Source organism: Carettochelys insculpta, chromosome 6 (assembly GCF_033958435.1).
Source record: "Carettochelys insculpta isolate YL-2023 chromosome 6, ASM3395843v1, whole genome shotgun sequence".
NCBI classification, from domain to species: Eukaryota; Metazoa; Chordata; order Testudines; family Carettochelyidae; genus Carettochelys; species Carettochelys insculpta.
The window spans coordinates 47,840,815-47,912,903 of NC_134142.1; the positions used below are offsets into that span (position 1 = coordinate 47,840,815).

A 72,089-nucleotide genomic window follows, 5' to 3' on the forward strand; every position below is an offset into this window, starting at 1 on the left:
GATGTGGGCATACTGTGGATGCAGTAAGATATCCTTTGTCATATTCTCTATCCCTTTTAAACTTATTCCTAACATTCTGTTTGCTTTTTTGACTGCTGCTGCATGTTGAATGGATGTTTTCTGAGAACTATCCGCAAGGACTCCAAGTTCTCTCTCTGGAGTGCTTATAGCTAAATTAGTCCTCATCATGTTGTATGTGTAGTTGGGATCATTTTTTCCAATGTGCATTACTTCACATTTATCAACATTAAATTTCATTTGCCATTTTGTTGTCCAATCATCTAGTTTGTGAGCCTTTTGAAGCCTTTTCTAATTGGCTTTGTTTTTAACTATCCTGAGCAGCAAATTTGCCATCTCACTGTTTACCTCTTTCTCCAAATTGTTTATAAATATGTTGAATAGGATTGGTCCCCATACAGACCCTTGGGGACACCCCTAGTTACCCGTCTCTATTCTGAAAACTGGCCATTTATTTCTACCTTTTGTTTCCTATCTTTTAACTAGTTACCAGTCCATGAGAGAACCCACCCTCTTACTCCATTACACGTTCAAAAAAGTGTTTTTTGTGGGGTAGGAAGGAGAGTCAGTGAGGTAAATCTTTGAAGTCATCCTGAGTGACTGGGTTCCCTTTTCTGATGTCCACTGAACTGGATTTTACCAGCTGTGTTGAGAATTGAGGAGTTTCCTCTGGGTGAGTTGCTTTTCAATGGGTATCAGTTCACAACTCTCTTCCCTAAGGGGTATAACTGTTGCTATGGGTGAAACTCAGCAATGATTAATGGCTCCTGTGAGCACGTATTCTGTTCTAGCCGTGTGAGAGTTCTGTAATACATGTACAGGTGTTACTCTTAACAAGTAAACTACAGAGATTAGCATATGAGTATTATAGTCATCTGTCACCAAAATTTAGGAACGTCCAAACACTACATATTTTTCTGCAGTTTTAACAAATTAATTTCAATAACATTCCGCTGACACTAATCCTGACAGATTCTGTTGATACCTAGGCTGAAAGTTGGCCTAAGCCTCCATCATTACAGCATTATTTTCAAATTCATGCATAGTCCGTACCATAACTAGCTAATTTTCTACCTGTGGCAAAAATATAAAATTAGGCCCCCTCGTGTACATATATTCATACTAATTAATAGAAAAAAGGAAAATATGTAATAATAATAATAACACAACATTTATTTATTATAGTTATGACATTTGCATAAACAATCAATTTGTGTGTGCGTGTGCGCGCGCGCTCGCTCATGCTGTATACAGTAGACCACCAGCTCTGGTCAGTTTCCTGGCTCCAGCAAGTGGAGGGGAACTGGGGACCAGGCTGCAGCCTGGCTCCTGGCTCCCCTCCACTGGCAGGAGCTGGGAAACTGACCAGCTGGGGGAACCTGGGGAGAAATCACAGTGGTGCGGATGCCTGTGCGCCCAGCTTCTACCAGCTGGGAGAAGCTGTGCCAGGCAGACAGCTGCAGCAGTGTGGCTTCTGCCAACTGGGGGAAGCCAGTGGACAGAGAGCTGCAGAGTGGCTTCCATTTGTGCTTAACTCATGTTAATATAAGTTAAGCGCAACTCGAAGTCACGCATTTTGGGGATTTACTGTATGTGTATGCGCCCCCTCAACTATGTGCCCGAGGCAAGTGCCTCACTCACCGTGCCCTTGTTATTGCCCAGTGCATAACTATTATGTATGTGAAGTACATGCCTCCCAATTGTTTCGGGGTGGCATTTGGGGAATCCTGAATTTGGACAAGATTAATTTTGAGATAAGTTTGGTTAATAGATTTTCCTAAAACACAAAAATCATCTTATGATAGCTGAGCCTGTAGCTCAGCATGAGGAAAAGCAGTAATTCCTAGCAGACTAATAGAATAAGCTAGAAATCAGCAGTGCGTAGAAAGGCATAGTGACGGCTTTGGAGGAGCTCAGTGTTTTTCCACTACCACCTTCCCAGGGACTCCTGCAAGAAGACAGTATTTGTAATTTGCAGCTAGGGCTTCATAGGAACATTAAAAATGGATGGTGCCTGAGTCAATGCTGAATTATCATCTCTGTCAAGGTTTTTGACCAGGCCCCCTCCCTGGTCATGGCTGATCACGATATGGGCTATCCTAGCCAGCTCCAAGCCATAATGCAAAATGTAAGTTATGAACTCCTTTCAAACCCACACCCTTCCATTTAGCCAGTGGAGGCTCACTCCTTGGGATAAAACAGTTGGTGCTAATCTCTTTCACAGGTGAATGTAGCTCCCTATCTTCATCTGTATAGTTGGACATCTGAGAAATCAACAACTCTCCTTTACCCTTTGTGTTTAACCTGTTTATCCAGGTTAATTCTAAGCATGTTAGAACACAAGAAATACAGCATTCTGTCATGGACTGTAGCAAGCCAGCGAAAAGAGAGGTAGCCTGCTAAAAATATAAATAATGTAAAACAGAATTAATACTACTTAGCAGACACCAGGCTGGTATGGTTGAGTTCGTTTGAAGTTGTTTTCCTTTATGTTGAATAGGAGGTGATACTGGCTACATTTTATTTGGTACTTACTATATTGTAAAAACCTAAGCAATGTGGAATTTTACGTGACCAGAGACGGAAGTAATGGATGCATTTTTAATAAATATGGTTTGTAGAAGATCTGTAAGGAATATGATGCCCACATATTGAAAGTCAGTTCTATGTGATGTAAAGCTGGTAAAGCAAGAGGAAAGACTGAATACATCCAAGAGAATAATTTTAGCCTAATTATCCAGCGAACTGTGAAAATGACTGGATTAAAGCAAAAATGTTTTTAACAGGAGAGGTTTGGTTAAGTACTGAGGTAATTCATTTGCATAGAATACAAGGGTATAGTGAAGTTAGCTGTATGGAAACTTGTGTTCCCTGACCGACTGGATAGCTTTGGCTAAAGGTCCAATAACTAGCATGTATATCTGGGAAGAAAAGGGCAAATCTAGTATGTATCTCAGAAAATAAAAAAAGGAATTTAAAATACCATTTCTAAGTATTTTGACAGAGGAGTGTTTGTAAAGAAGGGGAAACCAGCTTGATAAAATGAGAAATGAAACTGCATCATCCAAGCGTATAAAATTGATATTGCCTTTCAATATGGTTAAAGGCTTTTTCTGCATCTGTAGGAAAATGCAGATTTGAGAGTGTCACACTTTTGATCTGTGAACTCAATAATGTCTCCTTCTAAAGTTCTAATATTTAAAGGAGACAAACTGCTTTCCAGCCTATATTTTGTTTAATTGAATCTTAGGCTAAAATTGTATCTAAGATCCTCAATCCATTTTAACAGTAGTCTTTCAAAGTGTTGCACGTATTTAATATAATTCTTAGCTGTCATCTTTGGAAAATCATGGGAGACAGGAGAGATTCCAGAAGACTGGAAAAGGGCAAATATAGTGCCCATCTATAAAAAGGGAAATAAGAATAACCCAGGAAACTACAGGCCAGTCAGCTTAACTTCAGTGCCAGGAAAGATAATGGAGCAGGTAATTAAAGAAATCTTCTGCAAGCACTTGGAAGGTGATAAGGTAATAGGAAACAGCCAGCATGGGTTTGTAAAGAATAAATCTTGTCAAACTAATCTGATAGCTTTCTTTGATAGGATAATGAGCCTTGTGGATAGGGGAGAAGTGGTAGATGTGGTCTACCTAGACTTTAGTAAAGCATTTGATATGGTTTCTCATGATATTCTTACCAAAAAACTAGGCAAATACAATTTAGATGAGGCTACTATAAGGTGGTTGCATAACTGGCTGGATAACCGTACCCAGAGAGTAGTTCTTAATGGTTCTCAATCCTGCTGGAAAAGTATAAAAAGTGGGGTTCCGCAGGGGTCTGTGTTAGTACTGGTTCTGTTCAACGTCTTCATCAATGATTTAGACTTTGACATAGAAAGTACGCTTATTAAGTTTGCAGATGATACCAAGTTGGGAGGGGTTGTGACTACTTTGGAGGATAGGGTCATAATTCAAAATGATCTGGATAAATTGGAGAAATGGTCTGAGGTAAACAGGATGAAGTTTAATAAGGACAAATGCAAAGTGCTCCACTTAGGAAGGAACAATCAGTTTCACACATACAGAATGGGGAGAGACTGTCTAAGAACGACTACAGCAGAAAGGGATCTAGGGATTATAGTGGACCACAAGCTAAATATGAGTCAACAGTGTGATGCTGTTGCAAAAAAAGCAAACATGATTCTGGGATGCATTAACAGGTGTGTTGTGAACAAGACACAAGAAGTCATTCTTCTGCTCTACTCTGCGCTGGTTAGGCTTTAGCTGGAGTATTGTGTCCAGTTCTGGGCACCGCAGTTCAAAAAAGATGTGGAGAAACTAGAGAGGGTCCAGAGAAGAGCAACAAGAATGATTAAAGGTCTAGAGAATGTGAGCTATGAAAAAAGGTTGAAAGAATTGGGCTTGTTTAGTTTGGAAAAGAGAAGATTGAGGGGAGACATGATAGCGGTTTTCAGGTATCTAAAAGGGAGTCATAAGGAGGAAGGAGAAAACTTGTTCTTGGCCTCTGAGGACGGAACAAGAGGCAACGGACTTAAACTGCAGCAATGGGGGTTTAGGTTGGACATTAGGAAAAAGTTCCTAACAGTCAGAGTGGTCAAACAGTGGAATAAATTGCCAAGGGAGGTTGTGGAATCTCCATCACTGGAGATATTTAAGAACAGGTTAGATAGATGTCTATCAGGGATGGTTTAGACAGTACTTGGTCCTGCCATTGGGGCAGAGGGCTGGACTTGATGGCCTCTCGAGGTCCCTTCCAGTCCTAGTGATCTATGATTCTATGATTCACATTGACTTTAGCCAACCTCATAACACTCCTAAAAATATCTCCTTTTTATTAAGGATTTTCTTTGGAATGAATGTTGATAGAGCTTATGATTCTAAGGAAAGAATTTTCAGTCAAGTCATTTTTATTAAGGACTTGGATGATGGAGTGGAGACAGTGCTTATGAAATCCTCAGCAGGAGAGATTTAGGTTAGCTCTTAGAAAGCTTTTCCTGATTATAAAGAGAGGCTCTGGAACAGGCTTTTGCGAGAAGTGTTGGAATCCCTGTCATGGGAGGCTTTTAAGAAAGGTTAGACAAACTCTTGTCTGGGATGATCTAGACCTGTCAGACTCAGCCTCAGTACAGGGGGATGCCTTAGGTTATCTCTCTAGATCTCTTCCAGTCTTATATTTCTGTGGTTCTGTCTCACTCTGCTTCAAGAAACCCTTTTGTTATCCCTCCCATTCTTTTTGACACTTACTAATTATAGCTGGTCTTAAAAATATTGTGAGCTTTTTGTTGTAGTGGCCATCTAGATGATCTCCCAGCACTAAGCATAAAGGACTCCAGATCGTGGCTTGGGCTTTCGTGTGGTACCACAATGCAAATAATAGAATAGATCCTCTGCTGGTGTAAATTTGGTATATATTTTTTTAAAGTCAATGGCATTACATTGATTTGCATCAACTGAAAATCTGGTCCTCTGAACAGTCGTCATAATTTGTGAAGTGAGGGTCATGGAAACTCGGTTCAATCAACTTTCAATAACAGTATATATAGAACATGCACTCTGCTGGGGAATTTATTTTATGTTTCACTTTTGAATCAGTCACTGTTTCTGCAGCTTGTAAATACCATTACATATGCAGACATAATATGAAACACTTGTTCTATATGTGCTGAGCATATGATGTTACTTCACAAGTTGTGCGATAATTCAACAAGTTTTACAGTTAAGAACATGGTTCAATTTAGATTTTCTTTTAATCAAAACAGTTTTTTCACTTTAAACTCTATTAAAATAACTTATGAAAATTTCATAGTTATCAGAATGCACAGTTGGATTCTTAAATTTTCCTGGTTACTTTTAATTAGTGGTTAAAATAGGAACAACTTACAATAGGCTTTGTTTGTAGTCCATTCTCTCTAACAAAGGACTTGGGAAGTGTTTGACTTTATTATTGGAGATGAAGTTTTTAGTTTGCCATGAAACTAAGAAGACTAGGAGCAGGATGCTGCTACTTTTTTAAAAAAGTTTGTCAGAACGTGAAGAAAGGGGTAACAAACGCCAGAGAAAATATGAATTATAGAAGAGACTAGGACCACATAGCAATAAGGAGCCAAAAGTTGTAGTAAAATAAACTGGATGAATGGAAATGACTCCAAATGAAAAGTTAGGGTGCTAGCCTAAGAATACAATGAAATCAAAAGGCTTCACTGATGACTTCTTAATTCCAGGTTCTGTTTTAATTTGCTTTTCCAGAAACCAGAAGTATCAGGAAACAAAGCTCCCTTTGCTGAAAGGATTGCATCATGCTTGGCTTAAGAGCTGGCAAGGAAGAGGACAGTATTGACACAATCTGAGCAAACAGAGTCTAGTCCCCGTTTGACTCAAAGACAAGCACGTATGAAAAGGACTGGTAAGTGGGGTGTGCGGGAAATGGGACTCTTCCATCACCCACCATTCCATAGCTGAGTCCTAGAGGTAGAAGAAAATTGGTGACTAAAACCTATAGCCCTTGTTCAAACAAAGTTCCTTTTGATCTCCACTGAAGTTGTGCATGAGTAAGGACTGCATGATGTGACCTCCTGATGCCAATTTTGGTGATGAATTTAACACTGGTTTCTAAGTAATTATCACAATATATTTCCCCTTTATTTCCCATTGCCTGCTGTCATCTTAGTCTGTCTGTTTAGTATTTTGGTAGCAGAATCTGTCTTAATTTTTGCGTTTTGCATAGTGCAGAGGATGATGTTGGTGACTCTTACATAATAATGAGAGTTCTATGCTTGGCACGTAATTGTCTTTCTCTTGATTAGTGGCCAGTGTTACCTAGAAGGAGGTGTAGGAAGACTGACTTTTCTGACAAGTAAAGGGATTCAGTAGCCCCTGTGTGGCTGCAGTGATAAAAACTTGCTAAAAAATCTGTTTTCCTTGCTGTCATCTTTTTGGTAGGACAGGGGTCTTGTGTTTGTATGAGAACAGATGATGTTGCTTATGCACAGGGTAGCTTTAAGTATAGGGTGACCACACTGCCTTATGGCAAAAATGAGACACCAACCTCCGGGGATAGGTGATCTGCTGTCCCATGTCAGGGCTCCTCAGCCGTGAGGGCTGCTGCACTATGGTGTGGCACTGTGGATAGGAGCTGTGCAGCCTTCCAGCAAGGGGGAAAACAGGGAATGCAGCAGCCACCCAGTGGAAGGGATCCCTGCCAGCAGGGGCTGCAGCCTCAAGGCACAGGGCACTGGGGACTGTGCAGCTGCCCTGCATCAGAGCTCCCCAGCAGCAGAGACTGTTGCCCCAAGACATGTAGTGGCACGGAGGAGGAGCTCCACAAAATATGGGACAATGTGCTCATTTTCTTAAAGTTGGTACACCTGTGAGACTGTTCAAATAAGGGACTGTCCAAGTAAAAATAGGATGCGTGGTCACCCTATTTAAACATGCCCTTAATCTGCAGATTAAACATGAAGGTTCGTGGAGCTGGTGGGCTACTATACTTGCAATGCTGCTTATTAGCATGTACCAGCTCTTTCAATGAGATCTGCACTTTTATCCATTTACCTTGCCAACAAATGGATAGAACACGGTCATTACACCACCTCAGCTTTCTAGGAAACCCAGTGACTTCAATGAAGCTAATGCTGGTTTCAACCACACATTATATTCCACTTTTTGTTTGCATTGTTCTCCTGCAGTTCAAATAATTACATTGCACAATAAAACCAGAGAGAGAAAGTGATTATCAGAAGCAACAATTGGAACTAGCCAGAGGGTAACTGCTTTTATTATGAACAATGAGAGCATGAAACCCACTTGCACTGATGAAAAGATGGGCTCACAGTAGTTTGTCATAATAGTACAGGATTGAGATAACAGACCTGACTGCTTTGCTTAGTAGCCAGCACACTGGATTTTGTCTGTAAGTGTAAATACCAGGTCTTTAATCATGCACAATAGAGAACATTTTGGTAAGAGAGGCTGTGCCTTTATCAATCTCTTCTGGTAGGAAGCAAGTTACTACTAGATGTAATCCTAGTTAAGCTCCCTTAAATTCTTAAAGCCAAATTTTTGCACCCTGCATAAAACCGAAATAAATGGGCTTTGTGCAAGAAAGTCTGGATTTGAAATAAATGGAAACCTCTTCTCTCAAGCACAGATTACCTGTGCAGCATGTCTGGACCAGTGGTTATAGCATATGGGTGGTTCTCTACAGCCCCTATTCTACCTAATGTTGTATACCAACCCATCTGTTTTGTTCCCATACTTCCCCTGAGGTAGTGGTTTGATTGAACACTGGAGCATTTTTTGCACAAGATACTTGCCTTCTAACCTCAAGGACGAACTTAACCTGTGAGGTAGCCTCATGTTCTCCTAGCAAATTTAAATGGAGGATAGTATGAAATGAGTATTTGAGAGATACAGGCATTGAAAGAGGAAGAGGAAATACATGGTAGCCATTGTCAGCCTCCCAGTAATAAGAGATCCATCCCTAAAGAGTATACATTCAAGGATAATGACAGATGTGACAAGTGGGTGGAACTAGCAACATGGGGTTTGGGAGCGGGTGGGAGCCTGTTTAGTGACCTTGAGCCTGTCTTCATATGGATTAGCTGTAAAAGCAATTTAGCTTTCTTGCATCCATCAACTGGTGTATGACCCAGGCACAGTGGTAGGAGGGATGAGAAGGGAGCTGAAGGAGGATAAGATGGTGTCTTAATAGGCTTTTGAGAGAGTTTTTTGCCTCCCCCCCAAAAAATTGAAGCATGGGACTAATAGGTAGTGAAGGCTGGAAGTGCTGATGGAGAAAAGACAGTGCTCAGTGATGCAATAAATTGATTTAATATGTATGATAAGGGTGAATCATTAAGTGCTGCAAAGTTGAGAACTAGAAGCTTACAGTTAATGGTGGAAAAGGTAGAATTAAAGGAGGGACTAAAAAGGGCAGGACAGTGACATTCTGATTGCATTAGTGACAGATGGTGCAATGAGGAGCAATGGTCTCAAGATGCAGTGTGGAAGGTCTAGGTTGGATATTGGGGTGTGTGGGGGGGGAATTATTTCACTAGGAGGGTGGTGAAGCTCTTGAATGGGTTACCTAGAGAGGTAGTACCATCTCCATACGCCTAAAAGTTTTTAAGTCCTGGCTTGAAAAAGTCCTGGATGGAATGATTTAGGTAGGGTTGGTCCTGCTTTGGGTAGGAGGTTGGGTGCAATAACCTCCTGAGGTCTCTTTCAGCCCTATGATTCTATGATAACTTAAGAATGATCTAGGAAGATGACTTTGGCAGCAAGTATTCTGAATAGTTGAAAGGGTGGGGCCAGTTCGTAGTAGTCCAGGCCATAGAGGAGGAGATCACACTAGTCAAAATACAACATATAGGCCTAGATGACAACTATAAGATTCTAGACAAAAAAAGAAAATATTTAATGTACTTCAGACCATAAAAAACCAAAAACAAACCAAAAATAAAAACAAAAAACCCCAAACCAGGATTTGGATACAGCCTGTATGTAAGGATCCATTTACTTTCAGTTGCCCCTGCACATCCATGATGAGAGATCAGTGAGTCAGGCTAAGGAGCACAGAGAGTTTGAAGGTGAGGAAGGACAGGGAGCAAAGGTACTGCTGTGAGTCACGTCATATGAGACAGTCTGGATATGGAGAATGTAAAACACGAAATGAGTCAAGAGCAGGGAAAAATAGAGCTTGAAACATTTTAGTGTTAGTTTATTTCTTAACATACCCAAATATCTCTGACTTCATATAAACAGGCGCTACTGAACTCATGGTTGAATTTCATAGTCACATGCTTTTAAAATAATAAATTTGATTATTTTAACCACTTAAATTGGAAATTTCATGGTGTAACTGTATTTGTCCTGACCCCCCAGAAAAAATTGTAAGGGCAGTCACAAGGTTATTGTATTGGAGTCAAAGTACTACTATCCTTGCTGCTTTGGCAGCTGCTGGCATTGCCTTTAGAGTTGGGCAGTTGGTGAGTGTCAGCTGCTGGGTGGCAGCCCAGCTCTGAAGGTACAGCCACCACCAGCAGTAATACATAAATGGGGATGCCATGGTATGGAATTGTCCCCTTACTTTTGCTCTGCTGCCTGCAGGGCTGGGTTATGAGTCAGCAGCTACCACTCTCCAACCACCCAACTCTCAAGGCAGCAGCACAGAAGTAAGGGTTGGATGGTATGGGATGGTATTGTCACCCTTTCTTTTACGCTGATGCTGGTGTCAACTCACAGCGCCAAGGACAGACAGGATGATGGGATTCACTTCAACACAAAGCCAGTTAGGGATAATGTATGTTATTAAGCTTACTACTCTGCTGCCCTGTGACTGCATTTTACAGGGTACACATTAGCAAGCAAAAAGCACAACAGGGTACTACTTAATGAAGCAAGAAGCTCTTTGGAATGCTTACACCACTTCTGCCATGGGGAGTCCCATCCCTGTTGCCTTACCCCAGGGCCATTGAAGACATGGCTCCAGCTGGGGGAATCCAGGGCACCCCCAAGGCTGAGGTCCCTGGTGAGACTCAGCTAAGGGCAGGGATCCCTGAGTTCTTTTGCCTTAGGTGTTTACCACCATGTGCATATGCACTGGCTCAATGTCACTTTTACATTCCCACGGAGTTGAAACGGGGGTAAGGCTGTTTGCTTCAGTACTTGGCTTTCGGTTACAGCAATGTGCAGTAGTTGATACAACCTGACAGTCCATCTGCTGCTTTATGTCTGCAGCATTCAAAACTATGCCAGGTGGGGTATAGCAAGAATGGACATTTCCATGCTTGCTCTCTGAGACCCGTAGGCTCCGCTTTAAGGCTTGCAGACAGGTCTGCTGCAGTGTTACATGAGAGCTGGGTGCTTGACCAACAGCTGCTACTCTTCAGCCACCCAGCTCTGATGGCAACGCAGAAGTAAGGATGGCAGTACTGATTCCCTCCAAAATGCCCATCCCCCTTCCCTTTTGGGTCAGGACCCCCAGTTTGAGAAACACTGGTTTCCCCATCCCCCTCTATATGAAATCACTATTGTATAGGGTAAGAGCACATAGAAAAACAGATTTAGTGCTACGTGATCCATTTTTCATGCTGTGAATTTCATAAGGCTCTACATATAAAGTCTCCCTGCATGGGGTTCAGATGTAGAAAATCCAATCAACTGATAGAGTACTCCTTTAAGCAGAGCCGAAAGTCTACAAGACAGATGTTATAGGTGTCAGGTCTGCCAGAGCACTCACAGGTAACAGAGAGAATAAAGTGCTTGTATCATCTAATCTGTTCTAATTCATTTTGCAGCTGTGCTAACTGCTTCAGCTCCCATCTTATCCAGCCAGTTCTAGACATCTGCAGGGATTGCACCTCAATCACATCCCTTCACATCCCAGTAATGAATGAGATTTCAAATGGGAAATTTTAGATGCTTATACCAGAGATTTACCTGGGCAAAATGATTCAGAACATAATCTTCTCCCTGTCTTTGATTGCTTTCAGTCTCAAGTGTATGGTCTCCAAAGCAATCAGTGCCCTGGGCAGAGGAGAAGAGGTATGGCCATCACAAAGCAGCCAGCTGGTGAGATCATCAGTGTCTGAAGACCCATCCTCACAAGTGATAGAATGAGGCAACCATGGGCAGCAAAGTGTGTTGGCCTGTAAGGGACCTTGCTTTTCTCATCTGTGCCTTTCTCTCCATTTGTCAAACCTCTTCTCAGCAATTATCCCATCCATCCCCTCTACTGCATTCTCTAGATCCTGCCTATGTTGAACTGGCCAACACACACCCTCTTTTAAACTCTAATTGCATCCCATCCCAAACGCAAACCTCCCTCCAGCTGCAAAATTCTCCCACTAATCTTTCCCCTGACAACCCATCCTGGAGATAGGTCATGTATCCAAAATGTTATTTTTTCAGAGCCTTGGGGGCCAATTTTGAAAGCGGTACAATTAAAGGGTCTATGGAAAAGTTCTGCTTTCCATGTGGCTAGGAAGGAAGTGGCTAGGAAGCCCATTAAGACCTTCCTACATCTAATGAATTAGTGATGGAATGTTATGGAGGTTGCTATATTCCCAATAAAATGGTGCTCTCTAGTTCCAGTGCTTAATGGTAAGCATTTTTTGCCATTCGCATGCTGTGTCACCAGGTAGTTAGTAATAGGGAAATTTAGTGCAATAAATAGAGACTCTGAACTTGTCTTTACTCAGCTGTCCTCTGAGCCTGCCTTATTCACACTTCAGCAGGAGCACTGATTGCCGAACTTGCTTTTAAAATCACCAGTACATTGTAAACAGGTTGACATTTTCTCCTGTAACAAAACATAAGATTTTTCTACTTGTTAGACTGACCACATTCAATAGCCCATGTATATTACCGTACAGTGTTAGTATAGGCTTGGGTCTTGGGGTAGTTAGCAATAAGTATTAGCCTGGAATTCATGTTGTGGCAAGAACAGTTTTCTCTAAAGGACACAAACTGACAGAGCACCATGTGGTGAGTACCAGGGAGGAAGGCCATGGGGAGGTGATCCCCTGAGGCTGCCACTACCCACCACTGCCTGGTGCAGGTAATCCCCAGCCAGGCTGGTTGGGGAGAGGGTCAGGGTGGGGCAGAGCAGGGAAGGGATGAGACAGCCCATTCGGGGTGTGCGTCTATGTGTGCGTGTGAACATACCCATCAAACACACCCCTGCATGCAGCTTGATAGGAACCTCACCATTGGGGGTTCATCATTCATTGCATCTGTAGGGTGCCCTGACCTCAATTTTCTCTGCTAGACAGTTTTTTTCCCTTAGCCAAGTAGGCGTGGTGGGTGCTTTGCACTGTTGCCACTGCCTTTCAGTTCTACCTTCACAAGATGCCACCCTACTTCTTCTAAATCAAAATTGTAACCATATTCACATCTAAAGCTGCTTGGCCAGTAAACACAGCACAGCAGTTCTCAAACTTCATTGCATCGTGACCCCTTTCTGACGACAAAAATTATTGCACAGCCCCAGTAGGTGTACCAAAGCCTCCACTAGCTACAACCCTACTGTTCTGGAGGGTGGGAGGGCACAGTCCGAGGCTTTCAGTGCCAGGTGAGGGGCCTGTAACCTGAGCACCATTGTCCAGAGTTGAAGCACTCGGGCCTGAGATTTGGTCATAGCTGGGGCTTCAGCTCTGGCCTCTAGTTAGTCTTACACAGCCCTGGCAACCCCATTAGAACAGGATGCGACTTACTTTGGGGTCCTGACCCACAGTTTGAGGATTGAGAACATCATTATATTTCCCCAAGTTGAGCATTTTACAGTGCTTGGATCCTGAGAAGATGAAGGCATGGATAATTGTAGCTAAATATGTATCTGGCCCATGTACAGGTAGAAGAAACTTTCTGTTTTCTGCCTCTACCTGTGCTTCCAGGACAAATCCAGGATCTCATAACTACAAAGATCATGGATGGCATTGCAATCAAATCATCTAATACTCTGAGGGGAAAAAAGCTGGTGGTGTTAGCAATCAAGAAATATTATTTCAGTATTTCTTGTGTAGATAGGGATAGAGCCAAGCAGCCCCTGGCTCATTCCCAAATCTCTGCACACCATTAGATAGAGCCCATCCAATGGACATTTAGTGCTAGTTGCATATTAAAGACAACACAACAAATGCCTCCTTCCAAATCCACTCAGCAGCCTCATAACCGTAGCACAGGAGACTCCTTGGTGTATCCAACAAGAGAAATCCTTTGCAGAAGAACAGTTATCCAATATTACCCTCTGATATCTTACCTGAATTCAGAAAAAGAGCTTCTCAAGCAACTTCTTCATCTCCTGCAAAAGGCTGCAAATGTGGCAACACTACCTCATGGTCAATGGGCTCGATAGTTTTGAACAGATCCGAAAGAATCTATCTTTATGGATAGTCTACCTTTAGTTAACAATAGGCAGAGAGTGTATATTAATTCAAGCAGTGCACTTTCAGTCAAATGGTGAAATCTGTACATGTCCAAGGACCTTGTCCAGGAATGGGAGATTAGAAACAGGTTGATAAGATTGTCTTGTCCAGAGTGAACTTTTGAAGTACAGGCCTCAAAATTGCATTAAGGGTTGCGGGTGTCCTCTCCCCTTCCCTGCATGAAAACTCTGATGCCTTCATACAAACTTTGGATTGAATTTCTTCCGTGTTAGCCTCGTTATCCAGGAAGGCTATAACTCCAACTCACAGGCTGTCGGGGGAGGCTTCCTTGCGCCTTAGAATGCTGACATTTAAAGGGAGAGAAGACTGGATAGTAATCCCATTAATGTGTAGCTCTGTCTCCTTCACAGCAGAAAGCTTGATAATATCTTTTGTCAACCACATATTATGAAAATTCTTCATGCATAGGTAAAAGAAAATCTTCTGTTACTGAGTGAAAACAACATTGCTTAATAATGCAGTCCGCCGCCCTGGTAAAGACCAATTGAACGAGACTTGGATGTGTTAGGAGAGTCAAAGAACACCAAGAAATGTTAAGAAAACCTTTTATACAGCATAACAAAAAAAGCAGTCAAGTAGCACTTTAAAGACTAACAAAATAATTTATTAGGTGCGCTTTCGTGGGACAGACCCACTTCTTCAGACCATAGCCAGACCAGAACAGACTCTGTTCTGGTCTGGCTATGGTCTGAAGAAGTGGGTCTGTCCCACGAAAGCTCACCTAATAAATTATTTTGTTAGTCTTTAAAGTGCTACTTGACTGCTTTTTTGTTTTGATAGTATATAGACTAGCACGGCTTTCTCTCTGTTACTTTTATACAGCATGATATTTTAAAAGTGCTTTACGTTTGATAGGCCAGATTCAGCCCAATACTTCTGCCACTGGTGCGCTAGCCATCTTTTCACTTATTTGATTTGCTGCAGCTGATCAGTGGCTTGGTGATTTGTAAAGACTAAACTAGTAGAGATGGCATTTAGGGGGCATATTATCTATATTTGAGGATGAGACCCATCTAAAGAGCTACCAAAACACAAAGTCACATAGATGGCTATGACTAAGGCTGCATCTACACTATGAGATAAAATCGATTTTAAGTCAGTTAGCCTGATTTTTCCAAGTGCCTGTCCTCACTTATATTCCATTAGCTCGATTTATGGACAACTAAAATTGACATGATGTCAAAATCCTAAATGGGTATAGTGTTCAGTTCAAATTTAAAATTCTCAAGAAAGGATACTGAGGATGCAGGATATCTTTAAATCAAATTCATTGGCCTCCACAAATGTCCCATATGTGCCCCACAATGCACCACAGTTCTCTGCTCTGGCCTCTTACATCTTCACTGCTCTCAAGTGTGGAGGAATTAGGCAACAGGAAGACTGTTGCAATTCAGCACCTGCAAACCCGTGGCTGTTGGGTCAAGAGAGGCAGAAAAATCTTTTTTTCTTTCATAGTAGCACAGCTGTGGGGTCTGTGGTTTTGTGTATACCTCTACTAGTTGCCTTTTTTTTTTTTTTTTTACACTGCCTGGTGCCAGTATTATATGTCAGCTAGGCTATAGATAGAGGTCATGCTTTTCTGGTAGTATGAGAAACTTCTTTTCAGCTGTTTACATGTTATTCTGACCCCCACATCACCTCCCTTCCCTCCCACCTGGAGGCGCCACACAATCTGGAACATTCCTGCACCCAGCCCCATCATGTGGCTTGAACCCGAACCAATAAAAGGACGTGATGCACAAGGTGCCAGGCAGCTTGTGCATGGTGAGGGTTACAATTTTCAGGGGCTGGCTGTAGCCAGGGGTCTTTTAGCCACCTGGGGGATGTCTCCCTCAGCAGTCATGATTTTTGGGGCTGGCTGTAGCTGCAGGTCTTTTAGCCACCCCAAGCCATACATGTTTCAATGAAGGCAATGCATTAGCTATACAATTACCACAGGTGTCCAAGTAAGGCTTGCACCGGGGAATATTCTTCTCCTTAGGGTCGTCTTTTCCAGGTCCAAACCTGGCTGTAGTCTGGGGTCTTGTAGCCTGATGAATCATTTGAGTTTGTGTAGCAACTGTGTCTACTGGTAGGAGGCCTAAATCCAGATACAAGTTCCTAAAAGGGTCTCCGGGGTGGTCACGATTTTTGTGGCGGTCAAAAGTGTACTGTCTTTTATCCGCCCTGGGCCATTACTGATGATTCATTCGAGTTTCAGTGTAGCACCCATGTCTACTTAGAGTCCTTTTTCCCAGGAGGTGTAAATCAATATCAAAGCCCAAAGTAAACCCTAGGCACGCTGTTTCAGTGTAGCACCCATGTCTACTTAAACATACTTAACATGGCAGGGGAAAGAAGGGAATGAAATGTGGGCAGATGGTGTCACATACCCACATCTACTTGTGGGGACAGAATGCAATGTGGCCCAGGGCACTGTAGGATAGGTTCCCACAATACACTCTGCAGCACTCCATTTAAACTACTTGTGTGTGGCAGCAGTAAGTCGATTTTTGTGGAGAGCATGTGGGAAGGTGAAGATGATGCTTTAAATCAAATGGATAAAACCCAGCCTTAAGAAATTGATTTTTAATAAAATCGATTTATCTTGTAGTGTAGATGCAGCCTATGTCTACGCTAAAACATAGTCAATTTTGAGGCACTTAGCTCGATTTTTACAATGTAACTGTCTTCATTGCAAATACCATTAGTTTGATTTTAAGGGGCGCTAAGGCTGACTTTTTTGCCTTGACCCTCCAATGTGGTATAATGCCAAGTTCAAATTTAAAAGGTTGAATTAATGTTAGTATGGAAACAGCATAACTTTAAATCAATTTTATTGGCCCGCTGTGTGTCCCACAATGCCCGGAATGTGTATGTTCTGAATGCTCTCACCTCCACTGCTCTCCTGGTGTGCAGGAAGTAGGAAACAGGAAGCCGAGCCATTTGAATTCATTTTATTTCTGGCCAGTGTGGCAATCACATCTAGCCGTGAAAGACAGCCCCAAAATGGAGCCCTCAGGAGAGCTAGGATCTCATTTTGGCTGGCAGGCTAGCCCCTGCTCCATCACACCACATGCCATCTGTGTGGTGCAGATCGTGCTTCTAGATATCATGTCCTGTCCTACACAGAGTGAAGGCTTCTGTGATTCATCTGTTCTGGGGCTCACCAAGGGCCAGGGGGCTGGCCCCTGGTGGCAATTTTTTTGGGGAGCTGGCCCTTCAGAGGGCAGCAGATATTTTCAGGTCTAGCCCTGCCTCACCCCAGGTACACAACTGATGGTTCAATGTCAACATGTTACTCAGCTGGCTGGCCCCTCAGCGGCAACACATGCCAGGGGCTGGCCCCTGGCAACTGACATTTTTGGGGACTGGCCCCTCAGAGGCAATCTGTGCCAGTATTTTCCCTTTCCAAAGAGTGTGGCTCAGGGGAGCCACAGTCCCAGCAGTGACCTGTTTGATGTATTTTTGCTGGGGAAAAAGTAGATAAGTGACCTGTTGACATGGCAGTCAGCTGCATGCTCCCAGAGCTCAGTTGCTAAAGCTGCTTCAGCTTTTGAAGCCCACCACTTGTTTGGTTTTCTTTCTCCTGGGATTCCCTACTTTTCCTTCTTTTCTTGAGAATAATACAAGTTTTTCCCTAGTTGCATGGAGCCAGTTTGTTCCACTTGAGCATTATGGGCTTCAGCTTCTGAAGCTTACCTGTTTGGTGTGTTGCCATCAGGGGAAAAGTAGTTGAGTGACCTGTTGACATGGTACAGTCAGGTTATTTTTTAAAGTCACTGTTTTTTAAAAAGGGACAAAATAAAGCACAGTGCCAGCAATGGAGTCTTAGAAGCGGCTTGTGGGTGGAGGGCTGTAAAGTGGATGTATCAAACAATTTCTTTCATCAGGGAAGGAGTCTTCACAAAAATGACTGTTTTCAATGGGAGGGGAATGAGGGAAATGCATTCTGGGATGATGACATCACATACCCATAAGCATTTGCGGGGCTTTTTGTCCCCCATAACACACCAGCAAGAAAATGCAGAATGCCAGGGGGCTGAGGGGATTGTGGGATAAGTTCCCACAATGCACTGCTGCAACAGTTGATCTTTGGCGATGTAGTGAGGATGCACTAAGTCGACTTTGTGGGCAGGTATGGAAACTCAACTTCAACTTTATAAAACCCAGTGTTACAAATTCGACTTTAATAATTCAACTTTATTTCGTAGTGTAGATATAACCTAAATTTCCTTTAAGGGCTACTTAGAACATACTAGTTCCCATAGCTTCTGGGGTATCATTAAAACACATTATTTTATCCCCACGAGACTACGTGCATCTTGGTCTCAAACTCCAAGGGCTTTAGAATTGTAATCAGCGGAATTCCTTTCAGCCTGTTATACATGTGGCTCCAAGAATGTGAATTGTCATGAATCCAACTCTATAGAATTCAGCACAATGTTCCACTTTAAGTCAAAAGTCAATGAAATCTGACAAGCTATAAAATACAATTAAAACTGAACATATCAGCAATGAGAAGCCACAAAGCATGCATAATCACGAGATAAATGACCTCAATGGGAAGATGATGATGCTCCAAGGAGAAACCAAGGTCAATTATCAGAACTGCTAATTTTAATGCTATAATTAATAATGAATATTTCAAGAAAAAATGTTTAAAGAATATTTGTATTCCATTATTAAAACCCGTTAAACTTTAAATTTATGCAATTTATGCAAATTAATCCGATAAGAGGAGACAATTAAGGTTTATAATTAACAGATAAATACAAATGATCCAGCAATGAAGGCCTTGGTTTCTCCTCTGTCTTATGAGACAATGTAATTGATTTTTATAAATGCTAATTTATATGCATTGCTAATACATTGAAATAGTCATTTATTAAATTAAAGATGAATAGTGGTGTGTGCAAAGATAATACCTGGGTTTTAACATCTTAAATATAAAAAGGGAGCAGGAAAGGACAAAAGCTTTGAATGTGACTTTTTTCTTTTAATAGGTATATAAGAAAACTAAGTTTATCACAGGAAAGCAGAGGTTGTAGTTGATTTTTATAATTGGGTGAGTTTTTATACAATCCCAAGCGTTTAAAATTCATCTTACTGTACTGGAGGGAATTAAAAAACCAAACAAACAAATAAAAACCTAAACAAAAATACAGTGTTGTTCAGTTAACATTTGCTCCATGAAATGTGGTCTACCAAAGGATAGGTGCTGTATCATAAGATTTTATTTAAGAAAAATATTTTCACACTTCATGGGATTATATGTTGTCTGCAAGAGTGACTTTTTTATTTTATTTTTTTAGAGTGCATATGAGCAAGCTGAGGAGGAAGAAATGAAGGTAAGTTTCTCTTTTGAATTTAATAATCATGCACAAGTTTGACTAAGTCTATGTCTATACTACATGATAAAGTCAAATTTAAGGCAGTTAGCTCAATTTTACAATGTCACTGTCTTCACTGTCAATACCACTAGTTTGATTTTAGTGAGCACTAAGATTGATATCAGAACATTGTCAAAAGCGGCTGGTGTAGCATCAAGTTCAAATTTAAAAGTTTGAGTAAAGGCTAGCGTGGAAGCATCATGTCTTTAAATTGAATATATTAGCCTCTAGAGGTGTCTTGTATGTATCCCACAATGCCTTAATGCCTCACAGTCCTCTGCTCTGGCCGTTTCCATCTCCACTGCTCTCTAGGCGTGCAGGAATTAGGTAACAGGAAGTCTGCAAAGGTGAATGTGGCAACAGGAAGCCCATGGCTGGGGGGGGTCATGCTTGTGTGAGAGGCTGAGAAACTTCCTTCTTTGCTATCAGTGCTGTGAGTGCATGTATCCATTAAAAATAGCCCCAACACGGAGTTCGTGGTTTTGTCTCTACTGCTGCAAACTGAGCACTTGTTTTTTTTTCCCCCCAGGGCTGGCACCAGCCTCTGCCTCACCACACCATGTGGCAACTAGGTTGTTGAGGGGCAGGGTGGGAGGGGATTGTGCTCGTATGAGAGGTTGACAAACTTCTGTGATTTACATTTGTGCAGCCCCCATCCCCGACCAGGCGTCTTGCAGAAGGGGGGTTTTCCTGTGTTCAGCCGCATCACATGGCTAGTCCCCGACCCAATAAAAGGATGTGCCCACTGTTCAGTGCAGACTGTGCTGCCAGGCAGCACCATTTCCTGGCTTGTGCGGAGTGAGGCACCAAAGGTGGGAAAGCTTCTCAGGGGCTTGCAGCTGCCAGGGGGACAATTTCAACTAGCCCTGTGGCCACAGACCCCATGCCCCCTCGCTCAAAAAGATTTTTGGGGGCTTGCTGCTGTGGGGGGTGGGGGGAACCATTTCAACTGGCTCTGCAGCCACAGATCCCACAACCCCCATGGCGATGAGGGGGATCAGCCCTCCACGTAGTCAGCCAGGGCTAGCTCCCCTGCCTGAGCAACACTGAAGGGACCTCATCAACTGGCTCTTCATCCTCTGATCCACCCAACCCCACCATGGGATGAGGGGGGCCAGCTCCCACACAGTCAGTTGGAGCTGGCCTGCCCCACCTGAGCAATACTGCTTGTTAAAATTTGGCGAGCCCCATCCCCTATATTGGACAGCTCTGTGTAGTGAAGTGGGAAGCTCAAGATCTATTTCCTAAACTTTCTATCCTCCTCTTTCTTCAAGCTTTGGCTCCCTTAACATAGGGAAAAGTGGCTAGAGCAGACCAGCACCTTGCTGCAGTTTAAGCCCATTGCAGACACCTGCTGCTTTTTATAGAATCTTTGATATTTCAGTTATTTCTTATCCTGTCCTTCTCACTTCTCAAGCTTTGGCCCCCTTAACACAGGGAAAAGTGGCTGGAGGGCTAGTTGAGAAGACAGACTCCTGGATGATCCCAGGGCACAGAAGCATACATGTGTGTAAATTTGGCAAGCCCCATCCCCCACGTTGGGCACCTCTGTGTAATGAACAGGAAAGCCAAAAACCCTGCCTCACAAAATCTCTTTTCTCCAAACCTTTACTATCCTACTCTTTCTTCAAGTTTTGCATTGTTCCTGTACTATTTTCCGGGACCATGTTTCTGTAATCAAGAGAGGCGGGAACAGTGGCTGGAGAGCTAGTGGAGAAGACTGAGACACCTGCTGCTTTTTGTAAAATCTTTGACATTTCAGTTATAGAAACAAGAGATTTCAGTTAATTTGACAATCTTCGTTGATGCCCTGCTTTTCCATCTTTCCTTCTGGAAAAATGTCTGTTTGCTTTCCACGGGAGGGAAATGAGGGCAATGCAATATGGGAAGATGACATCACATACCCACAACCACTTGGGGGGTATTTTTTCTCATGCTGCACCAGTGAAAATACCCAGAATGCTAAGGGGATGAGGGAACGGAGGGATAGGTTCCCACAATGCACTGCTGCAACAGTCAATGTTTGGCGATTGAGTGTGGCAGTAATAAGTCAACTTTGTAGGGAATCTGTGGGGAGGTGAGGATACTCAAATTCGAATTTATAAAGCCCAGCATTGCACAATAATTTGAATGTATCTCATAGTGTAGATGTAGCCTAGGAGCCTAGAACCAGATATAGAAGTCGGATATACACCAGAATGTGTATTGTTACCCACTCTCAAAACTGTCATCTCATTCTATGAGTGTATTACATGTAACCAAGACAGCTTCAATTAAATTGCTTCTGTGTAACCAATACAGCCCATTTGTTTGCATTTCAGATTAAATTTTCTAAATACGAGTAAGAGGAATCTGTGAAACCTCTGTTATTAGGGATGTAGCCATTGCTTAAGCATAGGAATAATTACAGTACATTTCCAAAGGATGTTGGAGGACTTATTCATTCTTCTTTTAGACTGTTTTACAGAGGGCATCAAATTCTGTGCTGATTTGTACCCTCTGTTGAGAGCAATGATCAGCTTTTGATCTGTGTTTGTAATTCCACTGAAACCAGTGGTGTTACAGTAAGGATTCTTTTGGACTACTGACTTCAGTGAGGTTACTTGTGATACAAGTCAGGTTAGGCTCCAACACATAAACCACATGAAGTCTTTTTTGCATTTTTCCTTAGATGCAAGATAGGGCGATCTAGCTCTCTTTAGCAAACATATACCATACCTGCTTCAGGGGCATGTTATGTGTTCTCATAACCAAATAAGGAGAAGAAAACAAGGCCAACGTTCTTTTCTGAAAATTTCAAAAAAGCCATAATTTGTCACAGATCATTACTTAGAGTTAGCAGAAATGATCATAGTCATCTGCCTCTAGATATCACTGCATGGTACTGTGTCCGGTAGCTATATTACTTGAATCAACTCCACAATCACCATGTTGGGTTAGTAGTAGTAGGCATCCTTCAGTCTGCATAGACTATGAATCGTGCCCTTTATAGTTTCAATTGAGGACTTCATTTACAGCGTCTACTGTGACTATGAAGACCCACACGAGAGTAACAGTCCTTGCTGCATCTCTTGCAGATGTGGTGGGTGTCTGGCAAGTCCTTAGCGTGCTTTCTGTGTGCTCGCTTCTCCTCTGCTAGCTGTCTGATCCTCATCTCGCCCTTCTGAAGGCCCTTGCGTAACCCCTGCCTCCATCTGCTGCAGTCGTCTGCTAGTTCTTCCCAGTTGACCAGCTCGATGTCTGCCTCTCTGAGGTCTCTCTTGCAGACATCTTTGTAGCACAACTGGGGACGTCCGGGAGGTCTTTTGCCAGAGGCTAGCTCACCATACAGGATGTCTTTTGGAATCCTTCCATCATTCATCCTGTGGATGCGGCCAAGCCAGTGGAGCCGACGCTGCCTGAGGAGGGTGTGCATGGTTGGGATTCCAGCTTGCTCGAGGACGGTGGTGTTGGTCACTCTGTCCTTCCATGATATTCCAAGGATGCGCCTGAGGCAGCGCAAGTGGAAGACGTTCAGCCTCTTTTCCTGGTGGGCATACAGGGTCCAAGTCTTGCTGCCATAAAGGAGGGTGCTGAGGATGCAGGCTCTGTAGACTTGCATTTTGGTGTGAGTGTACAGCTTGTTGTTATTCCACACTCTCTTGCTGAGTCTGGACAGAGTTGTGGCCGTGGTGTTGGCTTTGCTGTCAGAAACACCCTTTTACAAATGGTGGAATTAGTCGTGGGTGGATCAGAAAGACTTCTTCGGCTCACGCTTCAAACTTGCGCCGGTCCCGTCCACCTGATCAGCGCTTATGCTCCAACCCTGTACGCCACACCAGAAGTGAAAGACAAGTTCTAAGACGTGCTTAGTGCTGCTGTAGTGCAAATACCTGCTCGTGAACAACTGTACATCTTGGGTGACTTCAATGCAAGAATTGGAGCTGATTGGGCCTCATGGCCTTCCTGCTTAGGACACTTCGGTGTGGGAAAAATGAATGACAATGGACAGCGTCTCCTTGAGCTGTGCACGTACCACAATCTGTGCATCACAAACACATTCTTCCAAACGAAGCCACAGCACAGAGTGTCGTGGAGACACCCACGCTCGAAGCACTGGCATCAACTAGACGTGGTCATCACTAGGCATAATAACCTCAAAAACATCCTTCTGACGTACAGCTATCATAGTGCTGACTGTGATACAGATCACTCGCTAGTTTGCTCCAAGCTCAAGCTGAGACCCAAGAAGCTGTACCGCTCTAAACCTGCTGGAAGGCCCCGCATTGACACCAGAAAGACAGCAAACTCGGAGAAAGCTGAAAAGTTCAGAGAGATCCTCCAGGAAAATCTGCGCAGTGGCCCTGGGGGCACCGATGTGACATCCAAATGGCAACATCTGAGGGATACAGTTTACAACACGGCCTTGTCGGTGTTTGGTGAACCAGCAAATATATCAACTCAGTAATGTGAATACTGTAAAGTTCCCACATTTGTGAAATTCGGGTTCGCGAATTCAATTATTCAGGAGTCCGGGGCTCCAGGGTGGGTAGCGCTGGCAGCCATCGCTTCCCCGGACCCCCGGGCGGGGAGTGCTGGTGGCTGCAGCTTCCCCATAGTCACGAAATTCAACATTCGCAAGGGTTCACAACACTGAACACTCACGAATGTTGAGACCCTACTGTATTAGTATTTGGCCTCTCTAGTATTTTGAAACATCTTCTAGATGAATTTGGCTGATTATACGTTATGGCAGGGCCAGGGTGAGGGAAGCCCGAACAAGCAGAAAGGCCTGCAGGACAATCAGAGGCAGCTGGGTAGGAGATGGCTCAGCCTAATTAAAGCCGGCTGGCTCTAATGACTGGGCCAATAAGAGGCCTTTAAAACCCTCCACAGTGGGAAGGGCAGGGGGAGAGAGTGAGAGGTGAGCAGTGGGACGCAAGGAAACAGGAGCAGAGAAAGAACAGGTTTGAGAGGAACAGAGGAGAACAGCAGGAACATGGGAGATCACGGAGGGAGAGCAGGAGCTTCTAGAAAAGCAAGAGTGAGGCCCCGTGACTGCTACAGCCTGGAGAAGGTACTAGGGGGAATCGTCTGGGGAAGTGGCCCAGGGAGGAGAGTTGCTGCGCCGAGGACAAAGGGAGTCAGCTCCTCCCACTGGCAGCTGCACAGGGTCCCTGGGCCAGAACCCGGCATGAGTGGGCGGGGGCTGGGTTCCCCCCAGACCACCCTTCGGCCCAGCGAGGGCAACAGGACCCTTGAGGGGTCCTAGTGGACTGACCAGAGGACAGAGGCCCAGGCAGTGGACTGGCTTTGTCACAGTGTTAAGGAGCATATGATCAAGATCATCCCTACACGACTTGCAGGTCATTTCCTGCCAAGGATGGCAAGATGGAGAAGGGAGCTGAAAAATAATGTGAAAATTCCCATTGTGACACTTCCTTGGTTCTGTGCCATGTCTACGCTTCCACTGTTCTGGAAGTTGGCCTCTAAACAGTGCACTTATTTTTGCAGAAAAGATACCACCCTCTGAGTATAGTCCAGAGGTTTTCAAAAGTATGTCAGTAATGGTAATTATTCATTCACATTAGTACTCAGGACCTTTTGCTTTCCCTAATGCTCACAAGTAAAATAGGGCTGCAAATGCCAGCAAAGGAGTTTTACCTTTTCATTTTATTTGCCCTTTTTGTACACACAACTTTGACTCATTCTTCAGATTTTAGAATACTGTCCAAATATTATGCTAGGTAAAGAAAAAAATGTTTGCTGGATTTAATTGTCTAAATAATACGTCTGTTAGTATAGCCAGTGCTAGAAAAGCTGCTCTGAATGTCCCCGTCACAGGATTCACTCCACAGATAACAAATTGCTCTTATTTCGTGCTTCAAGAAACTTAGCTTGTATAAACTTTAAGATCTGTTCTGTTCTGTCAGCACTTATGGACCAGGAATTCAGTGCTTTGGTCTAGGTATGGCATTGCCTCTGCAAAGTACAGCAGAGAAACAGCTGGGTTGAGGGCTTGTTGGCAGCTACCTCTAGGTGTGCGTGGGAAAACTTTTCCCCTTAAGTTCCTGGCCCAGTGCCAGGAGCTGCCTCCTTCCTCATGTGGCAGTGGCCCTTAGTAGACCTTTGTGATGGAGTTCCCATGGTGCCTGCTGGACTATGGGCCACTGAGCCCTTTGTCCCATCAGCCTGGTATACCCCACTCATCTGATGCTGTTGTCAAGCTACAAGCCTTTGATAGGTACTGAACATATGCAGATGAGGGACACACCCATCTAAGTTACATGAATCCTTTCCCCAGCCACTCATGAACCAACAAGAGAGTAATTCTCTCCAGCTTCCTATTCTTGCACCCCAGAATTGTACCATCTTGCATTGGTCAGAAGCCTGACCAGTGTATGTTCACTACCAAGTCCACACCTCCCTCAGCGTGGTGAGGGCACACACCAACCTTTGTACACTCAAATAAGATTTCCCAAGCACTTCAACCGAAACACACGGTTTTGTGTAAAACGTGAAATAGCGCTGTTAAGTACAGAAAGATAGACCTTAAGTAGCAATCCTGGAGATCACTCTTGGTTACCTAAGAAACACAAATAAAGCTGTGGACTGAATTCTATAAAGGAAACATGATTTGAATCAAGCAGTGCCTCACACAGACATGTGCTATAGTTCCTCAATACAGTAAACCCTTGATTTAACGGACTAATGCGGGGAAGGGGTGTCTGTTAATGCTGAAGGTCCATTATATCTGAATGGTTATACCGTACTGTACAACGATCCGCTGACCTTCCCAACCCATCACTACCCCACTTGTCCCCTCACACCTCTGTCTTCCTCTCCCTGCTACTGGCAGAGGAGCTTCACATTGGCCTGGCTCCTTTTATCTTCCACAGCTCTCGGTGTGATCAGCCCTGTGGCTCCTCCCACCCTGGTGGCCCTAGCAGCTCTAGCCACTCTGGAAGCACCAGCTGTGCTGGCAGGTCCTCCACTCCCAGCAGCTGTAGTGGCTCTGGTGAGTCGCTGGATTTCTTTTGGGGGGGGCAGGGGCTGGTGGAATCATCCGTTATTTCCGATGTCCATTAAATCAGGGTCCATTAAATCAAGTGTTTACTGTGAGGGTGACCCCAGGCTGGGGCTCTTCCAGCCTGGGGGACACCCCTTCCCCATTTAAAATCTTCGTCTTCCTGATGTGTTTCCAGGTGTTGAATTGGGGTGGGGTGGTGAGGCCCATGATATCACTTCCCCTCTTTAATAATTTCTTCCAGCTTTCTGGACAGATATTCTGCTGTGTTGTGGAACAAGCAACCTCCATTGTTACAAGTGTTTTCTCTTGGAAGTCTCTGTGGTATGCAGTTTCAGGGATGGGCGATTGTTGTTGGGTGTTGATGTGCCATTTATTGCTGTGTGGCTACTGCATTGTTATATCTAAAAGGCTGGTTATGGGTGTTCCCAACCTCACAATATATTTCAATAAAGACACCTCACAAAATGACACAATTTCATATACAATGATAACACATACAATACAACAGGATATTGATGTTCAACAGATCAAGACTTTTTAAATGATACCTCATGAGGGATACTTTGTACAAACACAGAATTATTACAGAGGTGAATATGGGATGCTACTCTGAGATATAGAATGCCGCAACCTCATTGTTTCCTCCAAACAGCAGGAAACACTTGCCACTTTTCTGCCTCCTGCATCAGCAACACATGGGGGAGAGTTGGTGAGATGAAAACATTGTGCTGGAACAGGGCGAGGAGTGGGAGAGCAGGGTCTTCCAAGAACTGTTGCTGTTAAAGGAAGAAAGTTGGTCCCTGGCCCTGGACTAGAAGCCATTGTGGAAGGCAGAGAGGGGGAAAAAGGCTATAAACAATTTAAACTGAAACAAAGCCTGCTTGTGCTTCCCCTGAAGCCAATATAAGTTTTGCCTTTAACTGGATTAAGACTGGCCATTGGTGCTTTCATAATAAAAAGCCCTCCAACTGAGTGATTACAAACTTCATTTTAAAAGAAATGTGTGTGAGAGAGTCAGCCCACAGCCACTTTTAACACATAAATTAACACTTATATATTTGTTGAATGCTCTCTGCAGCATAGTTAGTGGGGGAGTTTTGAGACATAAATCTGTGCTTAACTCAGTTTGTGTTTTAGCTTTTCATATGAAGGGATTTTGGTGTTTGTTATAACAGGGCCTACACATTTATAATTATGCATTTAACTGTAATAATTGAGTGCAAGTTCCCAAAATGCCACAATAAGCTATAACAAATATTGATGGAAAAAGGCACAAAAGTGAAAAAGACTGAATTAGTTCAATGAAAATGGTCTACCTTATTTCTCCTCTTTCCTGTCTCCTCTCCTTTTCCTTTCTGCCTAATAAGAATCCGGCTTAGCTGGCCACGACTGCATGTTTTGCAGCACTGCTGCGACCAGAAAGAGGCAGCTAAAAGTAATGGCCTAAACAGCCCAATACTGGTAGAAGTTTGTCAGCTCTCCGAGCAGCTGATAGTGAAAGTCATCATCAGAGGCAAAAACGGCATTTGCTATCTTTACTACTCTTTTCTCTCCCCTTTTGTGTGTGTTTCTTGTCTTTTTAGAAGATAGGATACACTGTAATGCCAAAAGCAATGACAGTTCCAGCCCATCTCAACTAACTTCTCTTTTGCCTCAAAGAGATGGTTATTACCATCTTTAATGCCATTGGGGACTGTCAGTCAAAGGTGTTTTCATCTGAAAGCTCTCTCCAGCTGACGGAACAGGGAGGACAGCATGAAGTTAAAATGAAAGCCTTATGTAATAATTTAGTAATATTACATTTCAAATCCTTTAACTCCCTTTTCTACATTTTTAACAGACAGTTACAGGGATTTGTAATGAAATCTGCGATAGTATTATGCAGGCTGAGATCTTTCTATATACCATACCCTGACTCTTTGGCCCAAATATTCCATCTAAATTAATACAACATGTCCCCCTCTGACATGAATACACCAGCTTTTTCTGCTTCGAGCACTTTTTGCTCAGCTGCAGCACAGGTTTGAACAAATCTTTACTTATGTGATAAGGCTATAAATCACTGTGTTCATATTGATGTTAGATCAACAACATACTGTAAAAATTTGGAATACAGCCCACGAGGGGAGGTGTTTCCCTTTACTAGACTAATCCCTAAACCTGGACATAATAGATCTTCCATGTGAAGGCTACTTATTAACACATAACAGACAGAGGGTAGGCTTCTCTGTTTCCATGGATTACACTTGGCAGCTGATTCATAAGTATATTACTTGTTAAAAATTCTATGTGCTACAGGAAGGCATAATTTGTGAGTCTAGTTTAGATCCCAAATGCTCTGTTAATTTATGTAAGAGATTTCACAAGTATTATGTTAACTTCAGGAATGAAAACATGAACCCCTGAGATCAATTTCAGTCAGACATGCAGTAAAAAGAGCATTTGATTTGGATCACAGAAATTTTTTATGAATTAGAGTACCTCTGAGACTGATGACATGATTCAAGACCTTATCAGATTTGCCAGTAAATTAAGCAACCATTTTTACAGAGGTGAATACTAGAAGGAAAGGAAAAAGCAGTCATTGGCACACACTTTGAAGTGGTATGTCATTGCACCTAGAAAAAGAAAGAGGATCAAATTTTTGAAAAAAAAGAAGTCAATCAGGTCTACAAATTTGCTTGCCTAAAATTATATGCCTGGAATTCTGTGTACTGATTGTTTGATATTTGTTTTTACCTATTGAAAACCCAGATATATATTTTTCTATATGGGTCTCCAAAGACTCTACACACACAGGTTGACAACCTAAAGCTCTTGGCATACGCTGTAAACACAATAATGTAGAAGTTGCAAAGCATATGATCCAAAAACAGCGGTGGTACTTGTTCTTCCCACACATCATCTGACCACCAGTCAGATGACTAATGCAGCTTAAAACACCCACAACACTTACAGCTTAGTTTCAGCCCTCTAAGAATGATTACTCAAATGTACGTCCTTGGTAATATGACTAGAAGGTCAAGATGTTCAGGTGTAGGTGTACAAACGTTATATGAGCAAAGAAATCTGGGAATATGGTGTCCAACTACCGCAGTTTGCACATTTAAATATAGTCTGTTCACCCGCATCTGCATGTTGCTTGTAAAGATTCAGATGCTAAAGAAAAAAAAAAGTCAGTTCCCTAAGAATTTAATGTTATGTATGCACACATATAGATTGGTTTTAGAAACATGGCCCTTCATCTTTAAAAATGATAAATCCACTTGTGTTACTTGGGAACAGAATACAGATGGTACATTCATTAGTGATGTGTTATTCCCTGAAATACCACCTATTGACTTTCTTCTAGCTAAGTTTTACTCAGGTTGTTGGGTTGCTAGAATTATTTCGCTTCAAGTGTTTGAGCAGATGATGGGATTCTTTAATATTTTTAATGACTCTATTTTTCCTCACTATATACAATTCTTTTATGTAAGAGATAGGCTTTTCTAAAACAAAACATGAAAATTATCAGTAGTCATCAATTGTGGAGCATATAGTCAGGGTTTAGCCAGGCATAAGATGTGTGAATGATATGTCACAAGTAACTGCATGGTTACTGGGGGCTCTTCCAGGGTGTCCTCTTTGGCTGCAGTGGGGAATTGATGCTCGGACTGCATGCAGTGATCAGCTGCTATAGTTTGCAGCCTAGCCATTGGGCATGTGGTAGCTCTATCCTCCATGATTTGGGCTGACCCTTAAGAAATTTGTGGCTCAGAGCTCCTATCTGAGGGGTAGATGGATCAATAGTTAGGTCTCAAGCCTTCTAGGCATTGGCTGAGCAAGCAAGTCATCAATAGTGCAGGCCTCCTGGCCTGAGGGTTAGAGTTCAGCCAAGCCTAAATGCAGGGTAGGGGGACCTGGGTCTACTCTGCTCCACCAAGTCCCAGCCCATGGCCTGGAAACAGGTGATCCCATCACTGGGGTGTCAGGGACACCAGATACCACTGCCTTCTCTCCTGGCAACACAACAGGCCTAATGTCTTATTTCCCTGGGCTGCTTCCTGAATGTGTAGTTAGGTTGTTCCACAGCTGCTGGGGACTGTTTCCTTACACTTCCTGTCTGCGTTCCCAGGCTCTGGGGGCTGCAGCTTGCCTGTTCTCCAAACTGATATAGGAGTATTGTCACCCTCTGCAGCTGGTCATAGGCTTCACAGGTGGTTCAGCTTCCTGGAAGAAATACTTGGCTCCCTCCTTGCTCTGCCCTTGTCTCCCCAGCTCAGCTGCAAGGCCCGGCCCTTATACTTCCTGCCCTGCCTCAGCCTTTTCTTTGAGGTACAATGAATGGGGCTGGCTGTATGCACTAAGGTTAACCACCTCTGTGCTGCAAAGAGACCACCTCATTACAGTAACCAGTAATGGCCTTAAATTCTTCAGCCTGTGGTTTTAGAATAGTTAATAAATATAAGCATGTGGCAAGAAAGCATCTAATTAGAATAAAGTCATATGGCCTGTTTTATTTCTGGCTCATTAAAGATTTGCACCCAGTTGATGAAACAACATTCCATTTTAGTGTTACCTGAACTTTTTCTCTGACATTCCACAAGTAAATAGGTAAATTTGGGAACCACAAAAAGTCTTGAGGCACCTTATAGACTAACAGATATTTTGGAGCATAAGCTTTCGTGGGCAAAGCGGGTCTTTGCCCATGAAAGCTTATGCTCCAAAATATCTGTTAGTCTATAAGGTGCCACAAGAATTTTTGTTGTTCTCGAAGCTACAGACTAACACGGTTACCTCTCTGATGTGTAAATTTGGAGTAGTGTCAACCCTTCAGTAGCTTGATAATCATTTTTAACAAAGTATAAGCCTCATTTAGGTTTTGAGAGGACCCCGGACAAACAAATTGACAAATCACACCCAAAACTCTCTCCCTATCCTGTGCTTGTCTGTAAATTCAGGATAAGGCTAGAAAGTGTTAAGAAACTACAAGATCGAAGCAACTGAAGCTCATCAGTCAGTCAGTTAGGCTGAAATACTTTAATGAAGGATAAAGTGGAATCAAGAGTGGGAAAATGGCTATTTTTGTCAGAGGAGGAACAGGCTTTGAATCAGAAGCTCAGAGCATAAAAACAAAACAAAAGTACAAAAAACAGCATCTCTTTGTCCTGATAAAAGTGGGAAGTCTCCTGAGCTGTTGTTTGCTCTTGAAATTCCATTTTTGAATATACAATATCTGAAATCCCTGAGAAAAGAGATGTATAATGACTAGATGCTCTTCGTATAGCATTTAATAATGTCTGCATAGAATAATGACATTTTTATAATTATGTATATCCTGTAAAGGAATGTTAAACAGAAAACAAGCCCAGCCATGTTTCATGGAACGCAAACACTGGCAAATACACTGGTACCATTCATTTGTTCAATTCACAACCAAAAGTCAAGAAAATGCAGGAGGGAGGTAAAGACCTTGGCTGGTGAAAAAGTATCTGCATTCCATGAAAAATTTTGAATTGGGGTCCAAAACATTTTTTTTTCCCAATAAAAATTTGAAATTTTCTGGGATGTGGAAAGATCTATTTCATAAACTCTTGGGAAGACTGTATAAAGAAAAGTATGCCATCCTAGGACAATTCCTACATTACATGGCTTTATGGGTAAAGATTGCCATAGTTAATTCCATCTACTAAAAGCAAAGTATAACAAGTGATAGGTATTTTCTCTAGACAGGAAACTCAATTTGTTTATGCTGCTACCAGGCCACTAATGCTATGAGATTAATTTCTCACTACCGAGGATTGTTCCCCTGGTCTATTAGTATTATATTCAATTAAATGGCAAGTTACTGAGGGTGTCCCACTGTTAGATGGAACCTTTGTGCTTAAACCTTTGAATCTAGGCATAATCAATTATAAGAGTGAGGGGAATAATTTTCTAATACTCAAAATTTACATCAAGTTTACTGTGCTTTGGAATGGATGCTTAGTTGTTATAAGTAATGTTATTGTAGAAAACTCTGATTCATGAGAAAGTTATTCTTAAAATGTAACCCAGAGGTTTTAAACAATTCCTGTAGTCTTATAACATCTAGAGAACTAAGAATCATCTTTTTTTCTATGTCCTATTTTAAAAGATTGTCTAATTCAATAGTCTTGGAATATCTAATTTAATTTCTTTAGTACCTAAAGTATCTAATCTATGGAGCAAAACCACTTACTGAGAAGTACATTGTCAATAAATCATCATAGGATTTTTTTATATATGATGCAGGACTGCGAAGCATAAATGTACACAGTTGTATGTCTTTCTCACAACACATATTCATGGGGGATATCCCAGTATGTAGAGTTATTCTGCAATCATTTCCATGTTGATTGGGCTCTGCTATTGCTCTGTCAAGCTCTTCCCCCTCCCCCACCCTGTGTTGGCTTTCTGCATAAAAGTTGCTGTTTAGAAAGACTCAAAGCACATGTTTGGCATGCAAACATCAGTGCTGCATACTGAAATGTGGGAAGAATTAATCTGGTCAGCGATCCCTATAAATATGAGTAAGTTCTACTAGATGGTACTTTGCTTTTTAATTCGGATGTACCACTATATTCTGGGTTCCTGAGCTCTGCTTGTACTAATCTTATCTGTGTTGGTACATGGATACACGTGGTACTCCAGCAACTAATGCAGGTGCAAACACTAATGCATTCTCATAGCAGTTTTTAAGCTTCACAATATTAAGGGCCACATTTGCAACCTGCAAGAAGTCCAATGGCTTCATCTAACTTACATGTAATATTTTAAACTAAGAACTTAAAAAAGCAAAAAAGCAGTCGTGTAGCACTTTAACAAATTTATGAGGTGATGAGCGTTCATGGAGCAGACCTACTTCTTCAGATCTGTAAATTATTTTGTTAGTCTTTAAAGTACTACGTGACTACTTTTTTTGTTTTGTAAAGATACACTAACACTGCTACCTCTCTGTAACTAAGATTTTAAAGGATTTTTTGTCCATCAAATAGAGGTGATAATTCGTAGTCATATGTATAAAGTGCTTTGAGAATTATAGACGGAAAGCATTACATACGTCCTGTGCATTAATATCTTCCATTCTTTTTGTTTATTAAATAAGTTTGCCTGTCAGGTTTTTTCCTCTAAGAGACTTGGCAGGCATTTTAGTGTGCATATGAAACAGGACAATATAAAAAATTGTGTTTAAAGTGCTTTCCCCGTAAACATATGACAAAAAAATGTAAAGCCTATCGAAGAACACGTACTACATAATCACTACCCGAGTAAGGCAAAAGCTATTGGGATCTTTTACATAAATAAGAAAATGGCAGGCACTTTAATTACCTGTGCCCTTCAGTCACTAGTTGTTTAGTCCCTTGGTCTCCAACTTGAGGCTTCAAAGACTAGCATGAGCCATGCTTATTCAAGTCAGTTTCCATTCAGTTGGTCTAATTACTATTGGAATAATTGTAATGCACACACCACAGAGTGCTAAGATTCCCCAGCTCTGGCTCCAGTGCTGGGCAGAGATCTATATACACACACATCAGAACTTTCTTTCCCTTCAAATGCCTACAGCACTGCAAGCTGTAGCTACAGTTTCTGATTTTGCACTTGTAACAGATGGAAAGAGCTGGAAAGATATATGCACTATTCTTTTTCTATTAATCATTTGAGCTTTTTATTTTCATTTCTCTTCCTCCGGGTGGTTGTGTGCCTATGAGTTAACTAAGAGTGGTGCCCTATCAAATAACTGTCAGGTCCTCTAATATAACCTTTAATTTGCCCATTACTGAAGTGAGTCTAGGTGGTACAAATCAGCCTTGTCTATGCCCTCCAACAAAGAAATGATTCTCAACTTAGTAAATTACAATCACAGTTTCACTGATAATTTTCTACTAAAAAGAAATCTTTAGTATATTAGAGGCTAACCCCACAGATTAACCCTCCCTTCCACTTTCTGGAATTTGAAATCCAGGGCCTACTCTTAAAATCTCTCTCTCTCTCCATGATGTGCTGAATCAAATCAGTGGATCCAAATAACTTTAATCTTTCAAGTTCAGATCAAACCTAAATTTGGCAGTTCAGGCTATTCAGTGCAGGGACTGAACACTGATGGGTGTGGGGGAAGAGAGATGAAGATAGGAGGAGGAAGAAATATAACTTGGGTTAAAAAATTCCATGTTAATTATAATACCTTGCATTTATATAACACTGCTCATGCTAAAGCCCTCAATATACGGAAACAATGTGATTCTTTCACCCAGGTTACAAGGGGAAATGCAACAACTGTTTAATTGGGCACAGCAATTCTACACAATTTATAGCAAGAAATCAGCGGAATTTGGAGAGACATAAAATAATGTAATTATCTAAAAACTGAATTTCACCAAGGCAACCGGATTTATACTCCTGTCCCTGTGGGTGATAGTCCCAAAACATCCTTATTGACAATACATGGTCTGTGTATTTTGATTCTTATATTTCATCTGGTGGATTCTCTATCCCTCAAGGTTTTTAAGTCCTGGCTTGACAAGGTTCTGGCTGGGATGACTTAGTGGGTGTTGATTCTGCTTGAAGCAGGGGGCTGGACTAGATGACCTCCCTACCAGCCCTATGATTCTATGATCTGAAAATAGGCCCTTTTTTGTGATACAAGCACAATTCCATGCTGGGGCACTGCGTTTGGTACTGACCCAAATGAAATGACTAACATTACTTCCTGTGGGTGCCTCTTGGAGGTTTCTTCAGCCCAACCTCATCTGGTATGAGAGATTGGATGGCCTCTCAATGTAAAGTGGTGTGACTGCAGGCCATATTATTTAGGTAATTAACAGGAAATAATTGTGTTGAATTTAATTTGTTGTCCCCCTTGTGATTATATTGGGTAAAATATTCTGATTTCACCTCCTTCCCCTCCTCAGTACTAAGCAAAACTGTGTACTAGATCTCCCTCTTATAGAGAAGGGTCAAAGTTTTTTCTTCATCTCCATTTCCTTGGTAAGATGTAACTTTGGCAAAATGTCTGAACACAGGAGAGGATGACACACAATATACTTCAGGAACTTGAGCCGTAAGCGTCTTCAGGCTCTGTACACCATTGCTAGATCTAGGAAAGTTGGGATAGTGACGTTGGCATCGGTCTCTGTTAGCAGATGTAACAATAGTCCAATTTTTGTAAACCTTTCTCTGCAAACAGAGTAGAAGCCACTTACAGTGGGAGTAATATCAAAGAAGGACACTATGAAACCTGTCCAAATAAAGAACACAAAGCAATTACTCTTCTAATGTGAATTTGTTAGTCTGTTTGCAAACTTGGTTTTGCTTTATCTCCATTATGGTCTATGCAATATTTTATCAACTTGTACTTAAGAGTGAAGCTAATGCAGAAATCAGTAAACGTCATTTTAAATAATATTTATATAGCATCTTGCATCCTATTGGGTGACAGCATGCTTTCTAAATTATATGTGTGTAATATGTGACTTGTACATGCATTCCTGGGATGGGATATGGCACTATCTTATAGTGCATGGCAACTCTCTATGATAATTTGGATTAGGATGTGCAGACTACCATACCCAATGTGGTTTTTGTGGGTGAAAATGCGAGAAACAATGCTGGAATGTGTGGGAGTTGGAGCAGTTGTTGTGACGTGGGATTGGAGAAGAATGAAAAAGTATAGTCCCTGGCAGATTTCTACTATAGAGGAGTTTTTGGTAGTGTGATGGTAGCTGCTCCAACTGAAAGTTGGCCAGAGATACCAGGATTCACAGTTAGGACTGGTCCATCAAACTATATTGCACAATATCTGCTTTCTGTGGAAAATTGATTTTTTTTTCATCACAAAAGCGAACATTTGAAAACGACAAACATTTCAGGGGAAAAAGCGGCTGCCTCTTTGCCTTATGGGACTTGTAGTTCACGTGTCTTATAACATCATTCTTCTGTAGGAGCTGGGTTCCCCCATTTGGACTACATCCATCATAAATCACCCTGGCCAGGGTGCTCCCATGAAGCAGCCTAGATGGGGAGACCATATGGAATTGTGGGAGATGTGGTCTGGCTGAGGAGAATGGGAGCTTGAAGTGCCTGAAGTATAGATCCAGTAGTCTCAGAGGGATAGCTGTGTTAGTCTGTAGCTTCACAAATAACAAGCAGTCCTGTAACACCTTAAACATGAGCAAATTTATTAGGTCGAGAGCTTTCGTGGGTGAGACCCACTTCCTGTACTGCTTATTATTTGTATGGGTCCCATAAGAGACATCAATAATATTTTCAAATAAAACATGTTTTCTTTCCGATGAAAAATATTGATTTTCAATTTTTTTGTAAATAAGTCAATTTTCACACCCAGGAAAGGAAGTCCTGTTTTCCAAACAACTCTACTACCAAATGAATTATCAAATGACTGATTATTGACCTGCTCTTGCACCCTCTGAACTTGATAGCAAAACACCAATTAGCTTCATTGGGAACAGGTCAGACCCTGCAAACTTTATGCCCTGATTCAGCTTCCATTGGCTTCTGTCGAGCTCAGGAATTGGGTTGGGCCCTTAATTAAACACTTTTAGAACGTTTCACCTCTGGGCTGGGAACTCGTCTAACTAAAGAATGTTAATGTTCTGAACGTATCACGAAGGGGGAACTCCAGTGCAAAGGCTGACATTGCTCACTACAAAGCTACAAGCAAAGACCTAGGAAACCACCCACAAAAAGGATTAGAAAGTATCCAAACTCTTATGCCATTTTATTAAGGATTGCTAGAATGATAGGATGGGCCCAGGAAGACTTCATCTTGCCAGCTCAGATACAAAAGTTTTGGCTGCCTTTCAAGCTGAAGAAAGTAGGTGCTTACTTTTTTAACCACAGAGTGAGCAAGAGCTCACGTACACACACTGACATGTAAATGTGGGCCAGGAGGCTTGTTATTGACAGCAGGAACACATTCAACAGGGACTGTCTGATTAAACAAAAGCAGGACATGGCACGGCAAACAAGTTGTGCTTTAGGCTTCTGATCTACGGCAGCTTCGCCAAAATGCCAGTTGTAAAGGAGATTTCATTGTTTCCAATGAAACATGCCACGCTTGCTTGTCTAGTGCATGCTTTAAGAAGCAAATGCAGCTGAATCCTTTTTGATTTGCACTGTTTACTCTGCACTGCTGATTCCTTATCCCCAGATGTTAAGCAGTATTTTATGACTGTCCAATGGCTTTCTGCATAGTTTAATCTTTAACCGTGGACAGCAATGGTTCTATTAAACAAATATGTCGATTTTCTGTGCAAGTCAAAGATAAAATAACGCTAATATTTTTTGGAATCTGAAAAATTTGGTCCATTTAGGGAAACCTATTTAATCATCTTGAAAATAATTGCTTAGGTTATTGCCTTTAAGCCACATTATACATGTTGGACTTTCTTCTGGTACGTGGGTTTGATGAACACAGCAGTATGCAAATGCTTCTGTTACCTAAATGCGCAAAGATATACTTATGCCAAAAACATAGCTTCTTCAGAGCTGCATGCTAATTTATTGTACATGGCCAAATCCTTATATTTTGATTGGTGTAGTAGACTGGTCTGGGTTAATGGGAACAATTTTACTTTTAATTCTGCAGTGTAACAACCCTATTGAAAATAGCCTGATCAAAAGTTCAGGCAGGAGAATTGCACCTTGCTGTCCCAGGATTCAGACCACATACTTCGAAGTGTGGGAGAACTGAAACTGGGGAGCAGGTAAGAATTTGAAATACTTGAGCGGCAAAAGATGTCAGGAGCTTCTGCAGAGGAATCCATCTCCTCCTCCTGCTGTACAGCTCAGCTCTGTCATGGCCTTTTATATGCCAATATGATCCACTAGCTTTACCCATGTATAGACTAAACAGGCCATAGGCTTCTGTTGCCTGTAGGCTGTAGCCATGCCTACAGAATGGTCCCACTACTACATCTCTACAGCCTTCAATGTTTTCTTGCATCAAACCCTATTAATCATAAAGCTTGGCACAGGGGCCATGATTTGCTGCTTTGTTCCTGCAGTTACAGCCACTTTGGAAGTCTCAATTACAACATGGCCACCCCCTCTTTCAGTTACACTACAGTGTGAAGGAAACCATAACTGTGTTTCCAAGCCTCGTTAAAACCCAAGGGACCTAAGTGACTTTCCTCCAGGTAAATAAGAACTGTGCTCAAACTGACCATTCATCCTAGATTATAATCTCCTAGAACTGACTGCAGTGAAGATAAATTTGAAGCTCTGCTGCTGAAGTTTTAGGATTTGCAAACAAATCAAGTGGCAGTAAACACCGGTGTTGTGAATGCTGTATCCATTCAGAGGTCACCTGTAAGAGCAGGTGTCCCAAGGCAGGAAAGAATCAAGTTAAAATAAATTTTCTCATCTCTAGTAAAATGCATAGAGCCGGTGGATCACTTAAAAAGTTATTCATTCTTGTGACTGATTCTGCCCTGCTCTTAATTCTGTAAAAGGTTCTTTGTCTGGTCTGTGGTATAAATACGTTAGTTCCCTGCTATTCAGCTGATGCACAGCAGGTGGAAGCACCGTTACTGTTTCTTGCTTATTATCCAGTATACTGCATACATATTTCCATATTAGGTCTACAGTGGGCTTGAACATTTCCAGCAAGATAAGCAGTTTTGTCACACACCAAATGTTTGATGGAGACGTGTATATTTCAACACACATTAAGAAAGAGGTAGAGACAGGCTGGCTGATTCTGACCTTTGTACGTGTAGTGTTATTGTAGCCTGGTTAGTCCCAAGATATGAGATAGACAAGGTGAATGAGGGGAATATCTTTTATTGGACCGGCTTCTGTTGGTGAGAGAGACAAATTTTGACATCACCCAGCTCTTCTTCAGGTCTGTGTAAGATCAATATATATAATTTAAATGAGGGATATAGCAAATGGGCTCCAAGCTGGAGCACAAGAGACTTACTAGCTGCCTTACAGGTGGGACTTTAAAGTCCTAGCTTCTGACTAGATCCAGCAGACAGTATGTCTCTCTTCCGAACTTCAATCCAATGCTCTTCTAACTCTGGGTCTGTCTGGGAAACTTTGTCAAAGGCCTCTTTGAAATGCGGGCTATGGTGACACTTCTTTCACTCTGCATTGTACGTTATGTGCAGAACACTTCATCTGTGAGTGGTAAGTTGGGATCTATTAATGCCTCCTACATGAATAATAATTTTATGTTATATATTGGTCTAAGGGGTGGTAACTAGCCATGTATTATCCAGCACTATCACAGGCTTTGTTCCTTATTTCTTATATACAGAATAAGCATTACAATGTAACAAAAAATGATCATTCAAGAAGAAGTTTGATTACATATAGGTCACCATTTAGTTAATGTCCATGCCTTTTTCCGATAGTAAATGACTTACTTTTGGGAAATCTTGAATACTTTTCCTTTATTTCTTTCCTCCCCATCACTTAGGGCTGGTCTAAATGCAAACTTGTGCTTGGATAACTACATTGGTTTTTAAATTCACACATTGGATTGTTCTGGTGCAAGCCTACATACAGACTAGTCTTTATTCTTAACCGCTCTGTCTTGCCTTCCCTAAAAAAAACTGCTGCTCACAATATTGCAGCAATGTAAGTAGTTGAACTGATATTGAACACAGTACAAGTGTGGACCAGAAAAAAAAAACGTTTCATCATCACTGTGGAAACTGTGATGAAAACCTACTCTAGTTTTAACTGTCATTCTGGGATGGTGCCGAAGAATTTGTTCTAGCCAACTACACTAGCAGCAATTAAACTGTGCTTCAGCCACACCTGGGGTCAGCATTAGACAGGTTCCCAGGGAAGACTTTGTAAGCTTTGCTCTTGGATTGCAAGTCTCTGAGTATGGCCTGCTTTTCCTAGGGATGCTTGCTTCTACAGACTGACTGAATTCCAGCCAATCAGAGGAGCAGAGGGCAGTGTGGGCTGCAAAAATAAGTGTACCCCCATTGCCCACACCTCATGCCCCTTGACTGCTCCTGCACCCCTCCCATCCAGACTCCCCCACTCCCAGACTCCTCACCCTGACCCCTCCCTCTGAGACCCCACGCTGCAAATCCTCTGCTCCCTCCCACTCAGACCTTGCATCTCTCTCCTGCATGGTGCTACCACCCAGACTCCTCACCCACACTCTGCTTCTGCCTGATCCCTCCCAGATCCCCCCCACAACCCTGACCTCACCTTCTCAAACCCCTCACCCTAAACCCTCCTGCACCTGTCCTTTCACCTAGATCCACACTCACAACCTGTTTCTGCATCCCACCCCTGCTGTAGATTATTTGCCCTCATTACCACTAATGAAAGACTTCTCTCACCCCTCTGGTTATAAACCTTCTTCTGATTTTGAAACTAAATTTATGCATGACTCATTTATGGTCATTTATTTTTATCCAGTATTGTCCTTTAGCTTAAATAGCTTTTCTCCCCACTGTATTTATCAAGGTCATAAATAAGCCTTAATTTGCTAGGCCAAAGAAGTCAAGCTTTCCTAGCTATTCTCATAAAATAGTCTCTACATTCCCCTGGTTATTCTGTTTGCCTTTCTCTGCACCTGCTAATTTACAGTTTCATAAATTCCAAAGGCAGAAGGGACCAATGTGACATCTAGTCTGACCCCCTGTGTAACACAGGCCATAGAAATTCTTTCTTATTGTAACATTTAACCTTTGAGGAGAGGACCCTACTGAATGCAGCTTTGTTTTACTGCTGAGTCTTTCCACAAATTGCTCTACTGGCTGCCTCAGAGAGCTGGACCCTTTACAACAGGTTTGAGGTGCACCATTGTGGCAACAGGGGGAATCTTTTGCATACCGAGCCTGTAGATCAGTGGTTTTCAGTCAGAGCACCATGAGAACTGTCTAAGTGTGCTGTGGGGTTTAATTCATTTTCCCTTGCAGTGGCTTTTTGCAGAGCCACCATGAGGGGAAATACTGAACCACAGGACCCCATTTGTGATGGGAGGCCGCTGAAATGCTGCTTCCCGGCCTGAACAAACTGGCTGGGAGCCTGTCCCCACTCCCTGCTGTGGCAAGGGAGAGGGAGGAAGGGCAGCAGCATGTTGGAGCTGGAACAAGGTTTAAATGCCATGTCCTGGTGAGAAGTGGAGCCTGCTTTCACTGGTTACTTACTTACTCAACATCCCTACAAAGGTGTTGAGCAGATTTTAAAAATGTGTCTGTGCTTGCTGTCTCTTCTGTGGCGGATCTGAAATTTATGCATTTGATCCTTGTTGTATGCACTATTATGTTGCAAACCTCTCTAGTAAGACTGTAACCATAGTAAATGACATTTCTGAGCAATGGATTCAGCTGAAAAAAGAGGGTGTGCCGTTGAATTGTCTAGTTGAAGTGTGCTATGTTACTGAAAAGGTTGGGAATCACAGCTCTAGATCTCTGTAGCCTAAAACAACAATAATAAATGCGTCTGCTAACTTAAACCAAGCCAGGTTCATCTTAGAATTTTAACCTTAAGTCTGCATTTTCCTACATGTGCAAATTTATCAGACCCTTGACAATTTCTTAAAAACATATCTGAGATTGAATATTAGTAATCTTGGTGATTTTACTCTTAATTCCTTCTTTCATTCTTTGAGATGAAAAGGCCAGCTGGATATTCTACTATGCCAAATAAATTTGTAGCTAGTTTAAAATGCATACTGGACTGTAAGGAGCTCTGAATGGAATCCATATTTCTTGGTAAGGAAATAATATTTTTTCATAGTTCCCAAGCATGTAAATTCCAGTGACAATAGATCACAAGGCCAAGATTAGAAAATGATTAGAAACAATAATTTATTTTGATAATGATATATGCAAAAGTGAAAGATCATCCTAGTTGCCACATTGAGGATCTCAGAAGGAAAGTGCTTCCAGAAAGAAGATGGGGAGGAGATTGTTAGAGCTCTGATGACAAGAAAGATCTTCATTTCCTGTAAGATGCTGTTTATTGTGTTAGTAAGTAGTCCATCAACAGCAGTAAATGTACTCAGTAAATAAAGTAGCCTAATACATGTGGAGATTTTAAACTAAGAGAAATATGATTCTCTCTCTCTCTAGCATAAAACAAGATATTTCTGTAGCAGTGTAAGAAAATAGGCTGAGTGATAATGCATTCATTCTTAAGTCCTTATAATAAAACAATAAATATGTCTGCTAACTTAAATTAAGCACTTTTATCTATTTGACCATCCATTGAAAAAATTTGGTTTTCTTAGGGAACTGATTTGGATGTGCCATACACCGGTGTTTCTCAACTAGGGGTATGTGTACCCTTGGGGTACACTGAGGTCTTCTGGGGGGGAGAGTAAGTCATCTCACCTAGATATTTGCCTAGTTTACAACAGACCACATAAAAACACTAGTCAAGTCAGTACGATCTGAAAGTTCATTCAGAGAATTACTTGTTTCTACGGCTTCATATGCCTTACACTGAAATGCAAGTACAATGTTTCTATCCCAATTCATTTATTTGATAAGATAGTAGAAAGTCAGCAAGTTTTCAGTAATGGTCTTCTGTGATATTTTGCATGTTTTTGTAACTAAGTAGGTTTTAAGTGAGGTGTAACTTGGTGGTATGCAAAGCAAATATGAGCCCTGGAAAGGGTACACTAATTTGGAAAAGTTGAATAGCACTTGTTTCCAATTACCTTAGGATCATGTTTCTCAACCAGTGGTATGCATACCCTTAAGGGTATGCAAGAGAAATCTGGCAGGTTCTTACAATATTTTTTTTTTGAAAAAGGGGTACTTTATAAAAAAAAGGTTGAGAAATAATGCCATACACTCACTGAAAGGTCATTAACTCTGGAGCTCAGAAGTAACTTTGACTTTACAAACCATTCCACCAACATGTAATGTGCATTTTTTCTTGCTGCGAAGGCAGTCGGTTTACTTCATATATGTTGAATGAGCATGTGTTTCCTTAGCAAATTTTTCTTGGTGTGTTTTTATTTGTGGGTTATTTTATAATTGTAAACCTAGAGCAGTATTTTTTAAGCTGGTTCTGAGGTAAGGGGACAACCCAAGAACATACAAACCATCTAATATTTTGAAATCTGAAATCTGATTTGTCATGCAGAATAAGTACACAGTGCATTTGACTGATAGATGAGGTATAATCAACTAACCAGTCTCAAATAATTAAAGGAAGATAAGCAGAATAAGAGAGAGAGTGTAAAAGCTGTATATGAGTGTTTGGCTGTATCTGCACTAGCAAGTTCTTTTGAAAGATTTTCAAAAGAAGGGGGCTCTTTCGAAAGATGCCATGGAGCATCTACACACAGAAAGCTTTCTTTTGAAAGTAAATTGAAAAAATGTGGCACTCTTTTAGAAATCGCTTTTCCTTTCCCATTTCAGGAAGAGCACCATCTTTTGAAAGAAAACTGAAGAAAGCTTCTTTTGAAAGAAAATGCATGTAGATGGTCTGCAGAGCCCTTCTGTCAAAAGAACAGTCCTCATTTTCAATCCCAGCCCATTTTTTCGAAAGAGCGGGGGTTGTGGGGACGCTGTCTTTAGAAAGAACAGATCACTCTTTGATCTGCTTCTTTGTGTGGGGACGCACTCTTTTGAAAGAAGTTCTTTTGGAAGAGATCTTCCAGAAGGACTTCTTTCAAAAGATCTCTGTAGTGTAGACATAGCTTTTGTGATTATGTGATCAAGAGGTTCCAGAAGGCTAGGCAAATCCAGTGGAAAAGCATGATTAAATTATCCAATGTCCCTGTGTAATATACTGTGGTATGTGTAGCTTGAAACTTCTAGGCCTTTTCTAACCTTCGTATTGCAACTTTTAAACATCTAAGATTTCTGTTGTTGGCAGAGATTGCAGCCATTTTATTTTGAGTTGCTGCAGACTGTTGCAGACCTTTCTTTCTCTCTAGCAGATACTTAAACTTTGTTGATTCTTGTTATTGCTTTTTCTTAAGATACAATACCACTGATAGTCACATATGCTCTGATCCTACTGACAGAGATCAAAAACTACAAGGTCTTTACCAAATATTCATAAACCTGAATTACCCACCAGGAGAAATAAAAAAAAAACAAATTGACAGGGCCAGACGAGGACCCAGAGAGCAGCAACTCCCAAGATAAGCCAAGAACAGAACACCACTGGTCATCACCTACAGCCCCCAACTCAAACTGCTGCAACGCATTATTAAAGACCTACAACCTATCCTTAATAAGGATGCCACACTCCAGAAGGCCCTAGGTGACAGGCCTGTTCTCTCCTGCAGACAACCTCCCAACCCTATGAGGATTCTCACCAACAGCCACAGTCTATACCGCAGGAACACCAGTCCTGGGACTTTTCCTTGCAACAAAGCCTGCTGCCAGCTTTATCCACATATCTATTCTGGAGATACCATCCCTGGACCTAACCAGGTTATTCACAGAATCACGGGCACATTCTCATGTTCCTCAACTAACATCATATATGCCATCATGTGCCAACAATGACCAGATAACTTTGTATATTGGACAGACTTCAAACTCTCTTAGACAAAGAGCTAATGGGCACAAAACAGACATAAAAACACTCCTGATCCACAAACCTGTTAGTTTGCATTTTAATGGAGTGGGCCATTCTGTTAATGACTTAAGAGTTTGCATATTACTGAAGAAGAATTTTCACAACACTCTTCAAAGAGAGGCTGCTGAACTCTCTTTCATATTCAAATTCGACACATTAACACGTGGTTTGAACCGAGATTGGAATTTTCTGGGTCACTAGAGGGGCTCATTTGCATACTTGGCTTAATCTAATTCTTGACTTCCCCCTTCTGCCTCTCTACTCTCTGATTTGCTCACCTTGATAATTTTTTTTTCTGATTTATCCAGCTTGATTAATGTTTTTGGTTCTCTGTGCCTTAAATATTGAGTCTGTTCTGGTCTGGCTATGGTCTGAAGAAGTGGGTCTGTCCCTTGAAAGCTCACCTAATAAATTATTTTGTTAGTCTTTAAAGTGCTACTTGACTGCTTTTTTGTTTTGATAGTGTATAGACTAGCACAGCTTTCTCTCTGTTACTACCACTGATAGATGACAGGTTTGAGGCTTTCTGAAATGTTGCCTCGAGAGCCTTTCTCACTGCCTCTTTGGCTTACACCCAATACTTTCAAGCTAGTGGCTGTAGTCACTTATTTTAATGAACATCACCAGAATGTTCTCACAAAATGAAATAGCAGTCATGTAGCACTTTAAAGACTAACAAAATAATTTATTAGCTAATGAGCTTTCGTGCGATAGACCCACTTCTTCAGATCCTGGGTCTGTCTCAAGAAAGCTCATCACCTAATAAATTACTTTGTTAGTCTTCAAAGTGCTACATGACTGTTTTTTTGTTGTGATAGAATACAGACTAACACAGCTATCTCTCTATCACTATTCAGAATATTTTAAGGTACACAGCATATGTTAATTAGAGATTTGTCTAGGCTGCTTACTTAGGGCTGTGAGAACCAGTTAGATGCCAGAGGGTGGGATTTTCACAAATACTCAGATTACGCCTAACTCTGCTCAATGGTAAAACACTCAACGACTTCAAAAGCAGCAGAATTAGGCCTGTGTTAAGCGTTACTGGAGTATTCTCTCCCCACCCCCTCAAATTTCCCAATCAAGAGGAAGGGTAATTAAAGGCAAGCAAGACACAGATAATGAAAGGCAATGTTCGGGAGCTGAGCTCTTCAACTTATTTTCTTACTAAAGCATCCCTATGTCAACAATGCAGAGCTAATAACAATGCTGTGGTTGTGTGTGAGAGAAACTTACTGTGGGATACTTTCTTTGACCTTCTTGGGATAATCATACTATGCAGGTGCTCTACAGTCTCTGCCCACTATTTTCCCTAATTTCACCCTCCTATCTACTTCGCAGCAATGGACGGTTTTCATAATAATGGTCTTTACTACTCCAGAGCTGTCTCCCCGCTACAAAATTTACTTCAAAGTTTCGTACTTTGAGGTACAACATTGAAGTAAGCAACTTCGAAGATGAGCGTCTGCACACACCCTACTTCGGAGTTAAACTAGTTAAACTCTGAAGTAGGGCACTATTCCATTCCCAGGAATGGAGTAAGGACTTTGAATTTGGGCTCCTACTTCGAAGCTAACTTCAAAGGGAAAATGTGTGTGTAGGTTCTCTGCTGGCTGCTTCAAAGTAGTGCCTAACTCCGAAGTTAACTTCAAAGTTAGTTCCTAGTGTAGAGTTACCCCAGGAGCTTTATAGGACTAAAGCTTACAGAAACAAGCACCTGCTTCTTAGCCGGATGTCCAGTAAAGGACTCAGTTTTAATATGGTTTTTAAAACCAGCAGTGCTCACTTTTTGAGATTTAAAAAAAAAGGCTGTGGGAAGCTTGCCCTAAGAAAGGGGAATATGAACTACACACAACATTGTTATTAAAATAGTCTGAAACAATCTGGTAAGAAGTCCTGATTCCCAACTCGGTAATTTATATTTTTAGGCTGTCTGTCCTCTTCTGTAAATCTGTAGCTGGCAAAATTCAATATAGCTGTCTGAAAGGAGTAAGCATGCTTGTAAAAGCTGTATTGTGGTCTTTGATTGCTTTGGATAAGTAATAAGAAAAGCAGTAAGGGTAACATGAAGAACTGCTAGAAAAAGACAAAGGTGGTGATTGAAAAGAAGAGAATCCGTGACTCTTTTCTGTGCTGCTCTTGGTGCTTCTAGCTTCCTAGTGTATTACCTCACACTATGCAGTAGACACTTTTACCCTTTAGTTCAAGAGAGAGTCTCCATTCAATCTTTTATTTTCTTCTTTCAGTTCAAGAAAATAGTTTCCATTTTAATTCACTGGGAAATATTTTGCGTGTCACAGAAGGAATTCACTTACACTGGAAGTGTCTTCTCCATGGCAGTATAGAGTGAAATCTGTGGAAGAACACTACACGTTTTGTGGAGTAGCTAGGAGCCATTGTTGAAGAGCCAGTTGAGCTTGTTTTAATTTAAAGAGACCCCCTAAATATATATAGCAAAATGAGATATTAACCACAAAATAGTTTAAGGCTTTAACTTGTTCCCAAAATCTTTGGTGGGACTGTGTGCCTTTCATGCTTCACATTTAAACGGGGTGACCATCTGTCCCATTTTGGACAGGACAGCCCTGTGTTTCAGGCACCATACTGGTGTCCTGAGGGTTTGGGCAGCCACCCAGCTGATTAGCAAGGCATCCACAGATACCTACAGGGGGCTTCATGTGTTCCTATTGGTGGAGCACATCTGATATGCCTGGGTGCACATAACAAAATTAATTCTTCCCATGGATGTTAAAAATTAGCAGGAACACTGCTTGGCACCAGTAGTGAAGCTCGTATAGAAGAAGAACGTGAATATAATTGTTGACAGTGAATTTAGTTATTTTCTGTCTATGAAACAGTTGAATGTTGTTACCATCCTCATCCCCCAAATTGGCGTGCACATACCACTCGTGTGATAAACCAGGCATGTGCCATTGCTGATTCATTGGTCAAACATGCCAGTAGCTTCCTGAACATTTGATCTATCCTGCAGGAAAGGAATTCCTTTTTATAGGAGCTCAGTATTATTTTATTATTACTATTATTTATTTCACTTTTGTATGGAAGTACTGCCTAGTCAGGGCCCATTGTGCTAGGTGCTGTACAAACCAATAGTGACAGTTTCTGCCCCAGAGAAATTAGGCTTGGATCCACAAGGGATCTGGGCATTGCAAACATCTTGGCATCTAACTCTCAGGTTCCTAGAAAATCACAGGAACAATGTTGGGATCCACAACACATAGGTGCTACGACATTTGACATTCAACTCAGACCAGTAAGGGCTTGTGTCATCTACTCCCTGCAACTCTGGTTTCCTGAAATGGTCTGCTGTAGCTTCTAGACCAGATGTCAACAACATGGCTAGAAGTATGCAGGTCTCACCTGGCTTCCATTACCAAGTTACTTTTTGCAGAGTGACTCACCCAGTCCTGAATTTTCCCCAAATAATTTGCCAACATGGGAATCTGCTGGATTGCCAGAGCTGTGAGTTAGTGAGCTATCCCCTCAGCCTCAGCATGTGAGAGTTTTACTACTGATAAATTGTTTGTCAGCTCCCTGACATACCAGCTTGTCCTTACCAGCAAACTCATAAGGACTCTGCCAGCCCAAACCTTGCCTTGAAGGTAATAAACAATCAACCCCAATTCCTGAGTTCTGTGGAGACAGTTCCCTGCGGTGTCTAGCTGTCACATGGAACACTCACAGGAGTATATTGTTCCTTAAAAGAGACATTACGCTACAGTTCACTAAATTATGTGGTTTTGACGGACACTTATTTCAACCACTAGACTGAATCTTAACAGAGAGGTAGCCGGGGTAGTTTGTAATCTATCAGAACAAAAAAGCAGTGATTAGCACTTTAAAGACTAACAAAATAATTTGTTAGGTGATGAGCTTTTGTGGGACAGATCGATGAAAGCTCGTCACCCAATAAATTGTTAGTCTTTAAAGTACTGCATGACTGTTGTTCTGTTTTTATACTGCATCTGTTTATAGTAAAAGTGAAACAAATTTCTTTAACAAGAGAAAGTAGAATTAAGAGCTACCAAGGATAAGGGATAAAGATACAAAGGGTGTAAGTAAACAAAATTAAAAGTAGGCATTCAAGAATAAAGCTTAAATTCAGCAAGTTACGATCTTTGCTGAAGCAGGTTTCTTTCCTAAACTCATGCCCCAGAGATTTCAACGCCCTTAAGTTCAAGGATCAATGTTCTGTGATTTCAAGAGCTCTGACCCCTTGGATCTCCCAAGTGATGACAACTATGAGGTTTTCCCTACTTTCTTTTTATAGACCAATAAACCTTTGAAAAGTAAGTCCAGGCCAAGCGTCTGTCTCTGGCTGTGATGTGGGTGTCATGCTGCCATGACTCTGTTAGAAAAGGCAGGAATGCTTTTTACTCTCTTTCCATCCTTTTGCTGAATCCCATTTAAACAAACCTCCAGTGCCTGGATTCTACACTGCTTAACTTACACTGAAGACAGGTAGATAACTATCTTTTCTCCTATGCAGGAGAAAACCTATTTCTTCCCGTGTTTGATCACAGACTTTAAAGCATAATATCAGTGAGCATCCATAAATCTTTATACAGTACAAGTCTTGTTACTTGATATTTTAATATCTGGAAAATTTGGTTAACCAGCATTGGGTCTGAGGGGTCTGGGCAGTGGAGCAGAGGGTAGGGGTAGAAGGATTGGAGCCATCCAAGCTGGTGCTGCCTGTGGCTGGTGGTGACACTAGGCATATGCAGCGTAAGACACTACTAAATTTGGTGTCCCAGATTTAGTACAGTAGTGCCCTATCCAGCTGCGTATGCCTAAGGACGGCACTGCTAGAACAGGTGCTTCCTTAGCTAGCCAATGGGCAATGCTTCATGCTCAGGCAGTGATTCTCCTTGCAAAAGGAGATAACAGTGGTTAGCTGTGGCTATAGCAAAGCTTAGGTAAAAAAATCAGAAACCAAACCATGTGAGTCTGTATAGCCAATTACAGCGTAGGCCAAATAGTCTTAGAAGGAGAAGGGAGAGCCCCAGTGCAGATCAGATCAGCTCAATAAAAAAGGGCGAGAGTCTCTGCTGTACCTATTAATGTGTGTCTACGCAGCAATTTCGAGCAAGGGGAAGTGAGCATCCCAGCTGGGGCTGAGATACTGTAACTAGTGAGGCTTGCACTAGTGCTTGAAAAATAGTTGCATAGACTGCACTCTGAAGTTGCAGCAGCGGCCCGAGCTCAGAGTCAGAAGCCTAGGAAGGAAGGTGTACCTCAGAGCACTGGTGCCAACTAACTCAGAGCCTGGACATGAGTGCTTGAGCCCCATTGTGCCTGGTGCCCCACCCCCACCTGCAAAACAGCTGACTACTGGTGCATAGGAGGCACTGAGAGTGATGGAGAGCCAATTGGAAGGACTGGCGGCAGGCGGGAGGCGTAGGAGAATTGTTGACCCGTGGAGCTGTCAGTGGGTACTGAGCACTCACTATTTATTTTTCCCGTGGGTGTTCCAGTGCCGCAGCACCATGGAGTCAGCATCTAGGCTTCAGAGCCCATGTCACAAGTGCAAAAAGACAATAGTGTATACGCTGGAAAACAGAGCACTAAAATCCAGCAGTGTCAGGAACGATGTAATTTGCAAGCCATGTTGGAGTTTAATTTATTTGTGATAGAAAATTTTCAGTGTAACTGCTGTGAAGCTATCTATGGTGTTGTAGCTGTGATGGTCCCAGGATATTAGTGGGAAGAGGTGGAGGAGGTAACCTCTATTGTAATCCCTTTTCGGAATAAGGGAATTTTGAAGTGTGGAGCTTATTTTGAAGCACCCACGTCTGTACAGCCAGTCTGCATTTCAAAAGCAGCACTTTCGAAGTGTGGCTGGCTGCCATTATGCTAATGAGGCACTGAATATTCATGTCAGCACCTCATTAACTTATTCGGAAGTGCTCTGAAGGGAGGGGCCTGTGTAGACATGGCCAGAGTGTCACTGCTATGTAGACGGTTGAACAGATCATTTAGTATAAGTAATTAATGTCTATTTCAAGGGACCATTCAAGGTGAGGTCCAGGGGAGGGTCTCCCCTCTCCTTCCCCTCCTGCTTCTCCCACTCACCCAAGCCCCCCAGGTTGCTGCTTGGGGTCCAGCCAGGATAAGCTCCCCCACCTCTGGAACAAACCTGGCACTGCTTGCCTGGAGGAGAGGGGGGGCTGCCATTTGACTCCTTCCTCTGCAAATGCAACATCTGTCCAACCTATTCCCAGTGCTGCTCTTTTGTAGCCTGCAGGGAGTTGAGTGGGTGCCTGGTGCCCAGGCTCCAGGAATATTCTGTGCCTGGGGCCCAGCTCCACCTATGTTCAAAGCCAGCTCTGTCCCACAGCCCCACCTGCCACCCTGAACTCCTCTTGCTGCCCTCTCCAGCTCTGCACTGCACGCTCCTATCTGCTGCAACTGGGGATGAAAGGGCACCACGGAGGACGGGGTGGGTGGCTGCTGGACTTGCAGAGGAAGGAGGCACCTGGCAGCCCCCACCCCAGGCAGACAGTTCCAAGTCAGTTCTGGAGAGTGGGGGCAGTGGCTTATTCTGGCTGGATTTTTAATAGCAACCTTGGAGAGCTTGGGTGAGTGTCATGCCAGGGTGAAAGGGGTTTGGGTGAGTGACATGCGGGGGGAGCCCCTCCCCTGGAGCTCACTGCTGCTGCAGCAGGAGAGGGCTAGAGGGAGTCCTCCTCTCGGACCCCCAACCTTGGGGCAGGTGGCCCACCGCACCCCAAATTCCTCATCCCCAGTCCTGCTGTATGGCCCACACCACTCCTGCCTCCCAACCCTCTGTCCCAGACTAAACCCTACACCCCACACCCCTTCCCTCACCAAACTTTGTCTTGGAGCCTGCACCCCTCAATCCTGCCTGCACCCCCTGCCCCAGCCCAGAGCCTGCATCCAGCACCCAAAATCCCTCCCAGAGCTTTAGGCACATGTGGGAAGGTGGGTCTTGGACCCATTCTGGATACCACCAATAATTATACAAACCTGCTGCTCCTGCTACGAATGAGGTTATATTCATTCCCACCATAACCTTTTGAAGGATCTGCACTTAAAAAAAAGATCTGAAAGAAGGGGAGTGGGGTGGAATTGAAACAGTTACCTGAGGACAATGAATACTGCTTAATCAATGGTACAACAGCTGCTGTCTTTGACAACGAGGCTCTTTTTCTGATGCCAAGCAGATATTGGTGATATCTGCGATAAATGTAGCTGTAACTCCCAGGCACCATTGCGAGAGATACAGGGGCCAGGAGTCAAGGTAGTGGTTTGTGGATTGCAAGTGCACTGTTCTATCTACTATAAAGGACTGTGGGACAGTGTCAAATCTATTTTAAATAAAGTAGGTCAAACTCAACAGATGCTGCAGAGCTGGGGAAGAATGAGTCATGGGGGGCATTTTAACTCAAACATTCTGAATTATACAAGTAACAGCTTTAAAAACCACTAGATGTTTCCCCTTAAAATGGTCTCAACATTATTTCTTTATCAGAAACATTGAAATATGCATGAAAACTGGTTAAAAGACAGGAAACAAAGGGTAGGAATAAATGGTAAGTTTTCAGAATGAGGAGAGGTAACTAGTGGTGTCCCCCAAAGATCCATACGGGGATCAATCCTGTTCAACCTATTTATAAATGATCTGGAAAAAAGGGGTAAACAGTAAGGCTACGTCTACACGTGCACGCTACATCGAAATAGCTTATTTCGATGTAGTGACATCGAAATAAGTTATGTCGATGAATAGCATCTACACGTCCTCCAGGGCTGGCAACGTCGACGTTCAACGTCGACGTTGGGCAGCACCACATCAAAATAGCCGCTGCGAGGGAATGTCTACATGCCAAAGTAGCGCACATCGAAATAAGGGTGCGAGGAACAGCTGCAGACAGGGTCACAGGGTGGACTCAACAGCAAGCCGCTCCCTTAAAGTGCCCCTCCCAGACACACTTGCACTAAACAGCACAAGATACACAGCCGACAACTGGTTACAGACCCTGTGCATGCAGCATGGACCCCCAGCTGCAGCAGCAGCAGCCAGAAGCCCTGGGCTAAGGGCTGCTGCACACGGTGACCATAGAGCCCCGCAGGGGCTGGAGAGAGAGAGTCTCTCAACCCCTCAGCTGCTGGCCGCCATGGCAGACCCCGCTATTTCGATGTTGCAGGATGTGGATCGTCTACATGTTCAACATCGAAGTAGGGCGTTATTCCCATCCCCTCGTGGGGTTAGCGACTTCGACATCTCGCCGCCTAACGTCGAAGTTAACTTCGAAATAGCGCCCAACACATGTAGCCGTGACGGGCGCTATTTCGAAGTTGGCGCCGCTACTTCGAAGTAGCGCGCACGTGTAGACGCGGCTTACGGTGGCAAAATTTGCTGATGATACTGTTCAAAATAGTTAAGACCAAAGCAGACTGTGAAGAATTTCAAAAAGGTCTCAGAAAACTTAGTGATTGGACAACAAAATGGCAAATGAATTTTAATGTTGATAAATATAAAGTAATACACATTGGAAATATAATCGCGATTATACATACAACATGATGGGGACTAATTTAGCTATAACCATTCAAGAGAGAGATTTTGGAGTGATTATTGATAGTTCTCTGAAAACATCCACTTGTGCTGCAGCAGTCAAAAAGGCAAACAAAATGCTAGGAATCATTTAAAAAGTGATAGAGAATAAGACAGGAAATATCTTATTGATTCTATATAAATCCACAGTATTCCCGCATCTTGAATATTGCATACAGATGTAATTGCCTCATCTAAAAAAAACTATATTGGCATTGGAAAAGGTTCAGAAAAGGGCAACAAAAATGATTTAGGCGTTTGGAATGGATACCATATGAAGACAGATTAAAAAGTCTGGGACTTTTCAGCTTAGAAAAAAGGAGACAAACAGGGAACATGTCAGAGGTATATAATTCATAGCTGGTTTGGAAAAAATGAATAAGGAAAAGTTATTTACTTATTCCCATAACAAAAGAACTAGGGGTCACCGAATGAAATTAATGAGTGGCAGGTTTAAAACTAACAAAAGGAAGTTTTTCTTCACACAGCACATGGTAGGCCTGTGGAACTCCTTACCAGAGGAGGTTGTGAAGACCATGACTTTAACAGGGTGCACAAAAGAACTAGATGAATTCATGGAGGTTAGGTCCATCAATAGCTATTAGCTAGGATAAGTAGGAATGGTGTCCCTAGCCTCTGTTTGTAAGAGGCTGGAAATGGATGTCAGGAGAGGGATTGTTTTCATGATTACCTGTTCTGTTCACTCCCTCTGGGGCATCAGGTGTTGGCCTCTCTCAGAAGACAGGATACTGGGCTTGATGGACCTTTGGTCTGACCCAGTATGGCTATTCTTATGTTATGTTCTCATGTTAAATCATATTCACAGCTACAGGTTAAATGACTGGCTTTCCTTTCCTTTCTGTAATTATTGGAAAAATAATTAGTTCCAGAACTAATTATTATTAGTTCCAGAACTAGTTGTCAGAACTTTCTAATGATGAGGTGCCAGCAATCTCCAAAAAATATTGTATACTAAGAATCCAGATCATCTTCAATATTATTCAGACTCAACATGCATCCATCTTTCTTCCAGGCTTTAAGCTCTGCCGCTTATCATGAGAATCAGCAAATAAGTCAAAGCACAAGTTTAACCTGAATCAGCCTTATCAGCAATATGGGAAATAGAATTCTACTATTTTATGGGATACGATGGCAACAAAGCAAAGTCTTTATCCAGATCAGATTAAGCATTATCAGCAGATCACATGGAAGTAAATTACAGAGAAAGCTAAAAATTAGGTGATGGTGAAAGATGGGAGAAGTCAGATCTCAAATCTAACATGACTCCTGCTCTCCAAGTGAAAATTAACACAATCTAACAAGTATCATGTCACATGAAATTTACCAACACATATCTACAGCCTCCCTAAACATCCTCAGTAATCAAAGGAGAGACAGTTTGTCAATCTCAGGTTTTCACATAAGAAAAAGATAATTTGAGGAAAATAATGAAGATAAGGAAAACTGATGTTCATTGTATAAGCCGCTTCTTAGGCCTTGTCTACACGTGTAAGGGTTTTTGTGTTTTTGTTTTTGTTTGTTTTTTTTTAATTGGGGGAATGTTTTGGGACGTTTTTCCTCTGTAACAGTTCTTGTACACCTATATCAATGTACCAGTACCTACAGCACTTTGTCCATTCCAGCTTACTCTACTTCCTATGTGGACTCCTGTACTCCATTGCTGTAGAGCAGAGAGGACAGATGAACTGCTGTGTTCTACTCTGAATGGTGTGAGTGCTAGTCTTAAAAAGACAGTGCGCTGTTTCTGATATTCTCAGCATCCAGCTCACACAGTCTTCCTCTCTCTTCCAGCTCATGTACCATTTCTCTGCAGAGCAGGGGAAAGGAGGGAAGATGGAGGAACAATGAAGGAAAGCCTTCAGTGAGTGTCTTAAAGTATGTCTCACATTTCCCCAGAAGCCAGCACATGCATTTTCTCTGTGTGCATGTGCTTCTCTCCCTCTGTCACACACGCAGTTCTGAGTCTTAAAAATCTTACAACACAGACTTGTATTATTATTGTCATTGTGACTACTTATTACGTGCTGCAGGCATATATATCCTCTGTAATTTTATCCTTTCAAAGTGTACTATTTTAGTGTTTTAACTGCTTTATGCATTTCATAATTTTTATTTTCTATACTTAAATTTAACTCTTAGAGCAGTGAGTTCTAAAATGCTTAACCTGTCCTGGCTGCAGTAATTATCCTTATGGTAACTTTGAAAAATATAAATTATATCTAGGTTTTTTGTTTCTACTAGTAGTGCCAATCTGCACAAAGCAAAAGCTATTGCTCACGTGGATGAAAGAAGAGGGAACATGCCAGCAGTCCAGGTGCAGCACCACCCAAATGTCAGGCAGACCACATCATAGGGAGCCCACTGTCTATTCTGCGCCCTGGCCCAGAATTGCTGTCAGTGGGCTTGTTTCTACTTGACATTTTTCTGGAGAGGCTTCCCTTAGTGGAATGCTGCTTTTGCGTTTTACTGGTAGAACAGGATAGTGATGCAGAACTGGGGTAACCAACGCTGTCTGCTGAACTTGGCAGGACTTCAGGATGAGGAAGACTACTTTACTCAAAATCTGTGCAAAGTTCTCCCCGAGAGCAGTAGCAGCAGGAAAACAGCATGGCCGTGTCTACACTAGCCCCAAACTTCAAAATGGCCATGCAAATGGCCATTTTGAAGTTTACTAATGAAGCGCTGAAATACATATTCAGCACCTCATTAGCATGCGGGCGGCCGCAGCACTTCGAAATTGATGCAGCTCATCCAGATGGGTCTCCTTTTCGAAAGGACCCCGCCTACTTCGAAGTCCCCTTATTCCCATCTGCTCATAGGAATAAGGGGACTTCGAAGTAGGCGGGGTCCTTTCAAAAAGGAGCCCCCTCTGGATGAGCCGTGCGGTGGCAAGCCCTGTCAATTTCGAAGTGCCGTGGCCGCCCACATGCTAATGAGGTGCTGAATATGTATTTCAGCGCTTCATTAGTAAACTTCGAAATGGCCATTTGCATGGCCATTTTGAAGTTTTTGGCTAGTGTAGATGTAGCCCGTGAGAATTCCCTTCAGCATGGACAAATGTGTGGCCATCACCAGCTAGAGGCCCACCACCTCCACTTTCTGCCCATCAGTAGCTAACTGTTTGACATTGGTAGATCAGCTGTCAGGGTTGTTGTCATAGAGTTATGCACTGCTCTTGAGAGAGTGCTGCTGCCCCAGGTCTTCATACTGGGTAATGTGCAGGTTATTACTGGATTTGCATGTTTGGGATTCCTGAACTGGACATGTGTCACTGATGGGATCCATGTGCCTATTTTTTTCATGAAATTCTAAGGCCTAATTTGAAATTTAAATCCCTGGATTTTTTTCAGTAATGGTAGCTAATTAACACATCTCTAAGTATTTTTCCCTAGCCAATATCAGTGTCTTGTTCGGTGTTCAGAAGTGTACTGAACACTAACATATAAGTCTCTATTTTTTTGTAGCAAACAGCTCATGCTTATTATCATATTAAAGGAATGCCACTGGTTAAATCAAGCAATGAATATAAATAGCTGTATTACTGCCATCAGGCATCAGTGTTTATTTAGTAGATGTGAGTCTTGCATGCCTCTTTGATCTGGTTTTGAATAAGCCATTGCTGTTTTCATACAAAAAGGCTATTTGCGAATGATGCCCGAGTGTCATATACATTAAATATGGAAATAATCAACATAGAAAGTTTACCTACCATCCTTACCATCTAACATGTCCACAGAATTTTCAGAAATGTCTGAATTACTCTGTGTGTATCTGCATATCTGGGTTCTAGAACAAATGCTGGACATTTTCCTTTCAGGCTTTTGAGACTCAAGGATGAAATCCTGGCTCCACTGAAGTCAAGGAGAGTTGAAGGATGGGAGCCATTGTAGATAACCGCACTCTGCCTAGCAGTGCAAGGACAGAAACAATAAAAGATGATATTGTTTTGTGGACTGTTTTGATTACTATTTGTGCAATAGGGTATCTGAAAGTGAATCTTACTTTGGCATGATTAGATAAGCAGTCTTAATCTAGAATGCTCAAATATTCAGAAGTCTATTTGTGCTCATTATGGGCACTGAACTGTATTGCTTGTTGCTTACAAAAGGATTGTGTGTTGAATTTTAAAAACTAAGAACAGATGTCTCTGCTCTGACACAGCATACCCCAACAGAATCATTGTGGGTATTGAAAAAACAGACTATAATTCATATGTATGGCCAAAAATGTCATCTCTGTCACTGTACTGTACAATTTAAGATGGGACTCATTGGATAGCTGGACTCTCAGACCCAAGTACATAAACACAGGTAAAGGAACTTATTCAAGTTGCACTGATCTGAGGTCAAAAATTTTGAGCCCAAACTATATTTACCAGGGCAATTTAGGGAAGAAAAATTCTATTAAAAAACAACTTCTCTTCATGAGAGCTCATTGGAATATAGTTAAAATCTTCACCAAGACTTGAAACATTTTGACTAATGTTAACAAATATCAACAACCAAACATAAGAATGACCATAATGTCTCTAACCAATGATCCGTCTGGCCCAGTATCCTGTTTTCTGACAGTGGTCAATGCCAGATGCTTCAAAGAGAAGGAACAGAAGAGAGTACAGTAAGGTCTCAGAGTACACGAACTCAGAGTGTGTGACCCTGCCCTTACGTGTCTGACCCTGACCGCACCCCCCCAGCCCAGTTTAAACCATGTGCAAGTGGCTCTGGTTCAAGCTGCCCCCACTGCCTCACGTGGCTCCGGCGCAACCCCCTTGCTGGCTCACAAGCTGCCCTCCCCTGCTCTGTGGGGCTCAGGTGTGACCCCCAAGCCAGATCACAAGCCACCCCCTTGCCCTGTGCGGCTCTGGTGCAAACCACCCCCCCCGCACCGGCTCACAAGCTGCCTGCCCGCCCCCACCTCCCTGCACGGCTCCGGTACACCCCCCTCCCCCCGCAGGCTCACCACCCAGGCATGGCTGTGGTTCTGGCTCAACTCCTGCCCCTCCTGCAGCCCAGTTTACCACTTATGCTCAACTCCACCCTTACCTCCCTGCAGCCCTAACCCACCCCAGGCTTAGCCCACCCCGCCACCCTCCTCCCACGGCCCCAACCCACCACCAGGCTTAACTTTCCCCAACTGCCCTCCCACCCCAGGACTTCCCTTTCTGCTGCAGAACATGCATTCTGCCGGGGAAAAAGCCAGACCCTAACTTGTGTGAAATCTGGGTTTACGCGAGGGTGTGTGGAATGGAACCCTCGCGTGCTCTGAGACCTCACTGTAATGATTTGGTGATCAACACCCTGTTGTCTGATCCGAGAATCTGGCAGTCAGAGGCCTAGGGGGCACATCCTGGGGTTACATCCTCAACCATTTTGGTTAATACACATTAATGGACTTACAGAAAGTCTTTTGTAAGCTCCCAGACCAAAGATTCTTATGCAAAGTAAGCAGTCGTAGGATGAGAGGGGAGGTCCTCTCATGGATCACTGACTGGTTAAAAGACCTCAGAGGGGCAGTTGTATTAGTCTGTAGCTTCATAAATAAACAGCCATGTAGCACCTTTGAGACTAACCATTTTAGTGGACCCACTTTGAAAGTTCATGACCTAATGAATTGGTTAGTCTGTCTAAGGTGCTAAATGACTGCTTGATATTGGTTAAAAGACAGTAAACAAAGGGTGGGAATAAATGTTCAGTTTTCAGAATGGATAGAGGTAAATAGTCGTGTCCCCCAAGGATCTGTTCTGGGACCTCTACTATTCAACATATCTGTAAATGATCTGGAAAAAGGGGTCACAGCGAAGTGACAAAGTTTACAGATGATACCAAATTAATCAAGATAGTTAAGTCCATTGTAACTGTGAAAGTTTCAAAGGGATCTCACAAAACTGGGTAAACTGGGTAATGAAATAGCAGATGAAATCCAGTGTAGAAAAGTGCATAATAATGCACATTGAAAAACATAATCCCAACTGCACATATAACATAAAGGGGTCTAATTTAGCTGTTACCACTATCTTGGGATTATTGCAAATAGTTCTTTAAAAGCATTTGCTCAAGCTGCAGTGGCCATCAAAAAGTCAATAGAACATTGGGAAGTATTAGGAAGGGAATAAATAATAAAGCAAACTATCATAATGCCACTCTGTAAATCCATGGTATAGCCACACCTGGAATTCTGTGTGTAGTTTTGATCACCTAAGATCAAAAAAGGATAAATAAGAATTGGAAAAGGTGCAGAGAAGGTAATAAAGAGATTAGGATTATGGAACAGCTTCCATACTAGGTGGAAAAAGTGGAGGGGAAGCAGGGGCTGTTCATCTTATAAAAGAGACAACTAAGAGGGGGGTATACAGAACTTTCCCTGCATTGACTATTGATCGAAGAACGTACTCTCAAATGGTATTAAGCCTTTCGATAGCAACTTTCAACTTCTGCACCATTGCCAAGTTTTTCATGAACTTGGAAGCAATTTCAGAGGCACTTCCACACAAATGGAAGGAACTGGTGGGCAGTGATGCAATCAGAACATGTGTTTGATTTCAAGAGAACTCAAGAATTTTATTCCATCAACTCAGATGCAGGCTAGTCACCTTTCTAACATCTGAAAACAGCAGAAATTGGAGTTCTGAAAGTAAGAAACAAATATTTGCCAAGTCACAGACACTTATTGGCAGAATGTCTTTATGCTGGTTCTTGGTAAGCCTTTTCTCTCTCTTTTCAACAATTTAAAATACTGGTCTGGCCCAAAATGGCTATTCTAATAGAACCTGACTTACTCACATGGGCTGAAATCATACCTTCCTTCCTTCAAGTCAATGGCAAAACTCCCATTGACTGCAGTGGGGCCCTCATTTCACCTCTGTTGTTTCCTGAACTACAGTTGAAACTGCAGCCTCTTTGTTCTTGTTCTGAAATAAACAACCCTCTTTCTGCTGTCAACACACCTCCTGCAAACAGTTTTCAGCATTCAATTTTAAAACATGGCACACTGGATTTTGTTGGCAAGCACAGTTGTGCCATCTGAAGTTGTTTAAATCCATTTTAAAAAAACATTTCAGAAGAGAGAACTCCCTAATGTTTTTGGATTACCAAGCCTGAACCCATATAGTCTATGCTCTCAGAGGAAAGTAGTCATCCCTACCTGTTCTTCTGAAGGCCTCCTGTCAGAGCAAGTGTCTGCTCATGGCATTGTTGTCCACTTTTTAAATCTAATCGTCTGAAGTGTGGAAACTCCAAAATCTGGTGGGAATCTCTTTTTATAAAAGTCACTATGTAAGCATATGAGTTTTTGTATCACCTTCATTACTGTGGTACTTCACTTCCTGTTGAATTACACGTTAAGAGTGAACCAGGATTAAAAAGACATCTTTCAAGGGACAATGACCTACCCATAGAATCACCAGTGAGGCCTGTTCCCACAATAATATGCTTGGAAGCAAACTCTCCATGGGCACCGAGCCCCCTTAGTAGTCAAAGTCTCTGTGCAGAGGTGCACATTTTATCATAGGATTAAGGCTTAATCAGATAAGTGCCCTGGCCCCAGGCATAGTCAGTCATTGAGAATTCACTAATGACACAAAAATGCTTTCTTAAGTTTCATTGGGTGAGTATGTTATCAATTGGTTTCCTTCAGGGTAGTTTAAATTCAGCCTACCCATGTAGCTGAATTTAATCTACCTTTCTAAAACCACTATTTGTTGATATACTTTTAGATATTTTAAACACATAACCCAAAAGTGAGCAATCATTATGAAAGATGAAAGTTATGGTTCGTTATGTTTCCTATACAGACAAACAAATTCTTAGCTATGATCTTTAATATTTCTTTCCTTTTGTTATAGCTGAAACTTTGCTATCTTGTAATTTTTTGCACCTACAGGCAGGTCTTTTAAGTGTTTCCCTTCTAGTCATAGCTCTCTGTCAGAAAGTTTTATTACATAAAAACTTAGTTCTGTTGAAATATTAAAAGTGATTGCTGTAGTAGACTTTCTTAGAGCCAAATCCTGGAGTTGTTTACAGTACTTACTCAAAACGCCCCTTTGGTTAAAAAATAACCTGCATAAAGACTTTTAGGATTTGGTCTTTTTAAGAATACGGTCTGTATTTTTTTAGGCTAAGATCCAGGTTTATGTCAATCCTCTTTGCTTTACACGTTCAGAAAAGTGTCAGAAAGTAATCATTGGACCCTGATTCTGAATTTCTGACCTGTATATTTTTCAACAACAAAAGCAAGGGGCCCATCTTTTTTTTTTTTTTTTTAAAAAAATGCTGGTAATTTTGTGATTAAGGAATTGTTTATACACAGAAGTTGTATTGCTTTAACTACTGCAACGAAAAATAGGATATAATGTACCGTTCTGCCAAAAACAATATGGAAAATCCATCAGATGTGCTGTGAATAGAAGTGCTCACTCCCTTTATTATTTTGAAAGCTATGAGTTGCAGTTTTCATAAATAGATGCTTAGATATGTATAATCCCACAGACAGAGACACTCTGTTTCTTTTTCCTTTCATTCAGCTGACCTGTTCTCCTAATCCTCAACTCTCACCCCATGCCGTTCTTTCCCCCGCTCTTTAGTTCCTCCTTCTCTCTCTCTCTCTCTCTCTCCATCAAGATGAGACTATACCCTTTTCTTCTTCTTGCTTCCAGCAAAGGGCTTCTGGCCAGACAGGCTTCCCCATTTGGGTTTTAATTTTGTGTGACTGCAAGTCCAAGGTCTGTGGGAAATATGAAACCAGGCCCACATAACGTGAGAATTTAATTACTGGGGTGGTCTCTAGAGGCAGATACTTGTATCATCCCTCTGTTTTTAATGGGCATCAGCTCCTAACCCTAAAGGGGATCTGGGCTCACCTCTGGCCAACTGGCTGGTTTGCCTGACTAAATTTTTCCCTCTAAAATCAACTGAACTATGTGACCTGGAACTTTTGCATTTAGCATCTGAGTAATAAACCTCGTTTCTGAACAATCACGTGAAAGGCTTGTAATAGCAGCTGTAGAATAGCTGTCAGAAGGTCATTTGAAATGGATAAATATACCCTAAGTGACAAGGAGGAGATATTTACTCTCTCACATCTCATGAAGGCACTGACGGTATGTGATTATCTCATGATGACCACACCTCTTGTCATCCTTTATTAGTCACATCATATGCTTCCTGAACACAACATTTCTTTATAGTCCCCTGACATTTTGCATGTCTCTTAAGTAGTGACTAGTTATATCACCCTCAGGGCAAAGACTGAATCAAAATACAGATCAATGAGCTTTTATGGGAACAGTCCAGAGCCACTTTCAAACCTAGATAATCTATGTACAGTATTCAAAATCTCTCCAATGCTTTCCTTGCTAGTTCCAGGGAGAAAATGCAGTTGAATAAAGTCAAACATTCCAGCCATGTCTTCAACTTTTTCTGTAACAGTAAAAGGGTGCAGAGCACTGTCTGCCTCTCCAATTGGACAGCTTTGTGAGACTTTCAGGCTTCTCTATCTTGTACCCTCTGCCAGCCCAGTGAAGCCCCTTATTTCTGCAGCTGAAGCTGGTATACACTACAGAGCTGGGTTAATGCATGGCATGGACTTAACTACAGCAATGTCTACACTAAAATTTTGCTGATGCTTATAGATTTAATAACAGCAGCCTTAATGCTGAAACAATTAAACTGATGCTGTGTCAGCGTACATACTGACTTGCTTAATCAGCTTTCGCTGCCTTTTAGACCTCATCTCAGAATACCCCAAACTGACAGTACAACCAATGCAAACACTCTTGGTGGTGATGTACACTTTCAACCCAAGGTGCAATGTGTAGACATGCAATGGCAGGGTAGTTACTTCACTGGCTGTATTCCACCAAAACTTAGGTCAACTTAATTCTGTAATATAGACACTATGACCCAGAGTGTCTGTGACAGCCCTCACAGGAAGTGCCAAGGTCAGGGCAGGCTGCAAAAGGGAGAGCAGATGTGCCCAACACACAGGTTCTGCTGATTGGAGTCATCATTGGGAGAGGGTTTTATATTCCAGTTGTCTGGTTCCCAATCAGAAACTAGGTCCACTATAGTGAGAAGTTATTTTAAAACTCAGCTAACGTATGCAAAAATGTTCTACTGATCCCAAAGGGCCAACCACATTACCAGGTCAGTAGAGGTTTGGATTTTACACAAAATGGCATCCTGACAGCCAATTCTTTAGTATCTAAAACTAAACAGTTATTGTAAAGAAAAAAGAAAATAGGAGTTCTAAAATGTCAAAACATGCAAAGACTTCATACATGCAAAACCTTCATAGTTCATATATCACGTTCTTAGCAGTTTTGATGCATTTGCTGGCTTGAACGCCTCTCTGGAAACATGCATAGTGTGGATGAGTCATTCAGTCTTTGTTCAGAGCTTCAGTTTGTAGAAAAGTTACTCCAGAGGTAAGAAGCAGGAAGACCAGAAGCAGGTCTGAAGACACAATGGAGAAGATGAAGGGGCCTCTTGTAGATTTTTTGGTATGTAGCTTGTATTTGCATTGTTCCAAACACAAGGTGCCAAGCACATGGCATAGAAGCCTAAGTGATCTTTCTCTGTGGGCATACCTCATACTCTGCTGCTGACTCAGAAGGTTTCTTTTCTGGCTCCTTTCAGTTGGTTGATTGTACAGCTGAAGTCATTTGATGGAGTATCAAGCAGGCTAGGCCATGCTGATATCAATCTGTCTGGGGTTATCACCCAGAAACACAGCGCAAGTTTGGAAATATACATATAACGCTGACAGACGGGAATGAACCTGCAACCTGAGGGGCTAAAGCTCTGTGTTCTACCACATGGGCTAAAAGCCAGCTGGATTTCAGCCAAGGCTGCAGAGCAGAGACTTCACTCACCCTTGTCAATAGTCTCAGTGCTTCTGGGGTTACATGTACATACTTCGTAATACCAAGGTGATACAAACATAAACAATTATCTTTCCTGGCAAATTGTAACATTTTCACAGCTACCTCACATGACATGTCCGGTCAGATTCTGTGTAATTTTATAATATCAGTATCAAAAATACTATGAAGTGCCCCACATATTCCATACAGTGTCACAGGCATGCCCTGAGTGTGACAGCCTAGGAGAAAAATGGTGAGTCTGTGCCACTTGGGGATTAACATCTGCTAATGAGGAGCTAGTACAGTGAAGGACTACCAGTATGCTTCTAATATAGCCATTGTGAGCAGGGATTCTCAAAAGAGTCTAAGGAAGTTAAGCACCCAAACCCATTGGTTTTCTGAGTAGGACACTTGTGTGCCCTGTTACCATAGTATCTGAGCCCTTTGCCTTCTATGGGAAGTCCACAGGCAGCCAACGCTCCAGTCGTTTTATGGGTGACACTGAGTGGGTTCCAGATGGAGCCCATATTGATCTAGCCTTTCTGGCCCTGGTCCTACTTCACCTGAATGCAGAAAACATATTGCAGACACTGCTCAAAACCTGCTCTTCCTCATGGAGTCATAGCCACCCATGAGAAGCCAAATCCCTTTTCCAGCAATGAAGGGTGTTTTTGTGCTTCAGGCTCTGACCACTGAGACCCTTCCTGTAGAGGTTGTATTGTGCACAGCTTTTGGGAAGTACAGAAACCTCTTTTTTGCTATTCTGACTATGCCTTTCCCTTCTTGGATCTCAGCCATGGCCTCATCTTGCCTTCCCTTGAAATTCAAACTTCTCACTTTCAGATCTCTTTGAACATGTCTGCATGTGTTTGGACAGCACCTTGCACAGTGGGGTCCTGGGTTATTTATTTATTTATTAAGAAAGGAGTTCTCTGAATGAAAACTCAGGCACCAGAATGAGAGGCAGTTATCTGGCATCATGTTTTGTGTAGCGTTTTTAGTGTTGTGGAAGTGAAGTATTAAAAATACAATGGGAGAGGTAGATTTCATACTTCGTCAATACCATGAAGCCAGTAAGGAAGCTGAGAACAATTGTAGCTTCGTCCTGCGTGCCTTTCAGTTGCTGCTTTATATGGATGTGGGGAAAAAGACATAGAAAAGAGCATAATCACATTAAATGTTTTATTCAGGGTGAAAGAAGAAGTGGCCTCAGTGATGATACTTCCATACCAGAGGGTGTATTGGTTGACAAATAAGCAGCCTCAGACCTGAGCTGCATACGTGCATGAACATACCAATTGCCTATCAAACTTCACAATTGTGGTTGAATTTGACTCAGAGCAGTTACTACGTGACCTATTAGGAGGAAAACAAGATGTGGCTGATACTCCCACAATGTACTTATGGAGATCTGGGTGCAGAAAATATTTTTACAAGATCTGACAACTGCTTCAACAAGTGACAATTCAGGCTATTCATGAAGAAGCTTGCTTTGGCTTTGTGCCATAGGGTGATTCTGAAGACTATTCAAAAATGCAAGTTAGTTATTATTACTGTGATTCTGTTCAGGCACAAAAGTTAGGTCACAGAGACATGTTTTTGCTCTCAGCTTATAATCTATCAAAAACAGTGAAAGATGCAGTCCATGTAAAATGGAAATAAATACATGACAAATACTAAAACTAATCTTCAAGGAACAAATCTACACAAGTTTGCTTCTGTGTGGATACTGGCTATGTTATGGATAAATTTTGAAGCCCATTGCAGCAATGTCAGTTTTGCCATTGACGTCAGTGGAGGCAGCATTTCGCCCCAGAAATGCAGGATTTGGTACGACAGCCAAAATAGATAACTTAAAAGAAAATTTGATTTTTGCCCCATATGAGATTTCTCATTCCTCCCTTGTACTTTCTTCTGTAGATAAAACATGTTAGAAGTGCATCTTTTCTTTTAATTACACCAGCATTATCAGAGATCTTGCACACTCTTTTGTGTTCTGGAAATGAAAAGGGCTGCAGTAACCTAACAGAGATAGCATCAATTAATTAGAGGACATTACTTTTGCTTTACTTATTGAACTTGTGGTATCAACTGCATTCTGGCCTGGGGGGAATTGTTTTCAATTTCTGTCACACACTTCATCTTCTCTTAAGGGGAGGGGAAGTGTGAAATAAGTGAAATGATTAAAAGTCATTTTAATTAGAGTGTGAAGGGAAGCAGTAGTCTTTATGGGATCTCTCTCCCACACATGGTGTTTCTCCCTCTCTTAATCAGCCAAGCATTAATGACTGCTGGACTGAATGTGAAAGTAAGGTCTACAAACTAACAAGAAACAGTCACAGAGAGGTAGCTGTGTTAGTCTGTATCTTCACAAAGCATACAGCAGTCCTGTAGCACTTTGAAGACTAAAAGAATAATATGTTAGGGGCTGGGCTTTCGTGGGGCAGAGCCACTTCTTCAGAACTGGAAAAATGTGATTCATATGAGACATGGGTTTTTTTTGGATTTCCCCCTTTCCTCCTACTGATGACCTAAAGCGCTTCCAGGAACTTTTTCAAAGGGTTGCTCAATCACAGGACATCACCTTGCAGGAGGTGCAAGATAAACCGTATAGGTTGCTCATGATTCTTCAAACATCTGCACCCTCTAAAATAGCCCTACCTATTAATTAGGTAATCCTCAAACCCTCCGAGGTCCTCTAGAAAACCCCGGCTTCTATCTTGCCCACCAATTGCAGGGCAGATAGTAAGTATTGCTTTCCATCTAAGGGCATGGATTTTCTTTTTTCACATTCACAACCCAATTCCTCAATTGTGGATTTGGTAAACCACAGATCCAATAACCTTCAGCTGAAATCTACTCCCACTGATAGAGAACATGTGATTAGATTTTCTTGGCCCTAAGTTATACTCCTCGACTACACTACAGTTCTGAATTGCAAACTTTTCTGCCCTTTTAGCCAACTATGACCATACTAACTATAATAAGTTGCAAGACCTGGTGCAAGGCCTGCCGAACACCAAACACCTTATCCTGCTGTCATTAAGGAGGGCCACTCAGTTGTTAAAATTACCCTTCTGGCAGCAAGGGACATGGCTGACACAGCTGCTATGGCCACAGCCACTGGGATAGTTATGCACAGGATGGCATACTCTTATCTTCAGGCATTCCATGTGAAATCCAGTGAAAGGTGGAAGACCTTTGATAGGAAACAGCTGTTGTCCAGCACCACTGGTGATATTTTACATTCCAAGAAAGACTCCAGGGCATGCTGTGAATGTGTTCCCCACCTAGCAAGAGGAGCAAGTACTCTCCCATCCATAGATCTAGAGAGCATAACTATTCCTACTGCAGACAACAACATAGGCAGTACAATAATAAGCCTAAAAATAGATCTAACAGGAGGAGGTTACAACAGGACCAGTCATCTACAGCCCACCCTACCTCCCAAATGCATCAAATTTGATGGCTTGGTTGAGGGTCTGAGCGACCACCCTTTAAGTCTAGCACATCCTGGGCCTGCATTCCACCCTCACTTGAGGCCCTTTTACCACCAATGGACCCAGATTACATCCTACAAATGGGTTTTAGAGATTATTAGAGAAGGCTACACAGTTCCTTTCATGAACATCCCCTCTACCCATCCCCTTATGCTGTCCCTCTTCAGGGTCCCATCTCACGAGCCTCTCCTAAGGACAGAAGTACAGAAGCTTCTTATCTGAGGGGCAATAGAACCTGTCCTCAACAAGCACTGTGGCAAGGGGTTCTATTCCAACTATTTCCTGACAGACAAGAAATCAGGGGGGTGGAGGCCTATTTTAGATCTCAGGGAACTGAACAAATTCATTCTCAATGCAAAATTCAAGATGGTAACCAAACAAACTATCATTCCAGCACTAGACAAGGGAGACTGGTTCTCAGCCCTCCACCTCCAGGGTGCTTATTTTCACGTGGCTTTTCACTTGTCCCACAGGAGGTTCCTCTAATTCATGGTGAGTCAGGACCATTTCCAATACAAAGTCTTCCCTTTCGGGCTTTCTACAGCTCCATGAGTTTTCTCCGAAGAACTCGCCATGGTCACAGCATACCTCAGAAGGCAGAACAGTGTAATTTTCCCTTATTTAGATGACTGCCTGATCAAGGGTCCCACTTGCCACCAGACTACCCTTCTGATAAATACTACCACAGAATGTTTTTTCCAGCTTGGCTTCCTTTTAAACCTACAGAAGTCCACTTTGAAATCAACATAGAACCTAGAGTACACTGGAGCCTTATTGGATTTGGATTCAGCCAGAGCCTACCTATTTGCTCACAGGTTCCAGGCAATCTGCGATTTTGTTCATATAGTCAAACAGGCCCCTCTCACTATGGCCTGAACTTGCCTTCAATTATTGTGGCACGTGGCTGCCACAACATTCATAGTCCCGTTTGCAAGACTACATATATGCTGCCTCCAACATTGGCTCACTCACAATTACATAACAACCCACCATGGATTATTGAAGATCCTTGCTCTTCCTCTACTAGCACTGCAGTCACTAGACTGGGGGACATCCCCAACAAACCTCCTTGTGGGCATAGCTGTTCCCCACAGATCCCTCTGAAACTATAACAATAGATGCATCTCTCATGGAGTCGGGGGGGGGCACTGGGGCACAGCATCAATTCAGGGCACGCGGGCTTTTGCTCATTTTCTCCCACTATTATGGGGCAAAACTATCTGTGTACTCACAGACAACATGCCCACTATGTTTTATATCAACTGGTGGGGGATATCCGGTCACACTCTCTTTTTGCCAAGGCACTCAGATTCTGGAACTGGTGCATAAAGAACGGGACAGCCTCAATAGCAATATACATACCTGGAGAACAGAATACCAGGGCAGACAGACTGAGCAGGTATTTCTTAGACCAGCACGAATGGGACATCGATACCAGCATACTCCTCTCCATCTTCTGCAAATGGACTTCTTTGTGACACCTCACAATTGCAAGTGCCACATGTTTTCCTCCAAGGCAGAAATAGGCAAGAGATCGCAGGGGGGATGCTTTCACAATTCGCTGGGCAGCCGCCCCCTCCCCCCATGCCTTTCCCCCAGTCCCACTCGTTGCCAGAATGATCAACAAAATCAGGGTGGAGCAGGTGACTGTAATACTGATAGCCCCAGGTTGGCCCAGACCACCCTGGTTTCATTACCTGTCAACTGATCACCCAATCCCTCTTCTGATGGTGCCGAATCTCCTGGCTTAGCACAGCGGCAGCATGTGGCATCTCAACATCAAAACCCTGAAACTCACAGCATGGCTTCTCCATGGTTCCAGAATGAAGAACTTACCTGTTCAAGCAGGGTCAAAAATATCCTTCTAAACATCTGTCACCCCTCCACTAGAAATACCTGTAGCAGGAAATGGGCATGCTTCCAGTAATGGTGTATGACATGTAATCTGCATTTTGATTCCACTTCTATACCTACCTTGCTCAATTATCTTATGGACCTCAACGATGCAGATCTCTCTATTACTTCTGTCATGGTGCATCTCACCACAATTACAGCTTTCTGTGACTCAAGAAACCATTCTTCTCTCTTCGGGCACCAGATGGTGAAACGCTTCTTAAAGAGGTTACAAAAGTGGCGCCCAAATCTGTGCCTCCGTTACCACCACGGGACTTGAACTTGGTCCTAGATACACTTACAAGACCACTGTTCAAACCTCTTGCCACGATATCCCTTCAGTACGTGTCCATGAAGATGGCTCTCCTAGCGGCCATAACATCAGCCAGAAGGGCTGGGGAGATTGCAGCAGTCATGGCTGGTGGTACTTAGGCCTCATCCGAGGTTCATCCCCAAAGTCATATCTGATTTTCATGTCAACGAACCTATATACTTATGTACTCATTTTCCTAAGCCTCTCTCCTCTCCTAGGGAGCCTGTATTGCACACGCTCGATATTAGATGTGCACTTGCTTTTTACCTTGATAGAACCAAACTAAATAGGAAATCTGACAAACTCTTCACAGCATGATCAGGGCCCCGTATGGGAACAGCTGTTTTGAAACAATGCCTATCCAAGTGAATTGCAGATTCCATTTGCACTGCATACCAACTTAGAGGCAAGCAGCTGCTGCAGACTATTAGAACCCAACTGACATGAGCGAGGGCTGCAACAACTGCCTTCCTTAGTAATGTCCTTCTAGTACATCTGTTGAGTGGCCACATGGTCCTCAGACCATACATTTGCAAAGTATTATGCACTGCAGAAAGGGCCGATACCTGTCACTGCCTTGGCGGATGCCATTTTACATCACTACACTTAGACTCCAGTACCCACCTCCGGCAAATGGGAACTGCTACGCAGTCACCTCTGTGGAGCACCCACAGGGAGCACTCGAAGGTGGAGGAGAAATTACTCACTTTCATGCTGTAATAATAGTTCTCCAAGATGTGTCCCTGCGGGTGCCCCACAACCCAACCCAACCCAACCCAACCTTCCTCCCCCTGCTTGGTCTCTATAAGAACTTCAGATGGAAAAGGAGCAGAGGAGAGCTGTGCCACACACTCACTCCTCAGAGCAGTGATGTCACCTGCTGGCTCCTGCGCACGCACGGCACATGGGGGAGGAGGAGTGGACATTGCTCTGCAAGCTTGCAATCTACAGTGCAGGGACGTGCTGATACCTATGTGGAGCACCCACAGGGACACATCTCGGAGAACTATCATTACTGCACGAAAGTGAGGAACTTCTCCTTATGCTAGCTGTGGTCCTGAACCACTGCTGCGGTTTGCCAAGGAAAGAAACTGACCTTGCACCTTTGTAAAAAGTGACATCAAAATGACAGTTCTGTGAAATGACAAATTATAAAATGAAATACAATGATCAGAATAGGTTGCTATTTTTAAAAGCTATGGGTTTTATTATTATTATTATTACTATTATTATTTTATTAACAATACTATGAGCAACCAAGGTATGATTTCTAGAAGCAAGGAGGCGGAAACAGTAGAGTCCTTTATTATTATTATTATTATTATTCCGTTTTAAGTATGGATCTGACACCTTTATATCCTGGTAATAGGCACACTAGAAGGGCTTACACTGAACTGAGATATCATTTACTGTTCACTAGTCTCTGTGATCCCCTTTGTTCCCTGGAAAGAATCAGTTACGTGTAGCTCATGCTCTGTGGAGAGCAGAAAGAACACTCAGTGGCAACTATAGGCACTCCCTGTTTGGCAATGAACTGTCAGCTGACTAATACACTGCACAAAATGTGCAATATTTCTTTATCGAATTGAGAATAAAATATTCATGTTTATTCTAGTCCGTGTGCAAGAGCTCACGCATGCCTGCCCATTTCGCTGCCCAGGCAGTTATAAGCCAAACTTCCTGCTGTGTTAGCTGTAATGACATTACATAGCAGTACTAAGAATAAGCCTAGCTAATGAAAAAGAAGACAGCAATGTATTGTATCTCCTCTCTTGTTTGTCTCAATGTCCGTTGTCTATAGTAGCTCCTAGTAGACTGTCCTGCCTTTCCACCTACCCTTTTCTTCTTTACTTATTGTAATTGCTTCCTACTTCATCTTCTCTCTTTTCCTCTGCATTTGAGCTGTTTCCCTCCCTTTCCTCTTTCTGTCACTTGGCCCTGAATTCTTCCTCCTCTTTTGCTCTTTTAAAGATTGACATTGGAGAGTTACCAAGTGCTTT

General features: G+C 42.3%; 1 long non-coding RNA gene across 1 annotated transcript; it reads left to right on the plus strand.

Annotated features, from left to right (window-relative positions):
* Positions 1–2,009: 2,009 nt before the first annotated feature.
* On the plus strand, positions 2,010–57,449 carry LOC142014384 (uncharacterized). Its single transcript, XR_012645927.1, has 4 exons — positions 2,010–2,146; positions 6,282–6,438; positions 19,276–19,311; positions 57,343–57,449. It is a non-coding gene; the product is annotated as an uncharacterized LOC142014384 (long non-coding RNA).
* Positions 57,450–72,089: the final 14,640 nt, after the last annotated feature.